The 60,476-nt window shown below is 37.5% G+C and overlaps 2 protein-coding genes and 1 long non-coding RNA gene across 8 annotated transcripts in view; 2 read left to right on the forward strand and 1 right to left on the reverse strand.

Annotated features, from left to right (window-relative positions):
- The first annotated feature begins 6,048 nt into the window (after positions 1-6,048).
- LOC145651310 (uncharacterized) lies at positions 6,049-26,159 on the forward strand. Of its 3 annotated transcripts, none has more exons than XR_014117176.1 (4): positions 6,049-6,717; positions 6,912-6,945; positions 7,049-7,099; positions 26,123-26,159. It is a non-coding gene; the product is annotated as an uncharacterized LOC145651310 (long non-coding RNA). The 3 variants fall into 3 exon arrangements; XR_014117175.1 differs by lacking the exon at positions 26,123-26,159 and adding an exon at positions 10,046-11,985; XR_014117177.1 differs by lacking the exons at positions 6,912-6,945; positions 26,123-26,159 and adding an exon at positions 10,046-11,985.
- A 7,594-nt stretch (positions 26,160-33,753) lies between these two features.
- si:ch211-288g17.3 (uncharacterized) lies at positions 33,754-48,872 on the forward strand. 3 transcript variants are annotated; one of them, XM_027002273.3, is made up of 5 exons: positions 33,754-33,893; positions 35,426-36,507; positions 44,109-44,157; positions 44,233-44,286; positions 48,171-48,872. In XM_027002273.3, the coding sequence occupies exons 2-5, from the start codon at positions 35,464-35,466 to the stop codon at positions 48,323-48,325; spliced, it is 1,302 nt and encodes a 433-aa protein (XP_026858074.3). In that variant the 5' UTR covers positions 33,754-33,893; positions 35,426-35,463; the 3' UTR covers positions 48,326-48,872. The 3 variants fall into 3 exon arrangements, with proteins under 3 accessions (XP_026858074.3, XP_081553709.1, XP_081553711.1); XM_081697585.1 differs by lacking the exons at positions 44,109-44,157; positions 44,233-44,286; positions 48,171-48,872 and adding an exon at positions 34,397-34,435 and having other exon boundaries at positions 33,760-33,893; positions 35,426-39,643; XM_081697583.1 differs by lacking the exons at positions 44,109-44,157; positions 44,233-44,286; positions 48,171-48,872 and having other exon boundaries at positions 35,426-39,643.
- A 5,784-nt stretch (positions 48,873-54,656) lies between these two features.
- The window catches only part of vamp1a (vesicle associated membrane protein 1a), an 8,842-nt gene continuing 3,022 nt past the window's right edge, over positions 54,657-60,476 (reverse strand). The window contains exons 4-5 of one of the 2 annotated variants that reach the window (XM_027002274.3): positions 60,231-60,282; positions 54,657-56,357 (exon numbers count right to left, since the gene is read on the reverse strand). In XM_027002274.3, the coding sequence (XP_026858075.2) occupies positions 56,341-56,357; positions 60,231-60,282 (69 nt within the window). In that variant the 3' untranslated portion in view covers positions 54,657-56,340. Of the gene's footprint in view, positions 56,358-60,222; positions 60,283-60,476 lie in introns of those variants that run through there. The other variant, XM_027002275.3, reaches the window with a different exon arrangement.

Raw genomic sequence — 60,476 nt, forward strand, 5'->3', positions numbered from 1 at the left:
TCAAAAGGAATAGGAAATTATGGGCTATTTATGAATTTTTAAATGTGTTCTGAAAAGAGTAAAAGTGGGTTTAGATGTCTGTCAATATATTAAATTGATATATATTATCAATGTTCCCAGGGCCTTTGAAAGCAAATCATGACTGCAATATTGTATATTATCATCAAAATCCCTTGTTCTCTGACATTTAGCAAACCCATTTTCCCTGTACTGGCATAGCTATGTAGGTGGATATTTTCAGGTAGTAGCTATTTTTAAGTTTAATTTTATACTTGTTAGTTAGGCATAATTGTGTTTCCATGGCCATTTTCGTTTATCCTAATTAAGGGTGCTGGTAATTATAGAGGGCTCTGTGTGGGAAGTCTGCTGAGAATTTTGACATGAGTGTCTGGTCACAAGAGAATGAAGGATTGGTCAGTGAGATGAAAAAGTTATGTAAATTAGAATACCTTGACTGTGATGGAGCTGTGAGTTCTAGTGCATATCTATCTATCTATCTATCTATCTATCTATCTATCTATCTATCTATCTATCTATCTATCTATCTATCTATCTATCTATCTATCTATCTATCTATCTATCTATCTATCTATCTATCTATCTGTCTGTCTGTCTTTCTGTCTATCTGTCTATCTATCTATCATACAAAACAGTTAAGAAAGAAGGCTTGCTGAATAACTTGATTGACCTGAGAATCAATGTTCATAGTCACATAAAACCCCTAAAATATAGTCCCCAGATTTATCAGTCAAAGTTAACATAGACCTCCACACAAGAGTTCTCTGCTCTCCTTTTCTGTCCTTCTGTCTAGTCCATACTCCCACCCTTATTAAAGCAAGGATAAGCCATTTATCCAAGATGGGTATTTATATAGTTTTAAAATATGAAATATACTAAATACATGCAATAATCAATGTTTAAGTTATATAAATGTGTATATTAATTTCCCTCTCATTGGTAAATGTAATAATTTATAAGTAGCTTTAAAAAATAAATAAAATTGCCTCTTTCCTCCATACAGTTACCTTCAGCATGTTTCCCTGATCCCAGCTCCAAGAGGAGCCTTCAAATCCATAGGAGAGAGCAAAATAGCCTATGCTGCCACTCCTACAGGACTCTGGTAGGTGTACACCTCATTGTTAATGGTCCTCGTTTCTAATTTAAGAGTTTAGAGGATGTGTTGTATTAAAACCAAAATACTTTACAAAATGGATGCCACACTAGTCTCCAATAGTGGTCAAACCTGTTGCCATTGTTGGTGTTCAATAGTGTAGTGATATGTTCCCTTAAGAAGACAAAATGTATTTGATTCAAGCCAAAATTGCATAGTTTGACCCAAGAATATCAATAGGAGAATGCATACAGTATCTATGCATGTTGTAATGCCCTGCCATATAAGCTGTAAATAATGTACTGGTTACATATGCAGTTAAGTATGCACAAAATGCTTTGTTGAGAATCTGTCGAACTTGAATCCAAATATTGTGGCAATTGGGCAGGGACACGGTGTTAAATATTTTCTGATATTCTTGAACAACATTAGTTCAATAACAGAAAGAAATCCACCCATTTGATAAAACAAATATAAAAGCTATATAATATGCAACAAATCAAGCATCTATTTACACTATAGAAGTGTAACATAACAACAAAAGAGAAAGATCAGGAATCTTTTAATGGAAACAAAAGTAATTAGCTTCTTGATAAAGCAAAACAGCTTCTTAACAAGCAAATGTGTGCACCTGGAAAGAGAAAGTAACAGCCAATCATTAGTCTTAGTGTAAGGTAATGTAAAACAAGACAGTGGGCTCCTGTGGGAACAAACAGGGCAAAGTAAAATGGGTTATGGGAGAGTGCAGTGATTAGTAAGTGGGTGACTGGACCGGGAATGTTAGTGGGAGCTATGATTGGTGGAGGAGAGTGTGTGCTTGGCTGGGTGCATACCAGGGCATGGCAAGAAACTAACCTGGTATAAATTTAAGCCAATTCTTCTGTTATTTCTAAGTTATTGTTACATACAATCGCAATAAAGCAAAAGAAATTAATTGCATTAAAAATGCAGCCTTTTTTGGGGAGGGGGATGTTGGCTTTAACCTATTTAATGCAGTATATTTTGGCTTGAAAATCTGTGCTTTCTCTACAGATCCACAAACTCTTTAATTACACCTATATACCTCTGTAACTTCTCACAGTACAAAAGTCAAAGACATCAACTCTTCCCCTCATCTGATCATGTTACTGATGGTTTTATGGCTACTTTCCCTAACAGCACAGAGACCTGGAAGCAGAGAATACTTTTTTTTAACATACTTACATGTAAGCATAATTGGACAGAAACATAAGTTGTTGTTTACACTCTGTACTCCACCACTTTCTGTGTATAATGAAACAATTACTGTGAGGTTAAAGCAGAAAATAGGTTGTTTGATACTATTTATGTTTACATTCGATAAACCACATAGATTGCTAATTTGTTTCTCAGTCATCTGTGCCATTGTATAATTAGTAGCCCTGCAAAAAAATCGAACACAATGTCTAGATTTGCTTATAGATGTAACATTTTCATCTAGAGTTTGATGCTTCCATCTTTCTATATAGAGAACCATCATTAGGCTGCAGTATCAGAATAAGTAAATCAGAGGCTCAAACATTAAATGTGTAAAAATCGACTCTTTAGCACATTGGTAAGATGCATGAATGTAATAGTGTGCCTAGCAATAGAAAATAACCTTCCCAGAACAAGGAAGACCACACTAATGGTCGAAATAAAATACTTTCAATCATGAAAGCAAGCTGTTGAACAGATCAAGAACACTATGTAGGCATAGATGACACATATTTCCAATTAAACATAAGCGGGTTTAATTGTATACGGGATAAATTTTTTCGGACAGATAAAAGGACAAAAATAAAGACTACCCTGTACCAGACTAATGGAAAGAAGCGTATGTGAAAGAAAAGACAAAGGGTGAGGGAACTATTCAAGATTCATAAGATTCCAACTTATCTGTGAAACTGTGGCATGCGTATGCATGGTTGCTAGTGGAATTGACTCTTTTGTATTTCTTAATGATGTGGCTGTGATGGGAGTAGTGTCTTAATGCTTGGATAGAGCTGAATGCCTCAAAACACAATGAATGCAATGAATGGTGCTTTACCCAAAACAATGAATTGATACCTTCTACTAAAACAACTACAAAATTAAGAACTAAAATAGTGGAACATCCTTGACTGGCATGTTCAATCACTTGAGTTACAAAGCATATTCTAAAACAAGTAGCAATTAAAAACTTTGCTGCATTATATCCCTGCCAAAGTATCAGCCAAGGTTTGATTTCTATGGGTCAGAAATATCAGGCAGTCAGTGACTGCAAAGGAAAGGCAAAACTTTAGTAAACATGAATTGATTTAAGTATGTCAAATTGCCCAGTTATTTGTGGTTCCCTGAATTATGGGGGGTTGATTTCTATGGTTCCTTTATGGTTAACCTAAAGTAAATGTAAAGCCACTCATATTAAAGCAGTGTACACTTTAACTTAGTAGTTATTGCTTTCAAATTCAATGTGCTGGTTTCACACATCCAAAACAACAAAAATGGTGTCACTTTCCATTTACTGCTAAGCATATGTTAATAATCCTTTCACCATGGTATTATAGAGACTTGTGATGTAACACTTCTGCATGCTTCACATACCACTTTTCCATTAACAAAGTGCCAGTGATTGTGCTGGAGCTGGTGAAGGTTTCCACAAACCAGCATACTTTTCAAAAATGGACCTGCATTTCCACTGGTTTGAGAGTCCAGTGATTATATTTGAGTGGGTATTCCTTAAACTGGAAACAGAAGTTGGAAGAAATTGTACAAGCCACATAGTGGAATGCACTCTACTATTACAAATGGCATATCTATTTGTCCAGAATTAACTTTTTAATCTATTTCAGGACCACTGATGATTCATTGCTGCTTTTTCTCATGCTTTTAGTTAAACAAATTTATATGGTGACACCTTTGGTCACTTGCATCACAGGTTTGTTGGGTCCAAACAGCAAGATGGAAGCTATTTTTCTGGCTAAGAACCTTTTTTTTTGTATTGGAAAACCATGGAACTATTCAAGATTTTGGTACCACCACCAGAACCATGCCAATGGAAAAGCGCTATCAGTGGTTGTTGGAAATGTAATCTAATGAGTGTTCAAGCCTGGGACAACACATTTGTTCTTCTTTTCAGAAAGTACTGTTTCATAGTTAAAATTATTCCTTGAATTTGACTAAAAGTTCTTGGAAAAGCCAGTAGAACTCTACATCTATTTGCAGAATATTTAAAGGGAAACTGACACTGCTCCCATATTAACTGACTAAATTAATACTTATTGTAGGGTATTGTTTATGTTGTTTAACAAGTTCTAGTACTTATTGTTTATCGTACTTATCATTGTTTAAGATAGACCTTATGTATTTTGTACTTCTAGGTATCAGCATTCATCCCTGTATTCTACAGTATTCTAGTTCATTGGTATGTTTAATTCTAACCTACTATACTGTACTTGGATATATTCTATGAGTAAATGACAAAGCACTTTTGTAAGTCGCTCTGGATAAGAGTGCCTACTAAATGCTATAAATGTAAATGTAATGTGAATGTAAATTTGTTTTAACAAAAGTTGCCCCAGTATGCGTATCCAGGATGTCTGATGTTGAGTCTTTTTCACATCATGACTCTCTACAGCAGTGCTGTCTTTAACTGATATTGCTTTTTCTTGTTGCCATTTTTCTTAAATTAAATATTACAGCAGTCTTTCAAGTATTTTGTGCATGAACTAATGTTTTCTTTGCTGGTGTATTAAAAACATTATACATGTATAAAACAAACATATATACATATATAACAATTTTATATTTTTTTTCTCCAAAAAAGAAATAATAACTTTCAGAAGATTGTGGGAACACCCCACAAGGGATTTTTGGACCCTTGAATACTTTCTTTTGCCCAAGAAAGTATTAATTTATTATTTAATAAGTATACATAATTCAATTATTATATAATTATTATTAAATAATAAGTATACACTTATTATTTCATTCACTGAATTATGAGTCATTAAATTATTGTTTGGAAACTATTGTGAAAGACTGGGTATGGTTTAAAATAAGAGGAAGAGGATTTTACAGATTTAAAGATGATCAAAGTTTAGGTTTCACTTTTAGAGAATCAAACATGTACAGTAAACTTTTCACTGGACATATGGTCATGTACAGAGCAATTCTATGCACTTCTTACTCTCTCTCCCTGACGCGCACACACACACACACACACACACACACACACACACACACACACACACACACACACACACACACACACACACACACACAAATACATACACACATACATACTCTAAGCATACAATCTGCTACTGCAAACCTCTTCCCCTCCCCCCACTCCACATCTCTCTCCCTTTTTTGTCCCCCTTATCCTCTCCTCTCCTCTCCCTCATGCTCCTCTCACTTACAGCCTGCAAGCAGTATTCAAGCCTCTATCTGAGTGAGAGAGAGAGAGAGAGAGAGAGAGAGAGAGAGAGAGAGAGAGAGAGAGAGGGAGAGAGAGGGAGGGAGGAAGGAAGGAAAAAGGAGGGAGGGAAAGATGAGCGGGGGAGGGGCTGATAGACAGGATTTAGAGTTCATGTGCATAGAACGATCTCAGAGAAAGAAAGCAAATAACAACCCAGAGCTGGAAGAAAAATATGCTTTCTTTCCCTTTCTCTGTTCTTTTTTTCTCTCTCTCTGTCTCCCTCTCTCTTGCTCTCTTTCTCTCTTTCTCTCTCTCACTCACTTAGATGGCAAAGGTATTTGCCCAGGATTGGGTTTGGCGGTATGGCGGGTGCCTGAAAGAAAATTGAACTCCAGAGCAGAGGCAAGGACAGAAAATGTATTCCAGCCCCCTCCCTTTTACTCTACCCTCTACCACACTCCTCCTCCTTCCCTCCCTCCTGTGAACCCCAGCCTCTTTTTCTCTATCAATCGCTCCCTCTCTCTCTTGCTCTCTTCCCTCCCACCTCTTCACGCACTCACACTCGATCACACATGCATGCACCCTAACTGTCTCCCTCTCTCATGCATGACTGTTTCTCTCTAGCTCTCTCTCTCTTTCTTTTTCTCTCTTTCACTCTCCTTCTATTTGGCGGTCACAGTCAGAGCAGTCCACTGGGCTTTTCGTCGTGTCTCTCCCCGCCAGGCAGCGTCGCCCCACATTCCGCCCTCCTGGACCGAAAGAAACACATGCAGCCTCTCTGTGGTTCCCCCTCGCGCCTCCCTGAAAAACCAGGCCAAGACCGACTTTTTTCACTCTGCCTCTGACCTGACTGACTTCTCTATCCACCTACTACCTGCTCCAGCTCTCTTCTCACTAAATTTGAAATATTCTCTACCTAATTCTTTTTTCCTGCCTCTCGTCAGAATTGAGGCTGTATGGAAATCTTCATGGGTTGAACGCACATTTTCGATAGGTGCAAGGAAAGTGGGGAGACTTCGCTGAATGGCCAGATGAGGCAGTCAGGCGGAAAGGATGGGCCAGGAAAGAGAGAGAGAGCAGAAATGGGGCACCAACACTGGAGCACCGGAGGAGAGAGGAAGTGAGGAGAGCTCTGGGGAGGCGACAGAGATGCCCGAGGACAAACACATCAAGGATCAGCGAAACCACAGGAAAAAAGAGAGGGAAGGTGAGAATAGCGGACTCGTCCCTCTCCTCACCTGGACTGGTGATCTTTTGGGTTTTCTTTTTTTAAACCCTCTGTTTCATTCAGTCTCTTTTGTCATCCCATCCTTGTAATTTCATTGCCCTGAAAAAGTATGTTTTTTCTTTTACTTTCTTTATTTTTAGTTTCTCTGAATTCCCATTTTGCTTTCCATACAGGCAGTGTTTTTCATTTGAAAAATTTGTTCCAAAGGTGAATATACCTTCTTTTCTCGGTTTTCACCTCTCCTTCTGCCTTCTGCGCTTCTCTTTTTGTCTCCACGCATATTCATAGTACTTGTTTTTCTCTCTGCTAGGATTATGCTATCTCTGGGGGGCCTGACTGGGAATGTGTCTAGGGCCTAGAGGTAGGAAGCCAGACCTTGTCTGTGTATATGTGTGTTTTGCATGTGAGTGTGGATGCACTTGTGCGTGTGGGCATTACTGCTCTGCCATTCCTTCACTCTGCATGATAGCACATGTGCGATGGCGTGAGTAGGTGCCCTCATGCAGTCATGATACTGTCAGTCAACTCCACCAGCATGTCACAGCTGAAGAATGAGTCTCATAGATGCTCGCCTGGGTGTGTGCGTATGTATGCGTGCCTGTGCCTGTTTGTGCATGTACAGGGTGCTATGTGGCATGGCATGGGGGCCACCCCAGCTCCCTCTTGCTGTACATGCCAACCCCCTATTACACCACCTCCCAAACATTGAGGTTGTTGTGGTTTCATCCTATGACCATGCAGTCATCCACCCATCTGTCCCCCCATGCCCACAGCCCCATCCCATTGCTCAAAGATGTAGACGATACCCACAATGTCTTGGGCCTGAGCTCTGATGCAAATAGCAGCAGTAGCAGGTAAAAGCTCACTCAGGGAGCAGTACTTTTTGCATTTACCTCTCAGTAAACAGGGCTCATGTTTAATTTACTGGATTTTCTTTGAAGTTTGATTTTACTCAGTAAAATGCAATATACTTGCATTATAGGATTCGAAAGTTATATTATGTTATTATTATATTATTTTCTGTTAACTTAATAGATACTCTCAGATATGTTTACATTTGACTTTATGCTCACAAGCCAAAAACTACAAGTCAAAGTAGTAATGTAGATATATAGAATATGTCTATTTTCTTCTTTTGTGAGGCCTTATTTTTGCTCTTAAACAGTGTATTTGTCTTTTGAGATTATGCTCATATGGAATATTTAGTGATAATAATAAGTAAAAGTAGCATAGTGGTTACCAGATTGTAGTTATTAATATCAGTAAGTGTTGCTGCTGATACATAGTATGCTAACAGAGCTTGCCTCTGTGTAGTATCTAGTCAAACAAAGGGCTGCTTGACACTAATGTATCATTCATCTATACCTATATAAAATCTATAATCTTCACAAAAACATTTAATTGTTGCACTTTTGATTCACTGCTTCTTGAGTCCTGTTGCTGGATGGCCTGCCCTGACCCTTTTAGTGATCTCAGGGGGTTGGCTTTCGTTGAGAGAGGAATCAAGAGGACAGGGGGTGGGGTGGGGGGTGGGGTGAATTTGATGACCCTTTTGATATTAAAGTTATCAGAAAGTGTGTGGGTCTGTGAGTTCCAGATAGCTGGGAGGAGGGAGAGAGATCCTCCCGCTTTGCAGTACGGTGCCCCGTTTGATAGCAAGCCATCTACAGCCATCTCAGAGACTCTCTAGAACAAACTGCCTTTGATTCCAACATGAGAGAAAGCATGAGAAAGGGTGAGAGGCAGAGATGATGTTGCCAGTGTGTCAGGGTCCCAAGTGTTATGAAGTATTACACATTCTGCCTGTTTATGTAATTATTTGTAACCCTGGTAACTAGATTGTGCAACTGGGATATGTACACGTGAAAAAGGGGAAAAGTTTAATTTTAGCCTGCTCTTTAATTGTGTTGTTGTTTGGGTGAAAAAGGCCATGCTTGCTGGTTTTGTTTTACTTGAATCATATAGACATAGTGCATACAGTACAGGCTCCATTCTTCAGTATAAGTATCCATCTTTTACCATGTTATTTTTAGACTGATGAGTCTTGCCCATGCCTGTACTGGCTACTGCATAATTTACTGGTTTATGTGGTGAGCTGTAAATTTAATTGCTTGGTGTTGCATGGCATTTTAACTTTTTGCTTCATGCAAATCTAACTGAATGAATCAAATCTCTATTGATATTTCTTACTAGGTGGGTTTAAGTGATGTTTGACAATGCAAGAAAATTAGCACCTGAGGTAAACTCTGAAATGTGAATAAAATAAGGCTGAACTAATCAAAATTCAAAGTTTGCAGATTTGTTTTGCAGGATGACTTTAAAAGGGATATTAAAAATCTATAATGTCTTTTTCACTAATATGTAAAAAATGAAGAGGGTCAGTTGTACCTTATTTATTTTTTTATTAACAATTGACATAATTTTCCCTTGTTTTTTCAGTGTTTTTGGTAGCATTTCCCAAAAAAGCCTTTAAAATGAATAACACTTTAAATGCTATTCTAAATCAAGGTACTTGGTACAAATTACACCTTAAACAATAGTTTGCACAGCTTAATAAACTGTGCACAATCCATCCATAAAAGGGTTGAATTTCATTCCCAGTTTTGCTATGCCATGTAGGCAGAAAGTAATTTTAACATTTTGCCACCAGTAGTAAAATTCACACAACCATATTTTTGGGATTCTAGGTATTAATACCACTCAGTAGTAGTAGTATTAGTAGTCAGCAGTATTATTAGTAGTCAGTAGTAGTATTCAGTAGTAGTAGTATTAGTAGTAGTTACACAGAGCATTTCCATTGGTCTGCAGCTGGAGAGTGCATAAAGTAGGGGTGATGGCCTTAGTATTACTTTCAAGGTTAGAGACTGAATTAACCCTCCCTGTTTGTTTATTCCAAAGCCATGTAGACACTACAGAAATTTCCGAATTTTATACAGCCTGCATAGAGATCCATCAATGATTAAGTGGCTTGTGGGTTCCTTGTGTTGACTGTTACATAATCTGTTATATAATGTGAATGTAGTCGTCCATCTGCTTTGTCCTCATGTCCTTATTTATTTATTACAGTATTTAGAGTATATATAGTCTTTAAAACTGAACTGTAAGTAACTCTGAATGGATCACATGTTGATACAACATGAAGCTGTCTTAAGATCTTAAAATGTTAAAAATCCACTTTTTAAAATCAAACAAATATGTACTAAAACATATTTGTTTAAAAGTTTAAAAGTTTCCCAGATCTAGACTCCTGTAGTCAGTTTTGCTAGTTGAAAAGTTCATCTTTAAAAATTTCCCTTCCCTTCAACAGACATTTTCTACATCTCTTTTGCTTCTCATCCATAATGAATGAACTCCAACCACAGCATCCCGTAATGGATTGTGTACACCCCAGAATATCGCCTGTAAGAGTTGTGCCAGATTTTACAGGACTGATGAAAAGCGAAAGAAATGTTTAACCATGAAGGGTTTTTATGTTTAGTTATGATGGGGGAAATGCATCACAACTCCAAGAATGACTCATCATCCTACAAGATGCTAATATGCTATAAATTCTGCATACTTGCTTTTCTATTCTTAAAAACATGGCTCGCTTAGATTGAGTCAAACATTGCACTGCAACATAATTTTGCATATTTCTTAATTAGCATATTTGTTGTCAAAACAAAATTATTATTGTTGTTATTTTAATTAATTTGTTCATTTCTTTGTTATTTATATAGCAAATTCTGGATAATGATAATTTTAATCTGGGAGAGAAACAACTGAGATAATACCAAACATTTTATTTTCACTTCAAAGATAAACTATGGTAACAGGACATTCTTAATCCTTGGGATGGACTATCATAGATTGCCCAGATTATTTAAATCCACCTTAGCCCAGAAAATGTAACTAATTTAGGTATTTTTGGCAAATACGAGCCCGGAAAAAAAAACAAAAACAAAAACAAAAAAAATATAGCATTTAAAACTGGGTCTGTCTAGGTATGAAGCTGTCAAACCAAGGTCTACACTGCAATTGCTCAGGGAGTCCTTGAGCACATAGACAAACTAACTTTGTCTTGCAGTCTCTATCTGACATTCAGACAATTCCTTCTGCACCACAGAATGATCCTTATCTCACAGATGGATTGAATGAGGGACAAATAGATTGCATAAAGAAATTGGGAAATTTGGTTAGTGGCTTGACAGGTATTGCTACAGAGTAAGACATGAGTGAGACATACTTATGCAGTACCTGCTTTTTCACAAGTACAGGTACACGATCTGGAAGTAGCTGTGACATCTGTGGGTGCATGACAAATTTGCTTAGTTCAATAATAATTAAAGGAAAGAAAATCTGAATTCTAGTCCAAAAACTGCAGACAGTCAAGCAAAGGAAAGAAAGTCAATGAACACTTTGTACTGTGAAGTTTCTTTTTAACTATATCATTTGTAGAATGTTTGCTTACACTTTGTTCTCAACTATCTGAAGCTATGGACAGAATATTTTTGACCACAGGAAGGGTCTGTTAAAGGTAATGATGATTGAGCAGTAAAATCCTTCTTAATAAAGGTTTTGTTTAATCCACATCATTAAGATGACATGTATCTCTTGGCAGCATCAATTGCAAAATGTTTCACATGATATTCAAAATGATCATCAGTTTACCTTATGTTAGAATTTATATGATTAGCAGTGAAAAAACTTCATAATGTAGTCCTCTAGAACATACTTGCGATTGGACTGGTGTGTAAAATTCCTCTATATGTAACATTTTATTAATTTATTTCATGATATATAAAATTATAAGATCTTCATAGATCATGAGGATGTTGAGTGAAAGGAATGTGTTACAATATCTCCTCATGTTGTTATGGAATTTTTTTTTTTTAAAGGTCCAGTAGGCTACTCTCTGCTCCCTTTCTCGTATCACAAAATTTAAACTTGAAAGCATATCTTGAACACTCATTGCTCATTGATTGGTCACATAAAAGTAGCTATTATTGCATAATAACAAAGACCTTTTTAATATTTTTTGGCTTACAGTTGAATAATATTGTCAATTAAAATTACAAATACATTAAAATTATAAATACCTTTATGTGCAATTCAATTGATTTTGTTTGATCCTAAAATGTTTAGATCCTCACCCTAAATTTGGTAAGATAAGATAACCTTTTATTATCCCTCCTGGGGAAATCTGTATTGCTATAGCAGCAGAATTTACAGTAAATAGACAGATAATAAAAGCAAGCATTACAGAGAAAGGTGCAAAAGATAACATTGCCTGTAAAAAAACAAAACAACAAAACAAAACAAAAACATCTATTATCAAAAATAAAGTAAAATAGAACAAAATTATATACATTTACAAGTGTTATTGCAAAATATAATGTATTGAACAGAGAAAAGATTGCGCAGTAGAAAGTAGAAAGTATTGCACAGGAATGGTGCAGCATTTATATAAATAATGATATTGGCTTTATTATATTATTATACGGTTGATGAGGTACAATGTACACTATTTTTTTCAGTAGTACTTTTATCTTGATCTCCAGAGTGTGTGAATTGTCTGCTACTCTCTATATGTGCAAAGTTTTTATAGGTGTCTTGTGGTTCTGTGTAGTGTGAATGTGGTTTATGTACAGTTTGTATCAATTATGTGTGATTATAGTGTAGAACGGTGTGGTGGATTTTGACTGGTGAGAGGCAAAATATATCATTTTCAGCAATAGGGACAAGAGATGATGTGTATTGTGGTTATGTTAAGAGCTTTAAGGTAATTGTGAGCTGGTACACCAGGGTAGGAGGATACCTTTCAATATATATTTGCTGAGGCAGATTTAAAGAACTCATGTGCATAACACATGAATGCTTATTAAGTTTATGACATACTTTCGAGTTAGAATGTGGGAGTGGCTGTAACCTAGTCTAGAAAAATTTGATGATTTGTTTGTACTGAAGACATGCCAAATTTGTATTTCTTGTTTCCTCATTCTGTTTGTATACACACACACACACACACATACACACACACACCTCTTCCCTGCAATATTAGTATGTATACCTACACATTACCGTGGTCTTCATAGGTATTCTATCTAAGCTTGCTGGAATGTCTAGGTTTTGAGTGTATGTGCACACGTGTAAGTTTGTGTACATGTACATGTACATATGTAAATTAGCATACTCATGTATGTTGAATGTGCCTGGATTGATGGGATAAGGTCTTTTGTTTGTTATGTCTCATGACAGATCTCTTCCTTCACCTCCATTTTCTGAGTTTTCCTTTTCCACCATTGTCATCACGTGTCACCGTCTCCCTACCTCCCATCTCCCCTCCCCCTTTTCCTCTCTCCTCTTCTCACCAGCCTCCTGCATTTGTCGCACCATGTGTTCCCTCTCTCTCTCTCTCTCTCTCTCTCTCTCTCTGTCCCTCTGTGTGTGTGTGTGTGTGTGTGTGTGTGCGCATGCGTGCGTGTGTGTGTGTGTGTGTGTGTGTGTGTGTGTGTGTGTGCGCGTCTGTGTGTCTGTCTTCATTTCTTTAACTCACACATGAATTTCAGACCCTGAGGTGCTGGGGGTTGGGTGTTAGAGGAAAGCAAGACAAGGGGAGAGACTGTGTGTGTATGTGTGTGTGTGTGTGTACACTGTCTGTGTGGGTATGTGTACACTGGAGAGTGCACATGCATATGATTCCATACAAGTGCATTAATCTACATGTAAATGTGTGTTTTCACATTTGCACATACACATGTGTGCATTTCTGGTTGCACATTGCTGAGACTCATCACTACCGCAGCATGCTGGGTAAGCCAGGTGCTGTTGGTCATGTGTGATTTATGGCATGTTCTCAGAGTGCAGCTCAAGGCTACTCATCTGTCTGTGAGCCGTAGAACACATCCTAACTGGATAACAATCAGAATTGATAAATCAAGGGGTGTAAGTACACTGCTTTTAGGTTGGCAGGGTATATCGTCACTGTATAGCATCACGGTGCTACTACTGAAAATATTGCAGCTTACATAATTGTCAGTTCACTTTCATTGTCAATATAACAAGAGTTAGGGTTAGGGTTAGAGTACAGTCAAAACATAGCTAGTAGATAGAGTTGTTCTGAGTTTCCTGAAAAAGCAGTGGTGAAGGTGCACTGAAAGTGAATATGATGTTATGGATGGTATAAATGGAAATATACTATTTTCCAGCATCTTTGGAAAGCATGTCAATTGAAAGTATCACATCATCTATAAACATCTAGACTGCTGTTCACAGAGAAAGACAAAAAAGAAAGTAGAAAGTTCAATGAATGTTAAAGTTCCCTTAAACTCTTGTACTATCAAAACATCACTTTTTTCTTCAATCTCTCCTAATTATTTTTATTTATTCATATTTATTTATTTATTTATTTATTTATTTATTTATTTATTTATTTATTATCACAAACTGCAACTGGGAAGAAAAAGGTTTCATATTCATATTTCAGTTGTGGCTTAGAGAGACAGTAAACAATCCATTATTCTAGACCTTGTGCATTAATACATACAGTTATTTGTACCCTTTCAAATGAAATCCCAGAAGACAAGAAATGTGTAGTGAATTTTTAAAAATGATTCCTGAGTGAATTTTCTTCTACATAATAGATATAACTGTAACTATTAAAGTCTTTTCTGCAATAAACAAGAAAGGACATGCAACATTCATATTTGTGCATACACACATACAGACATACCCAGCTGACACGGTCCAAATACATACATGCAGTGTTGTGAGGGACGAGGGTTAAGCAGGATGCGGGGACGAGGCACGTCAAACATAAACATATGTTTTATTCACACATGAAACATACACGTCTTAAAACAGACTACTTGGATCAAACACCGACAAATTTGATGATACGAAACGAGACTTATATACACGCATGAAAATTACACACAACAGGGATCAGGTGAACGACACAAGAGGGCGTGGCAATACGAACACACAGACGCGCAGACGCACGCACACATGCAGACTTGAGGGGACAGGGGCCGTACCATGACAGAGCCCCCCCTCAAGGGCGCGACTCCCGGCGCGCCAGCCTACTGGGCTGAGGCCCCGAGACCCACGCCAAAAGGTAACGTTGAAGGACCAGACAACCCGCCACGGGCCAGCGCAAACAGGGTAGCGGAGGGAAGGACAGGGACCAAGACGATAACAGACACAGGGACGCACACACTAACGGGCATGGGCACAGACACAAAGGGGAACAAAGCGACCGGTACATTTAGCGTAATCGGGACAGGCACGGTGACAGGGACAGGCACATGAACACCACCACACATTCAATAGTCCGGGGAAGGGGGATGGAACTCCAGTCAGTCCACCAGTCGTTGGCTGGGTCGGAGACTGACCAGCCTGGTGGGGAGGGTCCCTCACCAGCTTAGGTAGCGGCGACTGTCCTGGCTTCGGCGCATGTGTGTCGGGACGCGCACCAGCTGTGTTGCCCGGTTCTGGTGCGGGTACTGGTGCCGCTGCCTTTTTGCCTTCACGAGGCTTCGGCATAGGCGCATGCACTCTGGGGCTCTTCGCCACCTTAAGGGGAGGAGTGTCCTCATCAGACGCCGCCGCCTCCCTGCTAGCCACCCGGGTTAGCCTGCTCGCTCCTGGGCGGCGTGCCCTCGGCGGTGCCTTAGGAGCTGGAGGCTCCTTGCTCTGTGAGCTTTTGGCATCACTGTAGGAGCGAAGATCCCTATGAGGGTCCTCTTCTACCTCCACTGGAGCTTCCTCCTCACGATCGGAACCCCTTTCCAACCACAGACAGACGTCGCTGCACTCCTCTGTCTCTCCGTAGTCTGTGTAACCCCTATGAACGTTCAGGCATGGGTCATACGACCCAGCAGAGTCCATCTCCGAGTACTGGTCCTCTTGGTCCGGCTGTTCCCCGTGGCACTCTGCAATGTCCAATCCTGGGCCGTACACAGGGCTCCCCCAAAATTGTTCAGCGGATTCCTCCCTCCCGGTAGTTCCTTGGAGCGAGGCCAGGATGAGGGAAGGCCTCTCCGCTGGACAATACAGAGTCTGACTCCGGGTACTGGAAGTCATTGTACCAGTCCAGGTTGCCCGCCGGGGTTCCGTACGCCTCCCCTGCTTCCGCACCTGGATCTGCACCTGGAGTCAGGAGGGTGACCTCCCTGCACATGCTGCGCGTTCTTTCCCTTCTTCTTTTTGCCTTTCCAGGCATCCTTGGTAGGTCGGTGTTTCTGTGAAGGACGAGGGTTAAGCAGGATGCGGGGACGAGACACGTTGAACATAAACATACACGTCTTAAAACAGACTACTTAGATCAAACACCGACAACTTTGATGATACGAAACGAGACTTATATACACGCATGACAATTACACACAACAGGGATCAGGTGAATGACACAAGAGGGCGTGGCAACACACAGATGCGCAGACGCACACAGATGTGCAGACTTGAGGGGGGAGGGGCCCTACCGTGACAAGTGTCCCCAATATTTCAAAAAGAGTAGATTTCTGTTGTTAAAGTTCTTGTTTAGATTCATATTTGTCACTTTGATAAAGTAAAAATCAGGAAGGTGTACACACCCATACACAGACACATATGCAAAAGGATTCCTCTATCAGACTTTGTTATGAAGCAGACAGCAGGCTCATATGCTGTATTGATCGCACTCCTGGAGGAATAAATTAAGGAACCCCATGCAGACCTTCCAGGTAACATGATTAGTGCTGCAGTTCATTCTCCTAAAGCCCCTGAAGGACCTCTTTAGGTAGAAGAGGGTGCAAATGGGCTCGTACTTGTATGACCTTCCTCTTGTATGTCTCGCTTGTTTTGCTTTCAGATGATACACTATATGTAATGGGAGAAAATGTGAATGAGTGTTTTTGAAATACACAACAAAAAAAGCCTAAAATAAACAGCAAAACAAGACTACCTAATTAACACTAAATGTCTGCATTTGTGCTACTTTGAAGGAATCACATTAGTATAGGATAATGTTCTCTGAGTGTAATTTGCAGTACCATCAGAAGAATAAAAATTATTGTTTCAATTTTTTGGAATCTAATGTACAGTTCTAATCATGCAAAAACTACTTTCTTGATAGTGTTCAGCAGTTTGCAGTAGGCTGCCCCTTAAAGTACTGTTTAATTATAATATAATACAGTTTATCAATGCTCCTTGTGTAACTCATTTTAATGTAATGAAGGAAATTTGAATGTAATGAAGGAGATATGAATATTTGAAGATACCTACAGCAGATTTGAAGATACCTACAGCAGATACCTACAGCACTTTTATACAAGGCCTTGTATTTGTACGCATTTAAATGTTCAAAACCTATTTAAAGTAATGTCTTTTTTTGCATTCTGTTTATCACCCATTTATTTATGTAATGTTTAGTGGATTACTTAGCTTTACTTAGCTATCAAAGTTTATTAGCTGGTTAAATTTATGTGGTTACTTAATTACAACCTAGCATTGCCTAGGTATCACATAAGATATCACAGGTTTCACTTTACTGCTATTAGCTGGAGATATGAAGTGCATTAATGTGTCTGGAACAGAATTAACATATAACCCATAATCTGGCAAAGTGACACAAATAATCAGACACAGTATTTTTGATCATTTCACTATAGAACGCACAGACCACACAAATTAAATTACTTAATTAAATGTATGTTATGATGGCCTTTAAAAATGCTGTTATTGATTTTAAGGTTCTTGCTGCCTGCCTGACTTAGCCACCAAAGTTGTCCACCCCCTTCCTTCAATCTCACACCTTCCATCCAAGACTTTCTCACTGACCATGCATGTTTAGTGCTTAGCCTACGCTTTTATTTTCTTGCATCCAAGCTCAAAATAATTGACAGTCAGGGAGAGGTGCCTCCTTGAAGAGAAAGTTCCTGATTCATTAATATGGATATGGAGTGCAGGACATTCATGGTTACTTTCCTTAGAACCTTTTTTGTAATAGCTTCTCAGCTAGCCAGCACGCAAAACATAACCTGAATTGTAAAACAAAAGAAAGCACTGTGCTCTAGGGGTTATTGAATGTAGAATGCTATACAGTGATGGTTGTTTTATATAGCAGTAACACACTGATATGTTGAACTAACCAAATTAGACAGTTTGTCAATAAGTTACCATGTTGTGCTAAACATATATGAATTTACTTGGTTATATTAAGTTTAGTTGGTAACTTTTAACCTAACTGTAATTACTATAATTATTCACTTTATATATTTACTATAGATATTCATATTAAATCTAGAGCGCTATGGTTTCTTCCAAAGGTTTTTTTTCACTGTGCAAGAAAACATGCTCTTGTAGATATTCTACTATATTCAGGTAATGACTTTATTTATTGAATTACTGATTTACTTCATAAGTAGGCAAAAAATAGCAGACACCCTAGCCTATATAGCTCTATAAAAAATGCATGTGATGCAGCCTCCACTAATTTAAGTGTAACTCTTCTTAGCATAAAGGGAACAATTACCATAATTCAATATATCCAAATACAACTGAGTAAAATAATTACCCTTTAATTAATTTAGTTACCTTTTAGATTGCTAGGATAATTTAAGATCATACAGTGATAAAGCAATCAGCATTCAATGTACAATAATGCTCTTACCAGCAGTTTACATAGCTTTGATTTGACAAATGAGGTCTAATGAGTTTATTACATGTCACAATGGTGGTAGCCTCACTAATCACAAGAAAGCTTGTTTATATTTGTTTGCAAGATTTGAAGTGATGTCTCTACTGTCAAAGGACATAGCTTAGATAAATAGTGAAGCTATCTGTGTGATAGAAATACAGTTACCATGACAGTAGACTATGTGGCCTGTCTTTTGACCTCAAGCTTAGACCACACTGACCTCAGACAATCTCTGTGTTGGCCTTAACACCCTAGCATGATCACATACGCTCACAAACACACACACACACACACACACACACACACACACACACACACACACACACACACACACACACACAAACTCACACATACACACATTCATAGTCATCAGATAGCCTAAGCAGCAGGCCTGATACACAAGTAGAGAACACTTACCCATAGACACACACACAAATTCATAGACATACAAAAGTCAGACCCTAACAAAGTATATTTGTCCCCTACTGGTTTCATAGTGCATGCTATTACCTTTAATTAAATATGAAATACTGGAGCCATAGATATAAAATAACAAGACAGTTCTTTGGTTTCTGAATCACTGAACCTGTACACTTCAAGTACACTTAATGCTTTTGATTTTGAGTCAGTTGAGTTTAGTCTCATCATACAAAAGCAGAGATTGAAAAGTAGCCTCTCTCTCTGAGAGCTTATTTCAGAAGAACACAAAGAAGGACACCCAAGCTTACACAGAGGTCATTGCAATTTATTTATTTACAGCAGAGATGCAGAATAATATCCATAGCTACATTTTCTGACTCATTTTAGAGATACAGTGTATATGGAGATCTGCCAAATGTGAGATAAAAGGTGGAGGGCAGAAGCTGGATGAAACCCAGAACATTCACATTTTACTAAGTGACAGTCCAGGACAGAAAGAACAATTTTACCACCAGCAACTGTAGCGAAGAGTCAAACCCATATTTAGCTATATACCTCTTTTTAAAACATGTATTGTAACAAAGCAGCTTTACAAGTGTTTGGGTCTAGATCCCTAATGAGAAAGCTACTTGCGACAGAGGGCAAGGAAAAACATTTTCTAGCATCATATCAGATTCTATGCCAATGAGCAGGTCTAGTATTGGAGATAACAGAGAAAATTATAATTACATATGTAAAGATGAACAGATGAACAGTCCATAAACATAGAGATGTGCTAGTGATCAATATGCAGCTTTATCTATAACAGCAGAACTAAAACGGAGGACCAGAGGGCAACCACAGTCCTGAGGGTTCTTTGACACATTGCATTCCCCCAACATTATCATCTCAAACCCAAGTGAACACATGAAGTGTGGATGGATGACATTTTCAGTACCTCAGAAAACTCGAGTAAATAAGTAAATCATCAACTAGATGATTAAAAATGGGAGCATGTTTGAGTTCCAGGGGCTTTATAAGGCTCTCAACTGGGCTTTAATTTGACTAATTCTAGGAATTAAGAGAAGCCCTAAGAATAGAGTAAGTGTGGTGGGTAAAAGTAATCAGTGAGTTCACTCAGATTATATTACAGTCAATTCAAAGGTTAACAAAGACCCAGTGCAGAGCTGAAAAAATAAGACTAATAACCTTCTAGCTTTTGTAGGGACTGACTACTGCATTTTGTGTGTCAGTTATTTGATGAGATTTTAAAGCACCTGAAAAGACATAATCTCATTTGTAAAAATACACACAAATAAAAATTATTGCAAATATGAATATGCCTCTTGCTTTATAGAAAAAAAAGAGATTATGATTATTACCTGTGTCACTACTTCAAAACTAGTGACACTCCTGAACTTTATTTAATGAAACTTTAATGAAAGTGTCAGTTTTGGCAGTATTTTCTATTTTGGGTGTTTTACACATTAAAATACCAAATAAAAATTACCAAATAGATAAAATGTCAAATAGTTTGTAACAGTTTAAGTCATGGAATATGTTGAAACTTGGGTTTAAAGGTTATTATATTAGATATAGTTTTTTTTTTTTTTAATATGGATAGAATTCAGATGGTACACTTCAGATGCAGTACATCTTTCTGTCTGTGTCTCAGGAAATTCCATTTGAATATCCAACATGCTATTGGGATATTTCTTTAAATTTTGCTGCTCCCTTTATGTCACATACTTTAAATTTCTGCTAGGTAATAAATTGAATTTGTGCAATTTATCTCAACTTTTGAGGTTAAAGTTTGTTGTGTAAAGGCATTAAGTGATGACAATAATCATTACATGAAAGAACAGAACTCATTTAAAAGATGGAGATAACCTGCTCTAAAACATGACCCTACTTTACTTATAAGATTTGAGTCCACACTGTGGGAAACAATTTTTTATGCAGTATACAAAGCCCTTTACACATTGAGACACATACGTGTACACACACACACACACACACACACACACACACACACACACACACACACACACACACACACACACACACACACACACACACACACACACACACACACAAACACACACACACACACATATATCCAGACATAGACACAGCTGGCATGGCACTTGGCTGTCTATGACAGCACTGCCCTGGCAACCGATGGGCATGCCGCCAAGCCAGCAAGGTTGCCAGGCAGCGAGTTCCCATAGCAACTGGGCATTTACTGGTCTTTGAATAAGGTATGGACAGAGGCAGGCAACCCAGGGTAGATGAAAAGGAAGAGGAGTTTTGGAAACACAATAGAGAAGTAGATCACTGGAAAGTTGATTTTTGGAAAAATATAGGAGTTAGAAAGATGCAGATATGTGCAATCTTCACCTTCTTCATGTGTTGAAACAAAGTTTGCTATTTACTCCTTTAATCTGAGGGTCAGTAAGGTGAAACTGGACAAAGTCCCCCTAAGTTTTGTTAGCATATCTACACTAACAATTTTTAGAATTTACAAATCTACAGCAGACCCAAGAAAGACCCAAGATTACTTAATACTTAATAATGTGAATAAATTGAGCCATTTTTCTTCAGTGGACTAATTATGTAGGTGTCAAATCAATCTTGAGATTTGCTGGCAACTGGCCATCAAGAGTTAGCAGTTTCTAGCAAGTGTAAATGTTGAGCTTGAAAGTGTGGTGTTTTAGATTGAGTCAAACGCTTTGTTTTGCCCGCATTGCATGATGGTTCAAGTTGCAGAGATTTAGTGAAGAAAGAAAGAAAAGAGGATTTATGAATATAGATACATTTAAAGACACTGAAAAACATCTTCTGAGTTGTATAATGGCAAATGACCTTCAAACTAATTTTCAAACCCAGTTACTTAAAGAGAGATATTCCATCATAGTGTTTAGTCAGTCTGAAAGAGTTATGAACAGAGTCATCATAAAGCATATAACACAGGCAGTCAAATTACTTTTAGTTTTCAGAAACTACTTTCACTTTATTCCATTAGAAGAGAGTTAAAGTTGTCTAATCAAGAATGATCTCATAATCTATACCCGAGACCAGGTAACCATACTGGCACCAACAGTCCTGCTCCCACACCCAGAGACAGGTTGGCAGAAAGCTGGCACTGGCACAACCATGCCGCATTTACACGTGATTGAACTGTGAATGAATGAGAGAAACAGAAAGAGAGGGAGAGAGAAGGGGTGTATTAAACCTTGAGATAGAAGGACAAAAACGCTTGAAGGATTTTAACCATATGTTAATGTGGTAAAATAGAACTAACTTAAAAATAGCTTTGCCATTGCATAGCTAGCTTTATGGAATGATTCAGAACTAAAAATGCTTATTTTCGTATACTAGTCCAGCCTTGACAGACGTTCTTCTTAAGAATTGTCCCTACTGAGTGCATAACCCATTTACAGTTTATTAAGCAAATCACTGGTTTGTACAGTGATAAAGTATAGGCTATATGAAATATTTTGTTATGTTTAATGCTTGGAAAACAATATTCTGCTGTACATCACTGCTGTAATCTATTGGGTGTTATAGAAAACACAGGTAATTTACTCAGTCACATGTAATATTTTTATCTGCAATAATACTGATTAGCCACAGAGAACACTTACAAACAAGGTTTTGCCCACAGGTTAGCATGATCGCAAATTATACATACACACACACACACACACACACACACACACACACACACATATATATATATATATATATATATATATATATATATATATATATAAAACAAATGAAATGATTCTTTTTAGGTGTTGTGCAACAGTAGCTTTATATTCTATTTATATTCTATTTATATTCTATTTATATTCAGTAGCTTTATAACCTTTAGCCAAAGACATCACAACTGGAACCCGTAGTATGACCTAAAAAGAATCATTTCATTTGTTTTATATATATATATATATATATATATATATATATATATATATATATATATATATATATATATATATATATATATAAAACAAATGATATATATAAATATATATATGTATATATATATATATATATATATATATATATATATATATATATGTATGTATATATATATATATATATATATATATATATATATATATATATATATATATATATATATATATATATATATATATATATATATATATATATGTGTGTGTGTGTGTGTGTGTGTGTGTGTGTGTGTGTGTGTGATTTTTTGGAACCAAGGATTATTTGTGTTTCACATAGCTATGTTATTCTATAACAGTTTCACCTCACCTCTTTTAAATCCATGAAGATACTTCTCTTTCCTTTGTTCTCTCTCCCTTGCTTACAGCAAATGCCTATGTTCACTTTATATATACTGAATGAGTTTAAAATTGCAATATGTAATGAAATGACTGAAAAACTGGATTATTTTACACAGCTTAACATAAGTTGTTCACAGGTGACAGGAAGTCATGGTGACACTTATTTGTACTATGCAATAGTTAGATTTTGGAGACATTGTCTGCAGTGATGAGGATATGAGTATGTGGGAGTAGGGGGCATTGTCACACCAATCACAGTGACAGTAAAAAGTAAGGCAGACATCTCAGCAGAGTGCATTATGTTTTGAAGACACACACACACATACACACACACACACACACACACACACACACACACACACACACACACACACACACACACACACACACACACTCACACACCCACATACACAAATGCACTAAACTACATTCACTAATTGCTACAAACAGCATACACTAAAAACATGTATCCAAGTATAGGAAAATATTGCCTTATAATATTTGTGCATTTATTTTGGTAGCTTCTTGTTTCTTCTTTAATAGATACACAATGAGGGTCTTGTTACATTCCACCACAAGAGGGAGACAACACTCACTGAATGTATATATAATAGCATAAGAGTGACAGTTATATACACTAATCTTAACTGAACTGAAAAAAATAACTAGTAGGGAAAAGCAGTTGACAATATGAAACCTAATGTTTATATCCACAATGTGATTGGAGGTCTCACAGCTGGAGATGGCATGTATCTAAAAGAGATCTGCCTTATAACAAGACCATGACAGCCTTTTCTTGCAGCTTCTAAGTGAAAAAACAAAAGTGTTCTGTAATCTAGACAGTGTTCGCCATAATTATTGCTACCTTTGGTAAAGATGTGCAAAACAGACATGGTTGTTTATCAACTTTAACTTACACTGAACCAAGAAAGAAATCAAACTTTCATTGCGTTAAAACTAAATAAATACTTGGCAACCTCTTATGCCCCCCCCCCCCCATTAACTCTTTATTTAGATATTTTTCATTGCTTGTACATAATTGTAGTATTGTTATGCCAAATCCTAATCATAAACATTTTGAAGAAAACAAAAAATATTACAGGTCAGAATAATCTGTACAAGTAGTAGCACTAACTAATAGAAAACCAGACTGGCTGGCTTTGAAGTCTTGACAATAGCACTGCCTGCACATAGTGCATTGCATGGAAGGGATTGCTTGCTCCAAATGCATGTCAATCGTTATTCTAGTGACTCTAGTGACACTGTGTGTTGGTGGGTAGCAAAGAGTACAGTGCTTAGATGTCATTGCTTAATGAACCATGGGCCAGATCCATCCCAGCCCTATCCTGGGGCCAGTTTTGTGCACTGCAGGCTGAGGTAGTTGGTTGTATGGTTTTGCATCATAATCACCCTGGAGTTAACTGTACAACCTTCTAGCTTTCCCTGCGGTGGCACCGCCACGGCAAATGCAAACCCAGAAAGGGCTGCAGGGCGACGTGAGATCTAGCTTTTTTGGCTCAGAAAAGCTGTGTGAAGCTTGCTTGGGAGAACCCCAACTTGAGGATACCCTTACTATCCTATTGTCTCAGATCTCACATCTAAGTCCACAGTGTGGTCCTGTGTGATTGTTGGTTATACTTTCTTTAGCTTTTCCTGGATTTATGTGGGAAAGTATTATAATGTCACTAGTTTTGCAACCCCAAAATAAGTTTATTTTATACAAACTATACAGCAATATAAGGTAGACATATAAATCTTTAGAAGTACTGGAAATTCCTGCTAGCTGAATCCAAACTGTATGCTTACATACGTGGCATTGCCCTGCTCCAGTAATAGGGTAAAAAGAGCATATATCAGCAGTAAGAGCTTGCCATTATACGTTTCTTCTTCATATACACATATATGCACACACACACACACACACACACACCAACCAATACGTGCACATTCAACCATTGATAAAGACAGGAGAAATCATTGTAGGCAAGCATTAAGAGATATTTTTTAGAGACAAACAAATAAAAATTTGTCTCACACATCCTGAATAAAACCCTGCCAAGTTTTCTCCAGTAAAAGAGATGTTTTTGTTACTGTTGTATGCCTCCAGACAGCTCTGCTCTCATTCTCTGTCATTTTGAACTGCGTACAAATTCATTCACATATTTGGGAGCTATTTTGTATAGTGGCACTATTATATTTGCTTTGGACTGCCAAAAAAGTATTTAATTTTGAACAATTTATTTATTATGCTTGCTGTAGTGGACATATGTTTCTCTTACTGTGTGGGCTATAGCCTTACGTTTGGACTACATGTTGGAAGACTGCAAGCAGCTTAAAGACTACAAGTCCCATAATTCATTACTTTGTTTTTTTATTCATTTTATTTTTTTAAATTTTGTTACATCACTTGCATCACTTATGCATTACTCATAAATTTCTGCATTATTTATATTACTTTAATTGGAATTCAAAATGACGTTTTGTGCATTGGTATAAAAATACATAGAAGGTTTCAAAATATAAATTCTTAAAAAAACCTAATATGAATTGTGGCAGATGGTAAAGAGTCATCCTTTGGTACATTCAGCAATTTTCAATGTTGCGGTAAAAATTTGTTATCATGTTTCATCCAGTTTATGCAATCTCATATGCTAAATCACATTTAAAGCTTTATTTGCTGGGCTTTCGCCAAACAACATACTCAGATCAGCTACGAGGGTCAAAGTAGCGATGGTGGAAAGTGCAGCATGGAGATTGATATAATACAGACCAATGCTGGCAGACACTTTTATTACTGCAGGGCAGTAACCTCAGTGCTCTGTTTGACTGTGGAATCCTGAGGCTTTTTCTGTCCTTTTTTCTTTCTCTCACCACCTCTCTCATCTTTTCCCTTTATATTATCTCCCTATACCTTTTTCTCTCACACACAGATATTCTTAGACTGCAATCAGTGATAAGGCTCTATGTGTGTGTGTGTGTGTGTGTGTGTGTGTTTGTGTACATGTAGGAGAGAGGAGAGAGAAATGAGGATAAAGACAGATAGGAGGTTTGTGTTTATTTGTTGTGTGCCGAGTATATAAATGACATTGATTTATAATGCTGGAGTGATGAGAAATGGTTTGTTGTCGCTGTATAGAACACGGGGGAGTGCTGGAGAACTGAAGAGGAGCAAAACGCAAAGATGGGAGGAGAAAATGCAGAGGAGAAAAGAAGGGAGGGTATTGCAGAAGATAATGAAATCAAATCACTGCTCTGAGTGTACCTGTCTCATAAGCTGCTTTCTTTCATCCCGATCATCCACAGTGTGAAAGTTGCAAGTAAGTGGGAAGAGAGAGAGAGAGAGAGAGAGAGAGAGAGAGAAAGAAAAGAGAGAGAGAGAGAGAGAGGTGTAGGAGGTGTTAAGGGTAGATGAGGAGAAACAAAAGGGCAAGAGTGCTGAAAAAGCTTTTGTTCCTCCATCATCTACAGCATTGAGAGATGCTTAAAATTGAATGCTGTTCCTGATGGATTGATAGACAGTTATTCATGGAAATAATGAAGGTGTGTCTGTGTGTGTTATTGTGTTTGTGCATATCTATGCCTGTAATTATGTGTTATTGGTGTTGGTAACATGTGGACTTCTATATTAGATCTGTAATGTTAACAAAAGGTGTGCTGCAAAAAAATGTATTGCAGGTATTTGAGGAGTCTGCCGTGTTCAAATGAGAAGGCTATGGGCATTTGTCCATTAATGTTGTCTTATTACTGTGCTATGTGGAAAATAGGCCTTTTTCTTCTTACTTCATTCTTTAAATGTAATCTTTTGCATTTCTGTGCACTGCTTTCCTGAATCTTCTTTCAAGGCAAAAAGCAGCTTTTAAAACTGGGGCACCAGGAAATGGAGAGGAAAGCAAATAGTGGTTGTATATGTGCATTTGTTAGTGTATCTGTGTGTTTATGTATTTCTGTTTGTGTTTGAGCAGAAGGGCATGGTTGCTGAGAGTCCACTCTTTCCTTCTGTCTGGAGTTCACTCAGTTCATCTGCAATCTGGTGTCTACCACTAGGGGTTCCCAAATTAAATGATATGTGACATAGACAACACAAATTTGTCAAGAAACTTAGCATATGGACATATGCAAGTATAGTTCAATATTACAATTATAAAAGAAGGAAAAATGCCTCAACCTGATGCAGTTTTACACTGCAATGTGTTGGTTGACCTGCAATAGATGTTGGTAGACCTGCAATAGATGTAAATCAGGCACAATAGATGTAAATCAGGCACATAAAACTCAGAAGACTGCTGTTGATGCAACTGATAAAATAAATATTTGTGCAGATATATTTTAACTGATTAACAAAATCTTATATTCTCAGTATATGTTATGCTCTTAGAGATCCACTGTTTTGAAAAAGAGACTGCCATCTTGGAAGTTATGTACCACAAAGATTATAATTACAGAGGTAAGTAATCGAGGTAAGGAATGTGTGGCACTGATGACAGCACTTAAAGATTTAAAGCCAAAGCTAGAATAAATTTTTTTAGGCTTTTATACATTCTTTTAGGCTATTACTGTTTCATATTTTCTGTGTAATGCATATTCAATTTGTACAGTATATAGAATTTCATTATATTTTATAATCACGTATAAGCATTAGAACTAATGCATGGCTAAATTCAGATAATGAAAGTATAATCTATTCTAAGAACTGAGTAATATGATTGAACAAAAGATATGTTGAACAAATGTTGTTGTGCATGTAAACTTTGCAGTAGACCTGTTCAACAGGAGCATCAGAGATGTTTTTACCTTGAGATAAATAACATTATATGGAAAAACATAAGAAATAACAATATATTAACTCATTTTATCAAGATTAAAAAGATCATTATGTTTTAACCCTTAAAATATTCAGGTAAAAGTAAGAAAAAATGTCATACACTCAATGTTATTTTTTTCAATGTTAATATCCAGTTAAACATATAGTTCTGCCTATGCATTCAAGAATAAATTGAGTTAAACAAAGTCTTTCTCTCAGACATTTTATGATGGCAACTTCCTGTATGACTCTATGTCCCTGAGACCCTTAACCTGTGATGTCATGGAAGGTCACAGGTGAGGTCCTTGGGAACATGGTGCATACATTTGGCATCCCAGGGCACTCTTTCTTTTACCATTAAGGACAAAATGTCTTTTAATTACAATGAAAGGAATTCGGTTGGTATTCAGTGCATAACCTTAATGTATTTTTTACTCTGTTTTAGAAAAGCAATCACAAGGAGCATTTCAAAAGAAATGCATTTTCAAAGAAATGTTTTATTATAAATAAGATGTGGGGATTATCAATTATAGTTAAATGAAAAACAACCAAGTTTCTTTGAGAAAATCAAGTTTATTGCACCTACACCCTGAACAATGTGATTCTAAAGTGATTCTAAAATTTTAAAACTGAAAACCTGAAAACATACCAGATAAATTAATGCAAAGTATAAAACATTTTATCATACATGTGGAGCAATAGCTGATATTTTGCACACGTTACTAAGATGTTCTCTGCTGTGCCTTGTCATAATCTAATATTTAACCCAAGAAAATATTTAAACAATATAAAATCACAATAACTGGATGTCAGAAAAATGCTATAGAATTCTTTTTTTATTTACCTTATAATAAATCTATTTAACATATTTAAAATATCCAGGCATCCACTCTCTTTTGCATATCAAATATGTTTTGCATCCACTCCAATGAAATCACAGTGAAATTGTCATTAATGGCTAACTATGTTAAAGCAAATGTTACTGGCTGAAGCCTCCGACATTATCAGAGGTTATATAGGAACTTGCTGACGTTGCTGTTGCAGGGGGCAGTCCCTGTGGGCCGGTTTTGTGACCTGACCACTCAGAGTGTCCAATCAGAAGCCGGCTCAGGTTCATGACCCCGACACATTTCTCCTGGAGCTGCAATGTGCAACAGTCCAGTGGGGCTTGCAATCTTCTGCTCATTTTAGATGGTAGAGATATATAGCTTTGCTACTGAAATGCTTAGGGTTCTGAGTTTGCACATATATATATATATATATATATATATATATATATATATATATATATATATATATATATATATATATATATATATATACACACACACACACACACACACACACACACACACACACACACACACACACACACACACACACACACACACACTGACACACACACTGACACACACACACAGGGGAAATGTTAACTGAATATTTTTAAATAGTTGTGAAACAAGCATCTTATTTATTTAGGTTTACTTTGAAAAAAATAAACAAACGCTTAAAATGAATATTGTATATGTATGGTGTACAATAAGTATTTCAGAAATGATTTTGGCTGTTTTGGCTCTGTTGTGCAGCACATTGAAACAATAACTGGAAAGAAGGAATAGAAATTAAACAATAACTGGAAAGTTGAAATCAACTTTAAATTGAGGCTATCTATACAAATATTTGGTGAACTGTAAATGATAGCTTTTTGATAAAGAGTCTTATCATTTTAGGGCAACTGGTTGCTGAGTGTGTTGCTTTTATCCTTCAGTATGAGAACCAAGAAAGTAGTAATAGTGTCAATAATGCAGTCCCTCATGATGCTGAAAGAACTGAATAAATTAAATTTTTTGTTCAAGTCATAAACTTAGATATGATATTAGGTTTCAAAGTCATCTGGGCCTTGTTTTCTAAAAGCAGTGTGATCTTAAGATCAAGTTAAAAGAGGGTGATATTTGTGTTATGGGGCTTTTGGAAAACACAAGCCTGATTGGTACATTGTTATCTAGTGAGGGCATATACTGCTTTGCAAATAGCAAACAACCTGGTAGAACACAGAAAGAGGAAAGTCTTGGAAAGAGGAGGTAATGTGTGATTATTGTGATTGTTTCACCAAAAACTGTTTCACTGTCCAAATACTTATATACAGAACTGTATAAATAAGAGTTTTCTTAAAACCGACAAATTTTCATGAAAAGAGTTCTGTGGTTTTCAGAGATGTAATACATTAAAACAATATTCACTACATAGACCAGAAAACTGTTTTAATATGATTAGTCTTGCCTGTTTAATATGATTCTTTCATGTTTCAATAAAGAGTATTTTGACTCTCCTGTCTCCTGTTAACCTCTTACATTTGACCTAGTATGTTCTTTAAATTGATGCACCTGCAGTACATTGTGATAGACCTATGATTTCTTCCATGAAGGTAAGCCATAGCAATGCTTTAAATTCCATGCACACAGAGGCCCTGCCTAGACATTGGTGTGTATATGTGTGTCTGTGAATCTGTAAGAGAATGCAGGCCCTTCACCATTTTGTAAGAATGAAGGAACAGGTTGCAATGTGAAGCATCGATCGGCATGTCTGTTAAACGATGGATTACAGTGAGGAGCATTGGCAGTGAGCTCCCTTGTTATTGCTGAGAAAAACATTAAGTAGGTTCATCAGCAACCCCATCCTGTATCTATGTAAAAGAACTGAGGGGACAGGGCAAAAGGTTCAGAGAGTGATCCCTTAGGTAATCTACCTCACACACATACACATAAATGCATATTCACAGTCAGTGTGTTCTGTATCAAAACTAGCTCATAAGATTAAAAATGAATGAACTCCATATACAGAGGTCACATATAACCAAATGCAACTTAAAATATTACTGGTATAAATCTTAATATGATTCCTGTGTGCACATACATATGTATAAGATCTGTAAGAAAGAAATGTATCTTTGTTCTCCTTAACTTTTGCCTTAACATTTATAGGGACATATTGCAGTATATTTCATTTAAATATATATGCAATTAATAGGCTTAGTTAAAATAGTGATGTGGATGCACTGCCAATGCAGAGCAGTATAAGTGACAGGCAGGAAGACTCTTGATTATTTATTTAAAATTAGACAATGCTGAAATTGTTTGTTGCTGGTTACAGAGACCAAAAGCATCATGAAGACATATTATAGTGTATTTATTTTATTGATAGCTATTAGGACATAAAGACAGTTTAGTATAGTTATTTGTAAAAAAAAAAAAAAAAAAAAAAAAAGGATAAACAATAATAATGTAAATCATCTTTAAGAGAAACTACACCAAATTACAACATAATGCATCTTCAAATATATGTTACTATATTTGTAATTGATTTACAATTTGCTGTGAGATTATTTAAAAAATGATAAGTGAAGAGGTAACTGGATATAATTTGTAACAATGATCTAATGTGTATGCGAAGTTAATTAAGCAGTGAGTTAATTAAGCATTCAGTCATTAACTCATTAAATGAGTTAATTAAATGGTGAAATACTGTATAGTAATTAAGCATTAAGGACTGAAATATTTTAAGTAACTTTAAGTTACATTTGGTAAAGCATACTTAGCCAAAGATAATGGCCATCAGCTTTATGTGTTTTAGGTAAGATTACAGAGATAATATAAAATTATTTTATACACATCCATATAAATTAGATAAAACCAAATAAAGAACATTCATTAAGACCTTCTCAGCAACCTTGTTGTTGCTGTTGTTATTTTTGTTGTCTATTTTTGGATGATTGTCATATCAAAAAATCCATCTCTTGTACAGCCTCCTGGCATTTATTAAGGCAGTGTGAGAGAGGAATCCCTTGTCCTGACTATTGATTGCTCTCACTTTGTCAAAGGCTTGCTTCAGGATGTCATCCTGGGAACATAATGGAGAAAGGCCAAAGGAGAACCATGAAAGTGGGGTCACATGGCTCGGATGCCTTTTCAGAGGAAGTCTTAATGACTGAAGTCCGTCTTTCTGGTTCCTTCTGCTCTAGCTCAACCCAGAATAGACCCAATCAGTGGCCAACATTTGTTTCTGGGTAAGGTAAGGACTAACCATCACTGTGATTTTATTCTTTTTCCTCCTGAAATTGATAATGACAGACACTAGCAGATAGTTGAATTCAAACCCTTGCTTGATCAGAGGAAGGTTGTGGCTCTGAAGGGAGACAGACCAATGTACTGGAAGTGCACCAGTTCTCTGCAGTATCCACAGTCTGGCCCAGACCTTACCTAAACCCAGCTCAACTAGATGTACCTGTGCACAGAGAGAGGGGAGACAAAATTGGAGAAGAGAGGGTTTAGAGTAGAAAAGGGGGAGGAGCAGAGAATATGGGTATGGTGAAGAGGTTTCAGGTGTAGTGCTCCCTGTTTCTGAGGCATGCAGGAAGGAAGAGAGAGAAAAGGTTCCTGCACCTAGGTATACCATGAGATGAGCTTCTGCTAGCCTAGTCTAGAGACTCCAGGCAGTGATACTAGACCTATTCCGTCATCCTCTCAGGCAGGCTGGTGATTAATTGTACCTGTACCTCTAGGTTGATGATAGCCACAGAGTTATGCTCCTGGATGAGAAGCCATTGCCAGCAACGTTACTGGAGCTGTAGGGTAAAGACAAGGTCCTGGCCAAACTCCTTGAGTGTCAGCACCTGAAAACACTGCCGCTGCTGCTCCGGAATTCAGCTGAACTGCTACAAGATAGCTCATTGCTTCACAGCTGGAATTCCCACAGACTGCAGCAGTCTCTGGGAGGACAGGCAGTCTACTTCTTTGTAATGGTCTCAAATTGAAGGAGGAGCTCACACTAGAGACCAAGGAGTGCCTGATGTTGGATGTGTTTTAGGCTGGTGAGAGTGTTCATAATATTGACCAGACGGGAGGACCATTATATCATGTAACCATTTATATGCAATGGTGCAATTAAACAAGCTATCCTACTGCAGAAATGCTATGAAAAAATGAAAAAAAAACCTTTGTATTATGCAGCCAAACTTCAGTCAAGACTGAAATGATATTTAAATATTATGACAAAATGAGGTGAAACACTCCTTTCAAACTATCTTCTTGCATCATTAGTTTTTGAAGACATAAAATAGGTTGCTCTTTGGTCTGGTGGTCAGAGCAAGTATTTATCACCTGGAAGACCTGGGTCTGAATCCAAGCATACCTTTGCCAGAAGTGGGATGGTACTGTGAAGCCATCAGGAGTGTTCCTATAGTCAAAAGATGCCTTTCTGTGACCCTAGATGAAAGGTGTAGGAGTGAAGGGCACATAGGATGTGTGAAGCTCATTATATTCAGCATTTTTTCCACCTCCACTTCTGTCTTTGTGCCTTTTCTTGATCTGACAGTTACATTCTCTTATTCAGCCTCCCCCTCTACTTCACATTCTTAGATATTGTTTCATTAGCTACATGCCTCTCTGAATACAGGACTTCTTTGTCAACTTTCTTGACATTATGTGGATGATTTTGAAGCAGATATATTTATCTATTTAGAGTTTCACATAACACAGCTGTAAAAAAATAAATAAATTGAGAATGTCCTGGAATGAATACCATGAACATGTCAGAATGATAAATAAAGTGTTATATTTTGGGAGTTTAATTTTATACGTAAACCATTGTTGATTATTGATTACCTAACTAGTAGTAACCTTTTTTGAAGGACCGTTGCTTTGTTGTAACATAATTTGGGAAACACCGCCCTTTTATTCACAATATGATGAGACACACCACCTCCCGCGCGCGAGCTGTAGTTACACACTCCAAAACGTTAGGGGGCGACATTCCTGTGTAAGCTGCAAAGCAGTATAAAACAAAAAGAAGCAGAAAAAGGCATTAGCCTGCCGTTTTCAAATAATCACAGGAACCAGTTTGCAGTACGGTGGTTTTTGGATCAAAATTATTATTCACTGCGTGAAAAGAACGTACTCTACCTGAGCCAAGATAAGAAAAAGTAAGTGGCGCTATTTTCAAAACAAAATTTCATCTTTATCAGCCAATCATTAGCAACCCATTTTCTGCAAAGGAAAGTTGTCTTAGTTCGCTAGCTAGCGTTAGCTGCCATTTAGCAAGATAGCCAGCTTGCGACAGTCTCTTCACCACATATAACTAAAAACATTACGCTGTTATTGCCTGACAGGGTATAACTGTTTATTGTTAATTTGCTGGAGAATAGGGTAGGCGTGTTTTATGTTACTTGTCCACACTTCCACCAGTAACCACCAGCTAATTCGGAGAAAAGAAATAAGTATACCAAAATGTGAAATTGTGGTAGTACCTAATGGAGCCTGTGAGGCTTTCGAGACTGCTCGCGCTGCTTTTCCTCTAAACCTCGAGACTTGACTTCATTGATATTGTGATTTTGACCCATGGACTGACTGTCTCTCTCTCTCTCTCTCTCTCTCTCTCTCTCTCTCTCTCTCTCACACACTCACTCTCTCTCTCACTCATATATAGCTATACTTTCTGTCGGACAGTGTTCCTTTGGATCGCCCTGTAATGTATTTCCACCAATGTGTAATTAGAAACCTGCAAACTGTAACATTACTAATCCTTGTAATATTACATAAACAAATAACCTAGTATTGTTCCATAAATACCGGTGTGATAATATACCTGTACTGACATTGTAAACATATCATAACTGTATCTAATAAAATTATTTATATATATATATATATATATATATATATATATGAGAGATTAAAAATTGTAGTAGTTTCCAGAGAAACAGAAGGACAGAGATCATTCATCAGCTTTAATAGCTTGAATATATGTTGAGAATATATATATGTATGTGTGTATATATGTATGTATGTGTGTGTGTGTGTGTGTGTGTGTGTGTGTGTGTGTATATATATATATATATATATATATATATATATACACACACATATATTATGTATGTATGTATGTATGTATCTCTGTGTGTGTGTATTAGTGTAATGCATGCCAAAGGAATGGGACAAAAGAGGTAGGCTAAAGGCGTCATACTATCTGTTGATAATTTGTCTAAAAACGGGTCTAGTTGAAGAAAGTTTCTTAATGAAAATACAAATGACTACACATTTGATTATTTATATGTATATATATTAATTTTAAAATATATTCTTTATAACTAAACACAAAGTTAACTGTTTAAAATCCAGTCTGCCACTAAAATAACATTTACAGTACTGAATAATCTAAATAAATGCACTGAAAATCTAAATACTTTAATATAGCTTCTGAGACTGTGAAGTGTAGTGCAGTTTTGCTCATCATGCTCATCATTTCTTTAAAATATCTTAAATTTGCAAAAATTATCTGTTACTCATTTGAACTTAATTTTTAAAAATGCACTGCTCAATTTTTAAAAATGCACTGCTCACAGGTCTATATTTTATGTTTTATAATATGTCACCCAGGATAGCAAGGTCGTGTGTGTGTGTGTGTGTGTTCTGGCTGAAAATATTAAGACTTAATATGAAATTTTTTTTTGTCTAGCTGTGAAGTTACCAGCCCTAAGGTAAGCCTCACATAACATGATAATGGAGACTGAGCAGAAAGATCGACCCAACAACACTCTGGCCATAGGAAATATCAATCCTTCGAAACGTGGCCGGGGCAGGCCACGAGGGTCGGTTAACAAAAAGATCATGTCTGTGAAAGAGGTAACACACAATGCTAGGGCATCAAGAAGAGTGGATTTCTTTTCACCTGACACCGTACTAAAGCAAAAAGTCAAGAAGCGTGGTCGCCCTAAGAAGATAAAAATCCCAGGAAGACCAAGAAAGATCCCTCTTACACCAGAGGAAGAAGCAGAGAGAATTCTAAGATTCAGCAAACAACGGAAACGGAAAATTTCTAAGCCTCTTGGGAGACCACGCATCCATCCCCTTGTGGTTATCCCCAAGGAAAAAAGGGGAAGAGGCCGTCCACGCAAATATGAAGCCGTGACAAGAGCTTCCTCAGAAAATAGTACCGTTAATGGAAACCTGAAAAAAGGTTTTAAAAAAATCTCAGAATTTGGTGAGGGTATTCCTAGAAAGAGAGGGAGGCCACGAGGCTCATTTAAGAAGAAACGGGGGCGGCCAGCAGGTTCAGCTCCAACAAAAATTACAAGTGAGTGGAATCCTGGAAAGAGGGGGCGGCCACCAGGTTCTGGAATCAAACTAAAGTTCAAAGAGGAAGAAAATGGAATTCCTCGAAAGAGGGGCAGACCTCCAGGTTCTGGAACAAGGATAAAAATCATAAGGAAAGAAACAGATGGAACTCCTAGAAAGAGAGGTCGACCCCCAGGATCTGGGAACAAGGTAAAGATTACAAAGCAAGAGACGAACAGACTTCCTCGAAAGCGGGGGCGTCCCCCAGGTTCTGGGACCAAGATTAAAGTTGCCCAACAGGAGCCAAATGGAGCCTCTCGAAAAAGGGGGCGGCCACCTGGTTCAGGAAAATCCAAGACTGATGTAAATGATACTGATCGTGATTTCAGCAGCAGTGCCTTATCTGCGAGTGACCAACCTCGTAAGAGAGGACGTCCTAGCAAGGCCAGCTCGACCGAAGCCTCTTCAGTCAGTAAAGCTGAGGTAGGTCTGAACCAGGTCAATGATTCTCCCTCACCTAAGCAAGCTCGTAAATCCTTTGCCTCATTAGAGAATTCAAATAAGGAAACAGAGATGGAGGCAGATGATGAAAAGGCCAGTAAGAATAATGCTGGAATTAAGGTTGCTGTGGTGGAAACTCCTGCTCTACCTGCTGGCAGTAGTATAGTTGTTAGAGAAGTTGGAAAACAAGCCACAATTGAGAAGAATTGTGGGGGTGAAAAGCTAATGGAAGCGGCATTTGACAAGGAGGTTTTTGTAACTGGGGATGGGAGTAGCACCAGAAAGAGTGCCTTCTCAAGGGTAACAAGTAAATCTCAGAAAAGGAAGTAAGAAGTAAATCATTGGGTGCAACAGAGCACAGAATATTTTTGAATGAGTTTTAATACAAATTGTTTGCCTCATCTTGAATGTTGTCCCAAAAGTGTTGTTTTTTTGTTTTTTTTGCTGTTTGTCTTGTACTTTTTTGCAGTTTTGCATGTTTTAATTGTTTAGCATTTTAATGTTTTGTTACACCAAGTTAAAAGTAATTCCAGTTCTAAATAAAACATTGCAGAATTTCCAGTTCCCTTTCAATACAAAATGGAAACCAATGAACCATAGACACATCACTATTGGACAATATAAACAGACTCTTTGCATAACTATCTAATCATTTTCTAAAAGCAAGTCTAAGTAAACTAAGCTTTATTATCACATGGTTCAAAAGAACTAAGAAAAGGGAAAAATAAAATAAATTAATGAAGAATAAGATTAAATTCTTTTTTCAGTACATACCAAATTGTTGATATTGCATCAGATTAGTTGTTAGTTAAGTTGCACGTTAGTGTGTATTGATGCATATTAAAATTATACCCCTGCTCAGAAAAGCTTAGTATTTCCACTAGGCCTGATGCTACACATTTTAGCATGGTCATTGTTGTGAGATGAATGGGGAATGATATATGAAAGACTACCTGAATTTACCATGCCATGTGGCAAGAACAAATGTGTTCAAAGATCACCAGACAGAAAAGGTAAATAACCAGCAGTTTTGCTAAATTAGCATTTAATTTTTCAAGTGTAGGCTGTGCCTTCATTTGATGGCATGGTTTATAGAGTGATTGTAGAACTATGGAAGGGGTAAGACCTCTGGAGTTCTGGGGAGATTCTGCTTTGCACCAGAAAGCCAGACCTCCAATCTCTTTCTGAAGAGTCAAGGGATAGGATATAGATGTAAAGGAGGAATGTTGAGAACATATGTAAAGATAACTAGGTGGGAGGACTCAGGCATTTTTTTCTTATAATTCTGTTATTACATATCTCCTTTTTTAGATTTTTCTTAAAACACTGTCACTTTTAAAACTCACACAAGCATTCTAGCTGGTTAATATTTCATCTTAAGCCTGTTTTGGCATTGATGGACCCAGTAAAGAACATCTTCATGCAAGCCAAATGTAACTGCCATGTTTTTTTCTGTGCTTATTGGTGTTTATATGACTTACATTAAAACTCGGCACAACCTCAACATGCTCAGTAAAACAGTCCATAATAGAAACATGGAGTTGAAATTTTAAAAAATGTGTTTAAAAATGTATATTTTATTGACCTGGGCTCAAATGGAACTTGTATGCATGTGGATTTTTCTGTAAACAATCTAAGTAACAAAATGTATTCAGTTTATGTCTTCAGTTTCACTCAGTGCTTATTTCCATGTATATCACAGGTGATAACAGGTCCTGTAAATTTTTTTTTTTTTTGTATAGTTTTTTTTTGTTGTTGTTGTTGCATAAGAGTGCATTAAGGCCCAAAATTCATCAAAACTTTCAGAGAAAGAATTGTTAGAATCTTTACACGTACTTTTTACTACAACTCCACTTTATTAAGGAAACCTGACATTCACTAAAAAAAAAACTAAATTCCAAGTGATAATTTAATTAGAAGAGTTTTCCCTCTTATTATTATTATTATTATTATTATTATTTTATTTTTATTTTTATTTTTTGTTTGTTCCCTAGCTTCTGCATGTATTTTCTTTTATTGCTTTTTATGGCAGGTAAAATTATTTTTTTCTTCTTCCATTTATTTGGAGCACATGCTCAGTAACAGTGGTTAAAACTAGTTAATACTGGTAACAGTTTGAATCATTTAAGACCTTAAGTGATGCATTTATGGTATGTTCTGATAAAATCTTTTTTGATACTTACTTACTTTTCCCAAATACAATTATAAATCACCATGGCAAGCCAAAATAAAAACGTTTTACTATAAAGAATGCGTAAACTTTTAAACTGGTTCTTCATGTTGCAGGCTTTCAGTTCTTGCCTTCTGATCTTATCTACAAAAACCCAACCCCAGTGTTTTATAAAAATTCAGTGATGGATCTGCCACAATTTTTTTCCAGAAATTTCCATTGGTTGATTTAAATGAACTAAACCAGGTTTTCAAATAGCCCTTGTTGGCTTCCTCGCTGACCATTTGGTAAATAACACACTTCATTTGGAAGAGTCAAACCTTTCAGCCTTCTCAGCATTTGACTGTTATAAGACCTGTATTTTGGAAGGATACAATGTCAGGATTCATGTGCATCAAAGACAGCCAATGATGACATTTTGCATTGTAAATTGAGTAATACTGTCATATGTTTAATGAGAAGCATAACACATTTGGGATTAGTCAGAACTGGACTTGTTAAAACCTAAGCATAACTATTCTAAAACTAAATGCTACTATTGAAAAACTTAAAATGCAAATGTGGGCTTACGGACATAAGCATCACTTCTGCACAGAAAAAAAGGTGGTGGTCTTTTTAAATGTGCAGCTTGTGCTTGTGGGACTGTTTATTTTGTTTCAGTAAAAGTTCTATAAGGCCCTGTCTCTGAAACATTTTAAGCAATAAACGTGTATGTTCCTAGTAAAAAAACAAAAAACAAAAACAACATATGATGCAACTTAAAAAAATAAAACTTGTATGAGTAGATAAGTGCATAGACAGATTTTTAACTTTAGGGTTAACTTTTTTGTTTTTTTCCTGTTTCTCTCTCTCTCTCGATATGAATCTGTGCCCTTATCCATTAGGTGCTGTCTATTTCTATTGTGAGACCTTGTATGTTACTTTATTCTAATAAAATACTCTGTTCAACCATATTGAATAGCTTTCTTCAGCTAAATTTCTGTAATATTTTGGAACAGAATTAGAATTATGTGAAGTATGCATCCATTTTTACAATTATGTAAAGTAGGCTTATATTTTGCATGCATTTTAAGTATGAAGATTTTTTTTTTTTTAACAATTTGATCAGTTAGTATACCTTATTAAATCCATTGTCACCTGTAATTCTAAATTCAAATACTGAAAATTGGTCTAAATGTAAAAAAACATCCCCCAAATAGGCAACACACACCATGCTTGAGTACTGGGTAGTTTTCTGCATTGAGGTATATCTTAGAATATATCTTATGGGGTTTCCTCCTCCCTCCTCCTTTACTTCAAGCTGGCCTTGCCGTCCAATTCACTACAAGGAGCATGATTACAGTGTAATATTTTGTATTGTTTGTAATTATGTAATTTAATTCATCATTTAATTTAGATTTGCATATTGTATGCCTATGGACACTGAATCCATGTAAAGTTGTTGATAATTGCAGTTAGATATGAAAGTATGATGGAATGGGAAAACGTTTTACATTATTTACAAATACATTATTTATTTACATTAAGTAGATATATTATGTTGCATGAAGTACACTTAAAGGGGACATATGCTCATTTTCAATGTTAATATTTTTATTTTTGGAGTTTATTAGAATAGATTCTAATGCTTCAACATTATTTTTCTCACACTGCATGTCTTTTCACTCTGTCTGAAAGGCTCTTGGAGCACCTCAATACATGTGTAAAAATACAGTCTTCCTAGCTAACCCTTACCCTGCTGTATTTCTGACCCTAACCTTAATCAAAACCTAATCCAGTTAAAGTCCCATTATAGAATAGAGTATGTTGTGACGGTATGTATTATACCTGTTACATCTTTGGTGACTGCTCAGATTAACGTGTACATGTATGAACTTGGACACTACAAATATAGTGAAAAACAACTGAATTCAGCAAATTTTAGATGAATCTGAATAGTTAATTAAAAGTCTGGACAATCTACTGAATGTATTCACCTCATGAACTGCACCACTAATATCTTGATATTGCTGAGTCTGAGTGTTTAATGTAAAAAAAAAAAAAAAAAAAAGACTTCAGAAAGACCATCATTACAACAATGTTATAAAATATTACATTATTGGTAAAAGTGTCATTGCAAATACGGTTAAGTCATTGTATTATATTATTAGGCTTTATTTTGACCCTTGAATTGTTCCAGTTGGGAGTACTGCTTGTTGTAATAAACCTAACTGCGTCCAAACTCTCCTCTGATTCATTCAAGACCATGTTACAGATATTCTGCTGAGAACTTAATAATCTATAACACTTGAAATGTTAACAAAAATATGTATCACGAATATAAAAACTCATGAAAACAAATATATTGCCAATAATGTAATATGGTATTAGAAATTATCAACCTGAAAATGTAATAAATTCACATAAATGTAATAAGAAATTGCATTATTGGCAAAAATGTTATTACGATAACAGTTAAGTCATTGTATTATATTATTAGGCAGAGTATTACATTAATTAGTTTGATTCCATCTTTAACTGTCAAGTGCAAACCTTTATTACATTTCTGAGTCTTATTACATTATTGGGAAATTATTTCAATATTAGGTTCAACAGATAGCAACGCATCAACTACTGTCTCTACCTCCTGATCAGGTAATGCATATGCTTCTGGCCATTTCGGGAAATAGTTCATCACTTTTGGCACAAAGCAGTTTCCTCTGTCTGACCAAAGGAAAGAATGCATGTAGTCTCACTGGCTCCATAAAGAGGAGTGCTGCATCTTAGCCTGTGACATCCAATAGACCCTTATGGGCCACTCAGCTGTCACTTGTGCAAAAATCCTCAACATCTTTCCTAGGAAAAACCCAGTAAAAACTGCTTAAAACTGTTTGTCACCCCAGAAGGGCCAGCTCGTGGGACCTCATGTATCGTCCTGAGTATCAACTCCCGAGGAGTCTTTGAGACTACCACTAGCCACCTGTCCTTCTTTGTAGCTGGCTCCCTCCATGCTCACTAGAAGGGCCCAGAATTTCACCCACAACCCTGTCAATGCTGCCCACAACCCTGTCAATGCTGAAAATGCTGCCACTTCTTCCCAGGTTGGCCTTTGTTGTATCTTCAATCATTGCAACACAGGTTGTAGGTCAGGATCACACTCTTGCTGATGCCGCCACTCTGCTGCTCCACCCCCTCAGATTCACAGGTAGCAGGTAGGCCCACTTAGCACACGGGAGCACCAGTCCCCTCCTGACTTTCCAGGCCTCTCTTTTCAGAATACAAACACCCCTCAGTAGCACAAGGGTGGTGAGAGATGGCATCTTCATCAGAATGATGAAGCCCTGCCTTGTGCACAACTTGGAAGTTGTAGGAAGGCAACTCCCCATCAAGCATACAATCTCATTCTAGCTTCCTAAATGACGTGAGCCACTGGAAAATGGCATGATCCATCCTTATGGTAAAAGATGAACCACACAAGTAGCATTTGAAGTGGTGCACAACACACAATATGGATAACAATTCTCTCAGAGTAATAAAATAGCACCTTTCAGTTTTGCTATAATACACCACCACTCTCTACCTCACCTGTGCTAGCGCAGCTCCCATCCCAGCATTGCTGGTATTTGTGCCAAGGACAAATGGCAGTGCATGGTCAGGTGGCCTTCTGTGGGTGGAGATTCAGTCCCTACAGACACCCACTCCAGGACTCCTGAACTTCTCACCGCAGAACTCCCAGTGAGGCCTAAAAAGAGCTGCCATGAGCCAGAATGTCATCCCGGTAGACTAGAGGTTTAATCTGGGGAATGCCTGAAAACACCTTGTCCATCAGTCATTCAAAAGTAACTGCAGCATTGCACAAGTCTAACAGTGAGCTCTGAACATCCTTAGACCCTTGTTTGTAATAAAACTGTCTTTAGATGGGCCTCAGATGTAAAGGGTGCCTGCCATTATCCACTATGGAGATCAAGTGTAAAGTACCTGGATGATCCCACCACCAAATGAAGCAATGTCTTCTCTTGGAATAGAGTAGAATTCTTTTCTTGTCACCTCATTCAGCCATCTATAATCTACACAAAACCTCAACTCGCCTCCTTTTTTAAGGACCATGACTACAGGAGCTACCCAAGCACTGTCTCACTACACCTAACAAAACACCCACTTCATTCCTTAGTATACAACTGTAATGAAGTGATCCAGCTGACACTTTGCCAAACCTTTTGAACAAACATGGACATGGATCAACTGATATCCAATTGTTTATCAACAGGTAGGCAGTGGTCCTATTTATCCATTCATACTATACCTTATTTTTAGTATACGTTGTAAAAGTTACTAAAATGGCTGACATGTTTTTAACTATTTAGCTAATGGTTGAAATACTTATTTGTGTGTTATATGATTTAGCATGGGCGCAAATTACATGTATGTGTGGAAAATACGTATAGGAAAATTGCAGAGCATTGTAATTAATTACAGGCTTAGATAAAACATACAAGGTCCATAGGCTGTGCTGTCAGGGCCTAACAAGATTATTAATCATATTAGAAATTGAATATGTAAAAAACTTTGGTCAGTCATCTTTTGTTCACCACATTTTAGCTCAACTAGGCTGATATAATATTCTTTTACGGAGGTTTTTTTTTCTGAATTAGCTAGTTGGTTATCTAAACAGGTTGTATTATATCAAGTAACTTAATTATATTTTTATCAACAACACGTATTATGTACTGCTACAAGCTAACGTAATTATTTGTGAGCCAACTAGGAAAGGTTATTGTAAAAGCTGTTAAATGTCTATTCTGATTATTAGTAAATATCTGATATGACTACTGTCGACTGATCAACTGAAATGTAGACATATGTACATGTAATAAATTTCTGATTATGTAAATCATTTGGCAATTCTTATTCTCATGGCTAGCGAAATAGATTGCAATTTCATCTGTGCCTTCAAGGCATGGTATGGCATGGTGTTTATTCATTTCTTGGCATACAAACTGACATCTTTTCACATTGATGGACTATAAATATGGTAGTCTTTTTTTCTTCAGTGTAGTAATGACACATAAGAATAGTATGAACTTATTGCCCCTAGTGGGCAGGAGGAGATGTACTCATGTATTTCTTAGTATCTTTCCCCATCTAGCTGTCATGAATGGTTATTCCTGAATTTAATTCGATCATGTAATACTTTGGATATAAATGTTTAAATGTTCTAATACAGAACAAGACAAAGTATAGTCAACCAGTTCTAACCTTTTGAGAAAAACCTTACCTACAAAGTATTTACTATTTACTTAAATTGAACCAATAAGATGACAGTTCATTTACATAACATCAATGGTTTGTGAGCGCTTTAGGTATAAATGGTTCCATTATGGTGATCTTTCTGCTCACAGATCAGTCTATAATTCTGTTCTATGTATTTCCACAGGTTCCAACTTTCATGTGTTCTTTGAATCTGGAGAGAATTGCCGACCTAGGTAATTTCTTATTTGTGAACTTTTATGCATTTTAATTTTATGTAATTTATCATTTTTATTACTTTTTATTTGTAGATATAAGGACACAAGAGGAAGAAACAGTTCATATACTGGATGAATTGTTACAAGGTAATCTTTTCTAGAGTATGTCTACAATATATTAAAAGACTGCTTTATGTCTAAAGGTTTATGCAGTGTGTTAACTGGTTATGGATCCTGAACTTTCTAGCTGGTATACTGAAATAAATCACTTGTTCGCATTGAGCATTCTTACCGATTTTCAACCGTCTACATGCAAGCCTTCCCCAGAAATCCCTCGCAGAATAGCAGTGTATTTTTTGGTAAATTTCCACAACCATCATGCCTGTCCTTTTAAATGGCCTTTTAAAACATGCTTCCGGTATAAGATAACTTCAGATTTTGTCATAGAAAATTCAATTAACATCAAAGCAATTGCGTAACTTGTTTTAAAAGTATATAGCTCGTTGGTAAAATTCTTTATTTGCTTGCTCATGTCTTTGTACAGAAACACATGTGCCTTTCCTTTGTAACCTAACACAAAATATGCAAGCCTGTACTTACCACAAAATGCACATTACTCACATAGAAGTGTACCTGGATAGACCCCTAACACCCTATTCTGTTAGATTCTGTCATTGCTGTTGGGCCTTAAAGAGCTATTTTCTTTGAGTGGCCATTCACACCTACCAAGGTCTCAGGTTGAGGAGGGCCTTTCAAATTACTTCACAAGTGTTTTCCAAGTGCAGGTGGTGTGACTTGCAGCTGTTTCAGCAAATAGAGGACTCAGACAAAAACAGAGATGCCTTGCTTGCCTTATTCAAGTTCAAATTCAAGTTTGGTTTATTCATCACATACATAGTCATACACAGTATAACTCGCAGTGAAATGGTGGAGAGTGCTCTGTCCAAACTAAGGAAAAGAAAACAGGGGTGCATAGAGAAATATAGATATTCTCTATATGTGAAATATATATATGCAAGATAAATATATATATTCTATGTATGTACAAAATATATTAACAATGTATGTACAATATATGTATATTATGATCATATACACAATGTACAATGTATATGGTTGTGTATATATGTACACAATCTACAGAATGTACAGATCCATTTTGTATAATAACATATCTACAGTTGTTGTGTAACAAGGTAATTGAATATAAATATATATATACAGATATACAGTTATGTTACATGGTGGTGGTGGTCCCCACAGTTTATCAGTTTCCCTGATTCAGGGCCCGAATGGCCTGTGGGAAGAAGCTCCTCTTCAGCCTCTCTGTCTTGGTCTTCAGGGAGCGAAAGCGCCTCCCTGACCTCAACAGAGAGAAGAGTCTATTGTTGGGATGGGTGGGGTCCTTCACAATTCTCCTGGCCTTGGTCTGGCACCGCTTGTAGTAGATGGTCTGCAGGTCAGGAAGTTCCGTGTGAGTGATGCGCTCTGCTGAACGCACTACCCTTTGGAGTGCTTGTCTGTCCTGCTTGGTGCTATTCCCAAACCAGACTGTGATGTTCCCCATGAGGATGCTCTCGATAGTGCAGGTGTAGAAGTTCCGCAGTACTTTGGAGGGCAGTCTGAAGTCTCTTGGGCGTCTGAGGTGGTAAAGACGCTGATGAGCCTTCTTTGCCAGTGAGTTGGTATGGCGGGACCAGGACAGGTCCTGCGAGATGTGAACACCAAGGTACCTGAAACTATCTACTCTCTCCACCGTGGTTCTACCGATCCTCACAGGTTGGTAGTGCCGCTCCTGCTTCTTGCTGCAATCCACGATTAGCTCCTTTGTCTTACTGACGTTTAGGAGGAGATTATTTTCCTGGCACCAGTTTTCCATGTGTTTAATCTCCTCCAGGTAGGCCCTCTCGTCGTTGTCCGAGATCAGACCCATGACAACAGTGTCGTCAGCAAACTTGACAATGATGGTGGAGCTGGAAGTGGCTGTGCAGTCGTAGATGTACAGTGAGTAGGGCAGGGGGCTTAGGACACAACCCTGAGGAGCTCCAGTGCTGAGGGTGAGGGTGGATGAGGCGCAGTTGCCCACCCGTACTGATTGTGGTCTGACTGTTAGGAAGTTGGAGATCCAGTCGCACAGGGATGTATGCAGTCCTAGATCCCCCAACTTAGTAGTGAGTAGGGAGGGGATGATAGTGTTAAATGCTGAACTGTAGTCGACAAATAGCATTTTAACATATTTATTTACACACTACTTGAGCTAGAGACATGTGCACTGCAAAACAATCAGATGATTTGTAATCAGTTAAAGTATAGCATGTGCTTGTGATGCTGTTTGGCGAAAATGATGCAGTCATAGAAATAGTTATCAGTGAATACTTTGATTACCAATAGTATTGGACATCATGGAAAGGAAGACGTATATGTTGAAGGTTAAGTAGAGTTGTTTGGGTGCAGTTATGAGCTGGAAACTAAGAGACAGTTCAGTGGCTTCTAGCATGGACTAACTACGATATTTGCATCGCAAATTACTGGTTGTTTCCATTCACTGTTGGAAACATTTGTAATCCTGCTACAAATTATATGTATATGAGAAAGCATACTATTCCTTTACAGTATTACAGCATTTACAATATTACAGCATTTTCCCCAACATAACCTTTAAGCCTAATAGGAATGAAGCTAATAGCAATAAAGCTAATATTGTTTGGCCTTTAACAATGAAGCTATAATAAAGTGAATATTGTCTTTTAGTAAGGTGTTGAACAGTGATGTTTTAGCAAATAAATATTGCACACTCAATGTATAGTGAGTGATGACTTTGTGTGCATTTGGAGAGGTTTTTGGGTATGTCTAGCATACCTACTGGAAAATACTGTGTAGCTTCTTAGTGCTCAAAAATGTTCCTGGTGAATCAGGAAATGTAGAGCATGACTGAAAATGAATCTCCAGCATCCAAATACACATAAAAAACCTTAAAAATAAAAGCCTTTTTTTTTCTTTTTTCTTTTTTTTAAATTTTTTTTTTAATTAATTTTTTTTTTTTTTACAAAAATGATCATAAAACTGGAGGTGCACATAGTTAAAAGCTATAAGGATATATCTGGTGGTGTCTTCTTGGTGACTGATGAACAGAGCCTGATCTTTAAGCTGTTTTCACAAAGCGAGAATTAATGAATAATATTCATGGACCACATTTCTGGACTGAAAATTGGGTTGATACAGTTTTGCATGATTCTGTATTCCATTGACATAGAGAGCAATAAACTCTGTGTCTTGGTGTTTAAAATTAAAAGGATTTTTATTGTAGGCTCCACTGTAAGCCTCATTGTCAACCATCCTGATAACGAGAGGTCTAGTGAGCGGTCTGAGGAGCATGTTTTCTTGGGTGCACATACAACCCCCTTACTGCAAACTGAAGGTCTTCATTCATACTCTCTTGATGGGGTATTTGGTGGTGGTGCTTAAAAGCAGCTGAGCATGACCCAATTTCACAGCAGGAGATACAGTCACTTTTTTCACTAATAGGGAAGCTGTGAGTATTTTTAGAATTTAATCCCTGGCTCCTTCTTTCATTAGGCAAAATTCTTCTTTACTCTGTACCATTTTAATTTTCATGTCAATGCTGTTCAATAAAAGTTTAACCTGAGAGAATACATTGGAGTGTCGTGTCCGATCAAGTCAAAGGTTTTACTTTCAGAGCTGAAACTGGCTCTGGTCCTGAGTCCGATGTTACACCGTTAGATCCGTCACCTCCATATGCCCTGCCGAATCTTTGTTAAACAATCTGGCAGAAAACTGCATTTCCAGGGTGTCCTTACCATAATTCTAAAGGCATTTGATGAGAGCTCTATAAGGGTATGTATTACTCACCTGGCTGATGAAATGGTTGTCCAACATAACATCCACTTGTGAAAATGGAGATGTTATATATAGTTTAGCATCGTTAGTTCCATCAAGGTTTGTGATTTTATATCTTACATGTAAAGCAGTGTCATTCAAATCCAGCTTATTATTATTTGTTGTATTTATAGATCAGAAAGGGTGCAGGTTAAGACCAGGACAGAGCACCAACCATCACTGGACATACATGCACATATATATATATTTTGGACTGTGGGAGGAACCCAGAGACACTGGAGGAAACCCACACAGACATGGGAAGAACATGGAAACTCCACCCAGATAGAGACGTGAACTCAAGACCCTAGTGCTGAGAGGCAAACATGCTAACCACCAAGCTTCTGTTCCCTGCCATGTAAAATTCGATTGGAGAATTGTCAGTAATGGCTGAAAGTGGCGGGATTTCAATGTATGTGTACTTTTCAATACTTGTTTGTGAGTATCGCACTCTAAACTTGAATCTTAGTTTTGTCACCTCTTTGGTTGAAACAACCCATACAAGCTTTTAAATACCTTGAAGGTATTTCCCTCATTCACTTCTATGGGTTTCATTTTGATGTTGCTGTGATAGCTGCAGTTGTAGATGTGAACCATTTCCTGCACCACATTGATGTATTTTCTCGTATTGACGGCTGTGACGTATCTCCACATTCTGGTTTTCAAAGTCCTGTTGAACCATTCACACACTGAAGCATTTTTGCACCATTTTGGTAGCAAAGTGATTTATGTTATGTTTTTTTTTAATGTTTTGAAATTCTTTCCCTTCATCAGTCTGAAGTTTTTAGGAACTCTGACTTCTTTTAGAATCGAATTAAAAGCTTTGGTAACCTCCACATTTGTCTTGTTTTTCATCTGGTGTATCAAAGGATACTCAGAAAGTATATCTATACATGTTAGCATAAATTTAATGTTATCATTATTCTCTGATAAATTGGTCATGTCCATCAAATTGGCTTGCCATTGTTCATTTATGTTTTTTACAATGATGCTATTTCTTTTAAATTTCACAGAGATTAGTTTATATAGTGTATACACATCCTGAGCTGCTAACCAGTTTTTGATTTCCTTATCATAAAGCCTTTTACCTATTTCATCCACTATGGACCTTTGCAAACTCTCGACTCCTCCGTAGGACCCTGTGAGGGAGTATAGTAAATATTTTTCAGCAGGTGTTCTGTCATGGTGAACTGAATGAAACACAGTGACATGACTGCTAGAATGGATTATTATTTTATTAACATCTTTTCTGCAAAAGAGGGTGTTTTAAATTGTTCAGCTAGAAATGAAAGCATAAAATCAAAGCTTTTATATACATCAACCTTTCCATCATTATTTAGTTTCAAAACACAAACAATTTCATAGGTGAATATGCATAATAGATGCCCATTTTTACATACATCAGGCTTTTCACACATTTGAGAAAGAACGTGAATTATATATGCTTGTAAATGATAACATGTATTATTGGTTTTGGATATTAAGAGAACTCTAGACTCATACTACACACATCAGCTTTTCCAAACTAGATACAGTTTTGTTCTTATCAGTGACACATCCTGTTGTGACTCTGATTTCAATGTTTTGCAGAGCAGCATTATCTCCTTAGCATTCTTTTCTCAGATGAAGGACCGGAGCGGGTGTTGATGAGGTTTCCCATATGACCGGATCACCGGGGTTCGAGTTTTCTTGCAGATTCCAGTAGTCCATGAGTAGTCAATTCTGCAGCTATAGCAGTTTTCCCTCATATTTTCATCAATAACTCTATCTAGAAGGTCCCTTGCCACAGCTCTAATGACAGCCAGTGCTGTCGTGTTGATGCACCTGTTGGTTTCGTCATTATTCATGCAATTATAGTTTTTTCATAAAAGCTTGCTTCAACATTTCTGTTCTCTTTGTCTTCCATGACCATAAGAGCAGTTTCTTCGTAATATGAGTTAATCGTTGGAGTCGGCGTATAAGACCTGATTCTAGGCTCATCATTCTAGCTGTGATGCTCAGCGAGTCCTTACCCTTGTTTATATCAGAACTTGGGGGTGATGTCATGATGGGCATTGCTTTTGTCAGCAAATCCAAGCTCATTTTCCCTTTGACACTTGAGTTTACCTTCTAGGAATGGGTATTGAATGTCTTCATCAAACTTATCAGTCTTTCTTTTAAAGAATCAATCCTTAAGACTTGTGTCTGCTGATTACACATATTGATTACTCTGAAATACTATTGCAGCTCAAACTAATTGCTACATCATAAGTTCACTACTGAGTTTCTCCTGATACCTGCCCCAGGTTTGGGACAGTTACAGTGGTTTATCACTGAGAAACATATGTCTACCTTACACTCTGAGATCATCTTCATCCTGATGTTGTACCTGCCGTATGGAGGTCTTTGACTTTTCCATTCTTATTTGCTAACACCCCTGGAACAGTGTAGCTCTCTCTTGGTAATGTAGTTAAAATCAGTGCTCCATCTTCTGAACTCTTTTCAGTCATACTGGTCAAATACCACTTGTTCTGTAGCTCGTGTCCAGTGGGTATCACCCGGGTTCAAAATCATGAAAAGTGTTACATTTCATTTTTCAGCCTCAAAAACATATCCTTCATTACGTTTATCCTTCAGTAACCAATAATGAACTGAGTCATACTGTACCATTTTCTTGATTCTTTCCATAGCAGTGAATTGCTTTTTAAAAATAATTTAATAAAGAATTCATTCGATGTTTCCTACTCAAACACCTGGATTTAACTCAGACTTAGCTGAACAGGCACATGGGTCTGGTTCTATGGGAAGAGTTGCACACCTGCAGAGGATTGGTCATAGTTAAAATGCACAGGTTTGGTTGGTTGAGGAGATAAAAGGCAGCAAATTTTGAACTTTCTGGCCTAAAGTCATTACATCATTTTTGTCAAAACATTTATTCCACCAGTGATAGTGAGGGGTTAATGGGATATGTTTGGGAGAAAAAGGGGGTATACTATTCTGTCTCTAATATCTGCTTGTTCCGTGTTCTGCAGAGCTGTCAGCAGCTTCTTGGCAGACCACAGGCAGACAACAGTGTGCAGTCTTTATTGGTAATACATCTCCAGAATCTAGCATATTGTGCACCCACACCTCCTTCCCCAAAGGCAAACTTTTGCTTGAACTCTGACAGTACCTGCCAGATTGGTACCTGTTGGCTGTGATCAATTTCTGATCTAAATCTCCTAAGCACAACCAAGGCTTCATCCTCCCTCACAAGACTGGAATGGCTAGATTTCCCATGACTGGACATGAAGCATGGCAGTTCACTGTATTAGGCAGCACAGAAACTGAGGCAGGATGCCCATTGGTTGAGGGGTAAATTTCTATCAAAGATGGGCATGTGGAGATAGCTGAGTCGCCACCAGTGACTGGGGAGGCACAGACATGTAAAGTTATACTGGCTGTGGAGCTTGTGCAGAAGGTGCAGTAGGAACCAAAGTGGCAGGGGTATCCCCACAAAACCTCAAAGTCCCTGCATCCAAGTCCAAAACATCTGTATTTTTCAAAATGTCCAGTCCAAAAATCCAAGAATACATACATCTAGCAAAATCACCAAACATATAGGGTGCTGTACACTCCTGTTGCCCACCCTCACAGACAGCAAACTTTTACTGGTCACCAGAGCCAGCTCACCTAGGACTGTGTAACTGCACTGAGGTAGGCTCCAGTGTAAGATGTCCAGACACTATTACTGGGCAGAACAAAGCAGAACTGGAACCCAACAAAAGTATTCTAGAATAGTTCAGTCCAGGACCCTGGGACAGGACCCTGGGACCCAGTGTTGTTGGTGTCTGGGGAACATATCAACTGGTGCCTGGCGAACATTAACATATCAAATGTTGGGTCTGCACTATACTGTTCATGCCGACCCCAGGCCTTTCCCCTGCATCAAGTAGCCAGAGCAGTCAAGGATGAGGTGGCCCTTATGTTCACACCCCTAGCAAACTCTAAGTTCAGAAAATTGGGTTCGAGTAGGCTTAAGAGACAGAGCATACAGATTCAGACATTTGAGTCACCAAAGCAGTCCCATCCTGGTCGAGGTTGCTGGTGATGTGATACTCCTTGCTGGTGTGGGAGCACCATACCATCTGACAAGCTGATAAGCTCCCTCTCCAGTATTTGTGTGAGCCAAATGTGTTTGATTGCACAATTCCAGTGTTGCAAGCGACCTTATAAATTGGTCTTTGGCCAGTTCACTTTGAAAAGATGGGGGTATATGAGTGCAGGTGCTTCTGGTCAAACTGTCAATCACTAGCTCCACTGGCTGTCTGTGCCTGTTTTTATGTTCAGCATGCAGAAGCCTTGGCTGCATACACTGACCAAACTGTCTCTGCAGTTCCCCAACTAGTGACACACAATCAAGTCTGAAGTCAAAGCATTGTCCCTCAGACACATTGCCAATTCCAGTGCTTTCCACTCATCAGTCCTCCCAGTGGCATATGCCAATAGTTCAAACTGAGCATGGAAAGCCTCCCAGTCAGCCTTACTGGAATTTTGCATATGCAAAAAAAAACAAAACTATGGAACAGCCCCATGCAAAATGTTATACACCTTACATAACTCTAATGCAACACCATATTCCCAACCACCATACAAAAACCCAATGACCCTTAACTTTCTTTGTTCCAATCAAAATTGATTCATTTTTCTCCAAAATGTGCATTCTACAATACTCTTCTCTTTATGAGAAAATGGACTGCAGAATCATCTGCATACAAAAGTAATTTACATTAATGTGCATTTTAAATCATTAACATATTAAAGAAAAAAGCAGAGGACCCAAAATACTTCCTTGGGGAACTCCACAACTAATAGTTCTAGGCAAGAATAATGTACCTCCTACGTCATCCTGCTGTTTTCGTCCTTTTTTTCGTCCTATACTGTAGTGATAAATTTATAATATGTATATTGCTAGGGGAAATTGTCTCAGCAGCATCTTTTAAAAATCAAGCTGGAATAGTATCATTACCTGTAGAGTCCAGACCTGAACCCCATTGAGAATCTTTGGGATGTGGTGGAGAAGACTTTGCGCAGTTGTTCAAATCTTCCATCATCAGTACAAGATCTTGGGGTAAAATCAGTGCAACTCTACACAGAAATAAATGTTGTGACATTGCAGAAGCTTGTGGAAATGATGCCACAGCGAATGTGTGCCATGATCAAAGCTAAAGGCGGTCCAACGAAATATTAGAGTGTGACCTTTCTTTTGGCAAGGCAGTGTATTTACTTAGAAAATTGCTGATGTGTTCTATACTTATTTCACCCGCTGTATGTCAAAGTCCAACACCCAGTGAGCAAGCCAAGGGCAACACTGGCAAGGAAAAACTCCCTAGAGCATGAGGAAGAAGCCTTGAGAGGGACCAAGATTCAAAAGGGGCAGCCCATCCTCCTCTGGCCGACAATAGTCACCACAGTAATAACAATATTAAGAGAAAAAAATGAAAAAATAAGCAATTAATGTCCTTCTTTCCAGAGGTCCTAGTCTTGTCCCAAGGTGTGCATGTTTCCGAGACCCATCTTACAATAGAATGTACATTAAGGGCAATGGAGACGTAGTTGGCTAGGATTAGGCATGTCCAGGTATGAAGGTGTGTAAATTAGGGAACTATAATGTGCAATGATGGACTCTGGCAGATCTAGCTGTGGCAGCACAGCTAAAAGGAAAGAGCCATAAAGAAACACAGGAAAGAGGGCACCCTGGAACATCAGCACTCTACTGCACTCAGTCAACAAATTTGAGTGACACAAGAGTGGTGAAGTGACACGATCATAACATTCCAGTTTACCATAACTCTCAATGCCCATGGACCACCAGATGTACACCTTTACCTAAGATGGGAAGTAATTAATAAAATGCCTGACTGTACATTTTCAGCTGAGCCTTAAATACTGAGACTGTGTCTGAATATTGAAAATTTACAGGAAGGTTATTCCATAGTGTGGGAGCTTTATAGGAAAAGGCTCTACTCCCTGTGGTAAATTTTCTTATTCTTAGTACTAGTAAAGAGCCTGCACCTTTTGATCTAAGCAGATGTGGTGAATTGTAATGCACCTTAGAGTTCTCTAAGGTACTGCAGGGCAACACCATTTCGTAATTGTAGGTTTTTATAAGTATTTTATAATTAATATACAAAATTTTACTGAGAGCCAATGTAATGTAGCTGAGATATGAGTGATGGGATCAAATTTTCTAGTTCTAGTAAAAATTCTGGCTGCTACATTTTGAACTACTTGGAGCTTGTTTAGGCACTTAGTAGTAGAAGCCTGGGCTTCTTTCATTAGAATTACAGCCCTAAATATTTTAGTAACACGTCATGCCAATGGTCATATGTTGATGGTATTATCATTTGCTTTGCTGCTTTTAGGTTTGTGACAGTTGTATACATTGTAGAATTGTAGAATGTTGCTATAACCTTGTGTATTATCTTACCATTTGAAATGTGGCACTCCATCGAGCCTTCAGGTTTTACAGTTTATAAGTTTTTCCCTACCAATCACTTAATAGTTTAGAAAATATTTAGAATATAGTAGAACATATTGTAATACATTGTTAGCTACTGTGATCTTTAAAAAATATAGACTAGAAATTATCAAGACAAAAGGACAGCTGTCAAGCACAATTTATTAGATTAGAATCAGCGCATGATGAACAAATCAACATCCTATTATGGACCAAATGAAGCACCAAAAATGGTGTACCTAATGATGCCAAAAATGTCATTTTGCAATAGACCACACAACATCCATTCTAGCCTTTTCTAGATCTGTGAATCTATGCAATTGTTTTACAGTTGTTTGCATCCTGTAATTAACCATATGTGTTACCAACCCATGAGTTACAATTTCATTGTAACATTCAGTACTTTTCATAAGTAGCGTATATACAGTAATAATGGAACTGCATATTTTAACATGGACTATTACGAGGACTATTATGAGGACTCTTATTTTGCACATTTTACTGTAATTCCTTACTTTACCCCAGGTTGTTGTCAATTCCCATTTCCTATAAATGTTGTGCATGGATCTAAGCATAGGTCAATAGTTCCATAAATATTCACACAGTTTCCCACCAAGTACTTCTTTTTCAATCACAGTTTCTTCATGGGAGTTTGCTTACATACATTTCATACCTCTTTTTGTGCATATTCACTGTTTATAAATGAGGCCCCAGTTCAGTGGAGTATGCTTGTTATTATTGTGTGACTTGGGGCTAGAACAAAATTTCACAATTTCTAGTCTGGAGGAAAAGTATATTTAACCAATACAATATGTTGAATTATGTAAACCTGTCTATATCCTTCATTATACAAATTAACTACCAGTTCATTAGAGATAAAACAATTCAGCAATTACAAACAACTGCATAATTTAGGTTCTATGCTTTTAAAAGAGGCATTAAATACTCAATGAAAAATAGCATGAATATACACTGAAAATTCTTAACTTCTTAACTAGTCTTTACCTTATTTTTCTCATATATATGTTATTATAAAGGTATCTTTACAAAGGTAACCCACAGCTTTCAAAAAATTGATTTGCATGGCTCACCAATCTCAGGGCTGCATTCACTAACCAAAACAGAGAAGGTTTGCTGATTTAGGAGTATATCTCCTCCAGCTACAACCACCAACCACAGAGAATCAAAAACAGAATCAAACAGTTTTTTTTTTCTCACTGAAGCTTTGGGAATACAATAATTTTGTACATCTGAGGGTCTTGCTAGAGACAAAACAGTGAAGAGAATCTCACAGCTAAGTGACTATTTGTGGCTCTGTAATAAGAAAATGAAGGCTCATAAAGTGGCAGTCCTGGGTCATACATACATATATATATATATATATATATATATATATATATATATATATATATATATATATATATATATATATTTAACACTTTGCCTGTTAATCCATACCATTTGAATACCCTTTTCCCACATATTTTTTCACTTTTTGTCTGCTGTCCATTAAGAACCTTTGAGTCAGACCAGGCTAAATCCGTCATCCTGAAAGGGACAGTTTATTGGCAGAGCCAAAACAATGAAGGCGAAGAAACACAAGGAAAGACATTGGGTGAGATAAAACAAGCATAAAGTGGAATGCAGGAATGCCACCGCACTGAAAGCAGAAAGGTTTGCAGAAGCACTGTGCCCGTGACTACATGCGTGCTGTGGTTTGGATGACGGGCATCAGGAGAAAAGACAGGGGAGGTTGGGGACAAGGCGTGGTCACACAAAGCTCCCCTGGCATAATATCTCATGTCCTTGTACACAGATGCGCCAAGTCAGTAGTAGAAGTACACTGTGGAGAAAAGATGAAGAAAGGATAGAATCAGAATCACTTTATTTTGCCAAGTAGCCAGTAGATTGGAGGATGTTGTCATGGTGGGCACACTCATGTATGACAAGTTATATACTAAACAGACCAGGCAAGTCCACAGACTATTCACAAATATTCAAGTGGTGGGCACACCCATATATGACAAGTTATATACTAAACACACCAGGCAAGTCCACAAACTATTCACAAATATTCAACCTGAAACATTAAAGAAGCAATACATAATTTTTTTCTAGTAATTCTTCTTCACATTATAAAACTGACATTATCTTGAGACTTGGTGATATAAGATCATAGATCTTATACTAAATCTATTTCATACATGGCCACCTCCATGTGAGGGGGCCTGCTCTATGGAGCATAAACTGATTCATTTGGGCAATCTGATAATCTGATTCTTCATCTCAATCTAATTCACAATCTGATTCTTCATCTCATGTAAGAAGAATTTTATAGGAAAAAAAACGTAAAAAAATCACTTTCATAAACATTGTCTCTTTATAATGGTAAAAGTGACTTTTAAATTAAAGGAGAATAAAATCAACTAAATAGAAAAGAACAATATAGCAAATATAGAGAAGACAATATAATGGGAGCTAGAAATATGAAAAGGCTAATATGTACTTAATAGCTAAATTAAAGCCGCAAAAGACAACAGTCTCAATTGAATTTGAGAACAATCAGAAAAATACTTAATTGAAGCTATTATTTATGTAGGAAAAGCCTATACAACATGTTGTGTATATTTCCTTCAAAAGATAGCTGAACGGGGCCTGCATTTACTTTTTTTCTGTATTTACTGCATTTTTAACTGCATTTACTTTTGAAGCAGCTAATTAGCTGATCTATGTTATCTGAATTTGGCTTTTGCACGTTTTGGAATTTGGTGATGTTACTTAATGATTTCTTTTTACATTCCTTAAAAAAATCAAATCCAGTACTTGAGAGATACAGCACAGAAGATTTCCTATAACTATATAGAGAGAGATTCAAAATTGTAACTAGGTTTCTCTGGAAAACTTATATACTTCACTACAATTTTGAACATCTCAGTATCTCTTACTACAGTGCAGTTACTCACAACTCACCTGGAATCTACACACACACACACACACACACACACACACACACCTTTATCTCTGAAGAAGCCACAAGTAAAGCAGCCACAGCGAAATATCTACAAAGAGTGAGGCAGGTCCTGAGAATGGGAGGATGATCCAGGCTATGAACACCTACACTCTACCAGTCATCAGATATCCCACTGGCATAATAAGCTGGCCAATGGAGGAAATAGAAGCCACTGACATAAAGATAAGGAAAGTCCTCACAATGTACGGAGGGTTTCATTGCAAAACCAGCACCGTGAGACTATACACTAACCAGAAGAAGGGCTGAGGATTAGTGAGCATCATTGCTGAAACATCAAATATCCAGGAAGATGGCCTCATGTGATGAAGTGCTTAGAGATCATCTAAGACAGCAGAAAAACAAGGAGGATGGAAATAAGGAGCAGCAGGATCCATCATGACAGGATAAACCCTTGCGTGGTATGTACCACCAGCAAATAGTGGAAGTGATTGATATGGAGAAATCCTACCAATGGCTGGAAAAGGATCCCCTCAATGACAGCACAGAGGCACTAATCATGGCAGCACAGGAACAAGCCCTGAATACAATATCAATAGAGGCTGGGATCTACTACACCAAGCAGGACCCCAGATGCAGGCTGTGCAAAGATGCTCCTCAGACAATCCAGAACATAACAGTGGGAAGCAAGATACTAACAGGCAGAGCATACATAGATCACGTATACATGGCTGCCATAGTATACAGAAACATCTGTGCCGAGTACAGGCTGGAAGTTCTGAGGTCAAAATGGGACACACCCCGAAAGGTGGTGAAGGACAGGGCTAAGATGTTATGGGACTTCCAGATCAACACTGACAAAATGGTAATGGCTATCCAAGCAGACATAGTAGTGATGGACAAAGAGCAGAAGTAGTGATAGATGTAGCATTTAAACTTACAGAATTTGGCAGACACTCTTATCCAGAGCAACTTACAAAAGTACTTTTTCATTCACTCATAGAATGCATCCTTGCCAGTACAGTAGATTAGAGTCCAAGATACCATTGAACTAGAATGCTTTTGAAATACAGGGATCAGTGCTGATGCCTAGAAGTGCAAAACACATATAAGCTCTGTCTCTGACAAGAATCAGTACATTAAACAATATCCTACAATACATACTAGAGTTTCAGTTAGTCAACACAGGAGCAGGATCAGTGGTCATTTAAATACTCCACAAATAGGTGGGACTTAAGTCTGTGTTTGAAGACTGTCTGGACAGCCAGCGGAAGTTCATTCCACCATCTGGGAGCCATGACAGAGACTTGCAGCATGGTATTTCAAGCTGAGCTATAATTGAGGTTTAAAGTATTCAAGGTACGAATCGGGCTTTGGCATCTTGTATGGAGGAGCTAGTCCATTTTTGGCTTTGTAGGCAACCATCATGGTTTTAAATGTGATGCAAGCAGCTACTGGAAGCCAACAAAGGGCGCACAGCAGTGGAGTGACATGTGAAGGCCCAGAAGAATCAAGACAGATGACAATTCGGCAGCTTTGGCAGCATAAATTTTCTCCATCACTGCTCTGAGGGCTGTTTCGGTTGAAAATCCCAAGTGATCGCAACATCAGGGCCAAGGAATATGAAAAGCTCAAAAAAGAGCTGAGAGAAGAACTGCAAAAGATGTGGAAGGTGAATGCAACAGTGGTTCCCATGATAATGTGAAACTGGGAGAGTACCTACAGCAGATTCCAGGATCTCTGTCCAGAAGTGTGCAGTCCTTGGAGCAGTTAAGATTATATTCAGGACCCTGAAGCTACCAAGCCTGAAGGACCCAAGCTTGAAGGAAAAAGAGACACCCCAGAGGAGGGTGAGTGGGGGTGCATAATGGTGTGTGTGTGTGTGTGTGTGTGTGTGTGTGTGTGTGTGTGTGTGTGTGTGTGTGTGTGTGTGTGTGTGTGTGTGTGTGTGTGTGTGTGTGAAATTACACACAAAAAAACAACAAGAACAAAATGGCTCCTACAGGCAAAAGTCAGTATTTAGTGTGACCTCCCTTAGTCATTAAAACATCTAGAACTCTTTTGGGGACACACTCCTGAAGTTTTCTGAATATATTCTGAATATATATATTTTACCAGGCTTCTTTGTGCAATTCCCAGATGTATTTCTCTATCCAGGTGATCCAATACTGTCTCTATAATATTCTTTATATTATGCAATGTAATACTCTGTGGAGGCCAGTCCATGACTGTTGGTGTTTTATCACGTTTTTCTCTCCAAATATGATTTCACTACTTTAGTAGTGTGCTTGGCATGGTTATAAAGCTGAAAAATGAAACCATTTCCAATCAGTCACTTTCCAGAAGGAATGGCATAATGAATTTAAACCTGGCAGTACTTTTCAGCATTTATTATCCCATCAATTCAGACAGTTCCAAAACTGTCATTGGCAGAAATGCAGTTCCAAAACAGGACAGACTTTCTACAGATTTGAAATATTAAGCACCTTATGACACTTGCAATTGAACTTTGGTGCATCCTTTTTACACACACACACACACACACACACACACACACACACACACACACACACACACACATCTATATATATATATATATATATATATATATATATATATATATATATATATATATATATATATATACGCACGTGTGTGTGTGTGTGTGTGTGTGTGAGAGAGAGAGAGAGAGAGAGAGAGAGAGAGAGAGAGAGAGAGAGAGAGAGAGAGGGAAGGGAGTTTACTCACTGAAGACAATGCCCATCATGATGACTCCGATAATCCCCATAATGATCATCATCTTGGAAAAAAGAAAAAAAGATCATTGACCCTTTGCTTAGATTCAGGTAAGACCACCAAAATGAATATCCCTGTTGCTTTGTTAGTCAGTTTTCTTCTCAGAGTGGTGAATTTTTGCTCAGTTTGTATTAATTTATAGCTAGTACCTTGTATAAGAAGAGTCCTTTGAAAATACCCTTTTATCAACAGGTTGCC

Source organism: Electrophorus electricus, chromosome 2 (assembly GCF_041902795.1).
Source record: "Electrophorus electricus isolate QZ-2024a chromosome 2, ASM4190279v1, whole genome shotgun sequence".
Classification (NCBI taxonomy): Eukaryota; Metazoa; Chordata; class Actinopteri; order Gymnotiformes; family Gymnotidae; genus Electrophorus; species Electrophorus electricus.

What these genes read in the sequence shown, in the direction of transcription:
- si:ch211-288g17.3 (XM_081697583.1), top strand. Translation starts at nt 35,464, where the DNA reads ATGATAATGGAGACTGAGCAGAAAGATCGACCCAACAACACTCTGGCC.